Source organism: Gymnodraco acuticeps, unplaced genomic scaffold (genome assembly GCF_902827175.1).
Source record: "Gymnodraco acuticeps unplaced genomic scaffold, fGymAcu1.1, whole genome shotgun sequence".
Taxonomy (NCBI): domain Eukaryota; kingdom Metazoa; phylum Chordata; class Actinopteri; order Perciformes; family Bathydraconidae; genus Gymnodraco; species Gymnodraco acuticeps.
Window position 1 is genome coordinate 8,999 of NW_022990047.1, and position 60,948 is coordinate 69,946.

The window sequence follows — 60,948 nt, forward strand, 5'->3', positions numbered from 1 at the left end:
TTTCCTGGCCTCAAGCGAGAAACAGGACTTGTTTCTGAAAAAGAAACCTAGCTTCACCCTCAGCTTTCTAAGCAGATTATTGACCTGAAGTTTAAAAGAGAGGCAATTATCAAGCCAGATACCAAGGTATTTATAAAAGGCAACCACTTCAAGTACTTTTCCTTGCGTAGTAACAAAGTCTTGGCAACAAAAAAAAAGTGTGTCTTCCACATTTTTCAATTATTCCCAGTAAATCTAAGAGGCAGTTTATATGCTGGAAGAATATCATGCAGTCCAACTAATATAAATGATGTACATGCAGTACAGTATATGTGACATTGTTGATGTTTCACTGACTGAACACATTTAAAGGAAACATTAGAGTTATAAAGGATTATACAAGATGGCTTTTAGGGCACAGAACCCTTCAACAAAGGTAAGTGCCTAACATTTCATACATTCACTTTATTTTGGACTGTAGCTATACACTCCCTCTGACCTGTACTATAACTGACAGTAATGGAGACACTATGAAAACAATATGCCCCATGACTTGGATTCTATCACACTAAAACCAATAATGTACACACATTTGCAGCACGGTAAAGGGTTATGATGAAAGGAGGATGTGTCACTTATGATGACACGGTACATTAACCATAGCTACCAGCTTTATCCATTAGAAGGGCTTGACAAAACTGGCTTAAAGAGCGGAACAGAGAGGCAGGCTTGGGCACTGGAGACCACATTTTTAAACAGCAGGAGAGTGTATTTACAGACCTGACTTATTCTCTCACTCAGCCAACGAGTCCCTGCAACAGGTGTGGTGTATCAAACTCCACATGACTAACCATGAACACTATAATAATTGCCAGAGCTTTTCTATGAAAAATGCAAGAGTGTTTCCCTGCATTTGTATGAGATAATGCATCTGTGTGTGTCTGTGGGTGGTTGTGTATGCGTGTGTGTGTGTGTGTGTGTGTGTGTGTATGTGTGTGTGCGTACATGAAGGCAGGAAGCTAATCAAATACAATACATTCCATATTAATGTGATTTATTACTGCTGTGTAGCCAAAAATCTGATCTTGCAGATCGTCAGCAGGGGGAATAAATCTATATCAATTCTAACTAACGACACATGCCACAGGCCCCAGGATGTGTTGTTTTCCTCTTTGCTGAAAGCCTGTGTTCTTCTGTTCGGCCCTAAGGGATTGTGGGATTAAAGAAGTCTGCTAGTTTTACTGTGAATGATAAACGTGAACACAGTCTCTCGTTAATGAAAAATGTGTACGGGTAAGAAATAAATCCCAAATACAGAGCAAGAAATATACACATTTTCATTTATTCAGACATGAATCAAGTGGTCACATCATATGATATGAATTTAAAGAGATGAAGATTATTGAAGTATTATATAAAAGTAAAGTTAAGAAGGCAAAATGACAAAGAAGAAACTGGAAAACTAAACTGTAAAAACATGTCACGATTTCCTCTGTGCCACTGTCAGAGGGAGAAAAGCTTGTTAAGTAGAGAGAATATCAGCGCTCTTACGGTGTCTCCTGCCAGTCAGAACATTATCACTAATTGGATGGTGCCATGTTGTAACCTAGGAAACAGTGGGTCATGCTCAATTCACAACCCACAGAAATGAAGGTCATCTCACAATCATAAAAAACATGCTATTCTCATAAAAGCATTTTTTCCTGTTACTGCACGTCAGTCATAATGATGTTTCCTCTCAGTATGCGTCCACATTTCAGTGAAGCCATAACCAAGTTGGTGGTTACTGTGGCAACATAAATGTCTTATCCCATTGCCTTTACTCTTCTTTGCAACAGTTGGACAAGGTCATATTGTATGTAGGAGCAATTCCCAAAGTCATAGATTATATTAGACCTCGATACATGATATGTTCGAAACAATGAATGCTTTAAACACAAACTGACACACACACACACACACTAGGTGACCTTAACCCAGAGACATCATGATTGATTACTAGCCTCAGGCTCTCGCTCTGTCTGAACTTCCTGGTTTTTAAGTCTTGCATCCTGCGAGGATCACTGCTTTCTGTGATGTGATTAACTCTCCAGAATGAGGTCATGATTCATGCTGGGGTCTTCAAACAGGTAGGGGTTACACCAGAGATTAGAGACAGTTTCCCAGGTGGTCTGTTAGGGATTGAGGAGGCTAAAGGTGGGGTGGAGGGGGCAGGAGGAGAGCCACTGGTTATTTGTTGGGGTTTAAGGTTAAGGTCTGGGTTGAGGCTGGATGAATGGGAGGCTGGGCCTGAGGGAGCTTTCCTTTTATCCGCTTTAGAGGGAGCAAAGTGATATTAAATGTAAGGCTCTTCACTTTATTCGTTTTTCTTAACTAAGATGAAAAGATTTAACTTCGCAAACACATTTTACAGTTTAAAAAATACTTTCTTTGTATTCACTTTCTTATTAGAAAAACAATACTGCTCTCAAATCTTTATGCTAATTGTGAAGCTAGAGCGAGGAGATGGTTAATGAAGTTAAAGAGACTAAAAGAAAGAAAATAGTTAAACAGCTAGCCTGGCATTTGATACCTTTAAAACTCACACATTTACACATTATATCTTTTTTATGTATGTCCTTCAAAACCAAAGTGTTTGAAACGTGTAGTTCTACATGTAAATAATGAGCTTTAGGAAGGCTGGTGGACAAGCAGTTGTACCCAGTTTCCAGTATATATTCTAACTTAAGCTAATGGCCTCATGAATGTAGCTTTATATTGACCATAAAGATAGTGGTATTGCTCCTCTCGACTCAGTCTCAGCAAGGAATTCAAGTAAGACTGCTTTTTTGAGTAATTGACGATGCCTTTAAAAGCGCTATGAAAACACAGGCATTCATTATTGATTTTTGTCATTTCTGAATACACTGAGAATCACTTTAAAATAAACACACAGAGAGACTTTGTCTTCCCATGTTTTGGTCCACCACCATATGTAGATTCCTCTTTTCTGTCTGTCAATCTTCTGAAACCCAATGCCCTCATATGACCCCATTAGCTTGCTAATTGAGTTTCTTCCGTTTACAACCATATGGTATTGGTTTTAGTTGCACTGCTCCAATCTAATGAGCAATCCCATGCGGGAAAAAATAAAACCCTTTAGATTTATAACCAGCTCCTTTTAGTGATTCTAAGGATTGACCCCCGTGATTTGAAAGGTTAAAAATTCATTGCAAGCTAGCACAAACTGAGCTAATGGTCATTACCGCAAATGAAAAGCAGATAAAAGGTTTCATTTTCCAACTTTATCACTGCTTTACCCCTTTCTCTCATCTCCTCTCTATTTATTGCCAATTTCTCTTATTATGGCAGACAAAGTCAGGCAGGTTTAATGTTCCAGTGCTACCAAGATATTCCCTATTCATACTCTAGGAATAAAATAACATTATTATAAAACAAGAGTCATGTACCTTCTAAAGATTTGCAGTCCTACAGTATGTAAATAAACAAAGGTCATTCAGTTTAATTCCGTAACACAGTACTGCATCTGTATTAATGCAATCAGCCGTTAAAGATTCTTGTTCCATGACACAATTAGGTGTCCATGCACTAGTATGGAGCAATGGAGAGAATGGTGCCAGAGATTGAAACTCCATTTATAAAACATTGAGCTGTTACTTTTATCGGTGCCATACGAAGACACACACACACACACACACACACACACACACACACACACACACACACACACACACACACACACACACACACACACACACACACACACACACACACACACACACACACACACACACACACACACACACACACACACACACACACACACACACACACACACACACACACACACACACGCAAAGGCTACAAGTTGCTCCCTGTTTCAGCACCAACACCCTTCAGGTTAATAAGCATCACAGTGGATGGAAACCCTGCCACTTCTTCTAGCATATATCCCTGGCTTATCCCAGTGCCACTTTCAGTTCACAGTGAGTCATTGTACCAATCACTCCTAATTTCCTCTCTGGTGAAGGCTTTAGCTGTGTGGTAGCAGCCTGACACAGCACCCATTATGGCCTAATGGAGGTGAAGGTGTTTTTATGGCTCAGTCTGGCCCATTTAGCCAGTCAGGTGCCACACAACCCTCTCTGAGGACCTTATTAGAAACGTATGTGAACTTGTGTGAATGTCTGTAAGTATTATGTGAATGTCTGTAAGTATTCCTCAGTATACCTCACGTCTCCCACATTGGCGGGATCCCTGGAGTTTTGCCCCTTCCCACCTAGAAACTTTGTTGTGCCTACATCATGGCTTCTACTGAACCCCTTAATAAGTGGCCTTATTTTATTGGAAATCCTAACTGCTGCAAATTGTTTCCAATTATATTAAATTGGTCAGTTAAATCTTAGGCTTATACTGGACGAAAGTGACTTACTGAACCACCTCAGTATGTATTGTGACCATATTAGCATTGCATTTCTCTGTAACGACGCTGAGGTTCCTCAATAATCTGAATGTGTTGGTAATTGGATTCTTAACTGCTCTCAATTGTTCTCAAACTGTAATAGAGTGATTTATGGCCTCCAACAGGCCAGCCAGCACCAGACATCGACTCTGAGTGTTCCCCAAAGTGAAGCCGTAGATTAAAAACACACCTGAGGTAGACAAGGTCACACTCCACTGACATGCACATTAACGCCTCCCTCTGAGACTTAATGAAAGTCATGTAAATGCATTTCATTGTCATAATGAAAAGGTGCAGAAATACAAGCCCAATAATAAGTGAGTGAGTGAGTCAGTGGTGCGGCAAAGAAGATTACACAAAACAGCAGAGTTAAAGCCGTATCTGTAATTTGATCATATACTGTAGTCCGACTTTGGCTGTGTTGGCACGTCTTTACTAAGGGAAAGGATGGGAGGCAGTGACAGTGTTCCTGATAATCTAAAAATAATTCCCATGGTTTCTGGTATTTGTTGAGAGGATTGAACAGAAACAGCACGAATACGTGAGAGGTAATTTGCATGCTCAGTCTCCAAACATGAATGTTTACAGTGTTTCAGTAAGGGCAGGGAGGTTATCGCAGAATTCATCTCCCTTTCTATGTTGTGCTTTTTCTCCTCTGTCTGCCCCTCTCCCTTGCCTTTATATGCTTGAGTGACCACAATTACCAGCTGAACGCAGCACAGGATGCGGCAGTGATTTAAAATGATTCATTTAAGGAATGCGGATCGCTGACACACTCAAACACATACTCCCACTGCAGCCCTGCATCCCACCCACATGCACTGAAAAAAGACTACATTTATCTACACTAATACTATAAATTGAGTACACTCACATACGTTTAAATGAACCACATTAAGAATGCTCGCCTTTTCAGACTTAGCAAAAGTGAAATGTGGTTTGAATGTGGTTTATTTTTAACTTTTTCTAGGGTTACCACACAAGCATACACCATTTGCTCACTGGAATCAGACCGCAAACACTGTTTACTTTGGAATGTCAAATCTTGACTCCATCTTTAAAGGCAACCTGTCTCAATGTTTGCAAATGTGGGACCACCTCAGGGGATAAGACCCCCCTCTCTCACCACCCCTGACTGAGTGATGATGTTTGATAAGCTGTGAGAATGCTGCAGTAATATTCAGCCAAGTTGGGCCACAGGCATTGCTGTTTCTATCTGCCGTCCTCCCTCTCCCCTTGAGCTTTCTATATCTATCCCACCCCCACTATGTGATGGCCTGAAGGTGTAGATATGAATCACATGTCAACAATGTATCGGTAAAAAAAAAAGAGGGATCCGGAGAGAGGGAAGGTGAATCAAAGATAAGAAAGCTCCACCGTCCCCACTGGCACACAACAATTAAGCCTTCTGACAGGAAGTTGAGTGCATATGCCTCCGGTCTCCATTTCCTTACCCCACTGCCAACATCTGACACTCTCTGATGACAACACATATTGAAAGCAATAAATGGCTAGAGAATAATATAATGGCATCAAGCCTATTCACTGAGAGCCTTGCGTCGGCTTGCTTTGTGATGTCCCTCATATCTAGTTTCAATTTTTTTCTGACATATGCTGCGATGTATACAAATAATCTTACTTTGTTGTACTTTTTCAGTTTCTAGCTCACAGAAGAGGTTAAATTAGATGTGAAATGTAAATAAAGTTTACATTTAATATCTATCATATTTGTTAAGGCAAGGCAAGGCAAGGCAAATTTATTTATATAGCACTTTTCAACACAAGGCAATTCAAAGTGCTTTACAAAAAACTAAGTTAAACACTTAGCAGTGAAGGATAATAAGATCAGTAACTGAAACCTCCCTTGTTTGAGTCATTACTGTAGATCTTGGATTTATTTGACACATTGGGAACAGCTGACCGAGGGAGGAGAGGTCTCCCTGATAAAAAGACATAGCACAGCCGTTCTGTATCACAGAGACACATATGCTCACTAACTACACAGGGGAGGATGTTGTTAAATGTGTTTTGTTCAAAGACTCGCAGACCATCTGAGGCCGCATGTAAGCCTCCTCCCCTGAAGGTGTAATTTGCACTCTATCCTTCTATGAGTCTCTCCTGTCTTTTTTCCCTTCTAAAAAATGCTATTGGCTTATCAGATGAGCTCCACATATGTTTATCTTGATAGAGAAGAATGTGAAGGCCTACCAGGACTTCAGACAGATGTCAACTCAAACACTTAGTCCAGATACATTACAAAATATAACAGTACATATACAGTAGAACATTTTGTCTGGATTTGACTTGAAGGAAATTATGTTTTTTGACAGGTTGGATTGATAGAAGAGGCAGCGTTAGGGTGAAAAAATCCCCAAGATCCACTATCTATTCAGTAGAATATGAAGCTCAAGCTAACGTATGCAGGTTTTAATATCTGCTACACCCGTTCTTAGGAAAACATTCATTTTCACAAGATAACAACCACCCATTTCCTAGGAAGGACAGACACTCCCTCATCATAATCAGTACTTTCCTCCTCTTTCCTGCACAAAAAAGATACATTCTAGAGAGAAAGTGATGCTGTTGGCCGATCTTTACTTGGAACCATTTGGGACTACCTGAGTGAGACATTGGTGGTTTCCCTTTGGTTATTTCCTGCACAGAATCGTTTGAGATACAGAATCAGTCTGAGTGATGAGTGTTAGGAAAAATATCACTCGTCACCGGCTTGGTCTTCAATATCAGGATTCATGTATTTATTATCCTTGCAAGAATGGAAGTAGTCATCACACACAGAGCTGCATGGGACAAATAGTTCCCTGAATAGTGTCCTTGAAATGCTTATAAGAGAGTGTTTCAGTCACAAAATGCAGAATACGGGTTCAAAGCAGTATTCAATGTTTAGTTCAGATTAGCTAAGGCCCACGTAAGCAATACACATGGCAGTCATATGTCTATCTCCATAGAGACTGAGTCATCATGTTAATCGTTGTCACATGCTATCATATGCCTAAAACAGTGTGTCCTGACGTTCTTCTAGGTAATCATACATCCGGTTACGTATACAGCTACGTAGCGACTTTGTTATCATGTGCTCCTCTGATATTAGAAGAGAACATTCAGTATTTTCCCAACACGGGAAACTGGAAACGTTTAACAACACTTAAATAACTCTTCTACCCTGTGTGCCACGTGCTTTATTATTGGATTTGTATTTCTTTCAACCCCCTTTTCAAATGTTATTTTATAGAGTAACATACCTTTTGGTCTCAAGCCTTCTGTCTTTTTCTTCTCTTCCCAGCTGCTCTATCCCACCTGTTTGCACATTCAGTTCACTTCATTCCTACTGTATTGTCCCTCTCCAAGCCACAAAGCTGCATTTTCCTGCTGAAAATAAATAAATAACCACACGCTTACTCACTTCAAAATCACTAACAAACTTAACATATAAATAAACAAAATGGAGATGGAGGAAAACTCATTTTCTAAGTGTGTGCTCACTCTCAACCTCTCTGGCTGTATGTTTTTGCTACAGTTGCCGTCTAATGGGCCTACGTGTTTAGTGTTTACCTTTGGCAGTATGGCTTGCTGAATTTGGAAATGCGCGTGTGTGTGTGTGTGTGTGTGTGTGTGTGTGTGTGTGTGTGTGTGTATTTTGAAAATGCATTAAATTGGGCTGTGGGTTTATTGTTTAGACTGCGAGGCTGTGATGTTTGAAACTGCGATTGTTTGCCTCCCATTTAGTCTGGGAAATGCACTCTGTTAGTGTTTTGTTTGGGTCCCTGTGTGTGTATTGGAGGAAGAGAGAGCCGATCAATGGAGTGGCTACACAGACAAATGTGTTTTTATACCCAAGAAGAACAAGTGTTTGTTTGAAAGTGAGGTTTTATAGGAAGAAACAGTAACAAAATAAGCTCTCAATAAGATGAGGTGGTGTGTTAAAAGGCCTAGACCGCACATTTGCCTTTCTGGCAGTAATTGAACAGGTACTCAAATGTTTCACTTGAGTAAACATAGCTATATTATTTATGGGTTGTAGATTATCCTCCATCTCATTATTTCCGTGTCATGCTATGTGCGTAATGTTTGTCCTTGTGTAACATGGATAAGTAATTGGTCTGCAATTCTTGGCAGGCAGTCCTACACAAAACATGGCTGTCATTAATTAATAGCATGACCGCTTTGTTTTTAATGCTACACTAAGCAATGCTAACACATTTCAAATCTGGTTCATTTTAGCAGGGCTTCTTACTGTAGCTGTGTCTTCTTACTGTCGTAAAATAGTCTGAAATTGAATCCAAACGTTTTGTACTTCCTTGTTCCATGAATGAGAAGCAGGTGAGGGTGGGGGAGGGGTAGTTGGATACTTTTTTGTTCGATGGCTTAGCTACAAGCAGCATGTCAAACATTGTTTTAGAGTTTGTATATGTTTAACTGCTATGCCTGTCATCTTTGCTCTATGTGTTTGTGTTGTCTCCTGGGTTCTGTAGTGCCCGGAGTCTGTCTTTTTATTTGTTTCCCTCCCAAACCCCATCCCCTCAGGAAGCCTTTGCCTCCTGTCAGGTCATCATTGTAAATAATAATGTGTTCTTAATTGATTTTCCTGGATAAATAAAGGTTCTACTACTACTACTAAACAACTCTCTGAACTATGTTATGACTTATTGATATTTTGAGCAGATTCTATGGCATAACTTAAATAATGTGGCCCAAAATCATAAAAATGTATATGTTTGTAGGGACCACCCCCTTGTTTGGTTTGGTCCAGCCTGATAAGTCAGTGAGAGGGTATTTAAACGTAAGTGGGGCTAGGTGTGTGGTTGTTGCTTTTGTAACTGGACATGTTGCTTCCATAAATGCCCACAAGAGCTGAAAAGTAGTGATGGCGAGATGAAGCCTTATGAAGCTTTCCAGCCAATTGGTTCTCAAAAGGGTTCATCTCATGAGGCTTCATCTGAACCCCCTGTTGGTCAAAGTGTGTTAAACAGGCAGAAATCTCAACAGTGTGATCTTTCTGTGAGTTCCCAATGAGTAAAGCCTTAGAATAATTCTAAACAATGAACATGAAATCATATTTTCATGTAATACATTTATATGAATATTATTATGTATATATACCTGCCCAGTTACTCTTACAACAAATTAGTATTTGCAGTAATCAAATTAGTAATCATTTTAAAATAAAAATGTAAAGAGAGTAAAATGTATGTTGTCGACAGATGGCACAATGTGTTTTTGCTTGCTGTTTCAACAATAGAAGCTACATGCTTAACGTGTTAATTGAAGCAAAAATCCTATTTTAAACAAAAACACAACAAAGCTCCTGGAATATGTTGAGGCAGCAAAACGACCTTGTTGGGTTTAGAGAAGGATCATGATTTGGCTTAAAATAAGTTAGCTTGTTACATTATTCCAGTTAAAGTCAATTTAAAAGGGTCAATGTTGTACTTTGGTTTCAAGCAAGACAGGATGCCAGTCTCCTTGGTTAAAGTTTTAAACTATTTACACCATTGTTACTAATATTTGTAAATATTTGTCATTATTTATTTATATGTCCAACATGCGTAAGCAGCCAGTCAGGTTATATATACGGCACTGTTGCTGTCCTCCCAATACAGCCATAACCTTGATGTATGCTGACAATGGTTTTAATGTTGGCCATTTAGTTTTATTGTGTTCACTGCCATTCATCATTTTCACAGTACATAAAGCGTTTTATGGTTACCTTTCTGAGATTTACTGAAGGAGAAGCTTTTGATATACTGTCTGTGGGCAGAAATGCTGAAGGTGTCCTGGAAAATACTTTATTCACCTCTCATATCAAAGTTGCCATTACACAACAAACATTTGAATATTCACACATTTTGTATTCTGTGTGTATTTTTTTGTCTGCTGCACTTCACATTAGAATTACAGGGGAAACTTAAAGTCCCTCATATGCTTGTTGACATGTCCTGTTGAAATCTAATTAATGATCCTTATCACTTATCATCGATAAGTAACAATCATTGATAATTAGCTCCAGTCGTAGTTAGAGCACTACAAGCCTGGTGGCAGCTCATGGAATCAAGATTAGTTAATCAGTTCAAGTCTATTGGCACTAGGGCTTGGAGGCCTGCATGTGTGTGTTTGTTTCCCACATAGGACTCCCTGGGTGACCAAGCCTGGCGGACGGCCCTCTCACTGGAGATCTTCACGATTACTGTAAGAAATTACTCACAGATTGCACTGCCTTCTGTACCCTAACATCCACTATTTGTGTGATTGTGCACAAGGCCCTCTCCCACAAGAATACCACAAGCATGTTAAAAAAGCTGTTTCCTTCTGTAAACAACTGAGGACTGTGGACTTACTAATGGAGCATTTATGCCCAAATTGACAAGATTTTTGGCACTCTCACCTCATTTCACAAAGCATTTCACCCGGCAGGAGAAGGCAACTTCACATTGCTTAAGAACCTTAAGAAAATGAGACAGGGATTATGAACCAAACAATGCAAAGTGATATATTGGCCACTTACATATCCCAAACACATAATGTACGATTGAAAGTGTTTCCAATTTGTAAGGAGTTAATCCCTTTTGAATGAGAGAAGATTTCCCATCCTTTAAATCTCTGCTTCTCTACATCTTCAGATAACACATTCTTCCTCCTCCAATGTCCATGATCTTCTCTTGTTTACATTTGCGTAATACCATCACAAATGTGTGGGAGTAAAATCATCTCTATCTATGATGGTATATTTTACTGAAAACCACTAACTGCTGATCTCACATTTCTGCAGCTTCCCACCTCATCCAGAGTGAACGGTTGATCCTTCTTAATGGAGGATAACAACATTGTAGAAATGACTGGGGATTAAGAGGCTATTCTTTGGTTTGCTTTACCATGTCTTGCATTGCCAAATCCTTTCAGTTCACTCACACAACATCATATCAAAGGATAGGGATATTAGAAACACAAAACAAGCTACTATTGTGTAAGAAGTGGGAAGAAACTAAATTATCATGTATGTGTGTGTGTGTGTGTGGGGGGGGGGGGGGGGGTAGTGTGCACACTAACACATTCATACACACATCATGTTTTTTCCAATGTAACCACATTCTTGATTTTTAAATAACTTGACAGCTGTTCTGGGAACATTGTCAACTTCATCTTGACCTACAGTTAAAACAGTGTCTCAACTAATTTGAAAGAAAAGAAGATCTACATTGCTGTCACCATCACTCTGTTTTTGAGACTAGGAATGTTTGGAACAAGTTCAAATCCAACAAAATGGCCACAAACGGTCTACTAACCATATCATAGGCATTTTGGAGCCGTGCCTTGTCCTAGGGGTTAAGACCATGAACCTTTTTTCCCCATCCCTCTCATTCGTCTAATATTATCTACATACTGTAAGCACAAGAGCATGTATTTATAATTGTTTGGGGGGAAATGGGAAATACTTATATTTTACTTTGCTAGACTTGTAACTTTGTGCCTGGAGCATGTGATAAGTTAAAATGGAACGCTTCTTGGCCAATATCCCAGAAGGAAAATTGTCTAATTGTGGCTTTTTTGTGGAAAAATGTGAACCTCACAATGTTAAATGGTACAGGAATGCACAACATGTTTAACACAACTCTCAGGAGAATGGGCAGGGATGGGATTGACAGCATGCAGTGTTTAACGTCATCAAATGTAACATCATCAAATGGTTTTACTCTGTTTGTGTGGGTGTGTATGGGAGTTGTCCTGAGGAAGTACACACTCTGACACTTAACCACCCAACAGGGAGGGAGGACTATGATTTAACCTGTTAACCTTTAACCTAATCCTCTTCCGTAACTGGGACAAATTGCATCTGTTGAAAATACACACCCTCAGAGCTTGAACAGCAATAGGTAAATTACCACCAATGTGCAATCGCATGCGTATCCAATCTCACTTTATGAGTGTGACACACTGCTATACTCTTTTTTCTGGGTCCAACATTACAGCTCTCATCCTAAACGAATGTAACCTCAGTGAGTAATTGGCTCTAACCCTTCTTCAACTTCTACTAAAGTATCAAATCATTTTGTGGCTTTGGACTGGCTCATGTCTGTGTGTACATCTCTGAGAGTGCCAAAAAAGAAATCAATGTTTACTTGAAAATCTACCAGAGGATTGTGACGGCACGCTCCCGTCTAAAAGACACGCGGCCAAATAATCCCGCCCAGCAGGATCTGGCTAACCCAAATAAAGATGTTGTTCTGTCCTCTTAGAAGAGCCCAAGGGAAACCTAGAAGGAACGGTTCAGAAAGATGATCAGCCTAAAGGCCGTGACTAGACATGCATGCTCACATATCCCAAATGTAACAATAGTCGGTTAATCCCAGTGGCATGGGACGCATTTTCTTTATGAAATTAATTGTAATCAATCCCATTTGCTAGAGAAAAACTCATACAAGGCTCTTTGTATTTCTGCTCTATAGCATTATATTCTCATTCTTATTCTATCATTGAGCTCATTTTATCTTATAGCTAACAATTCTGTTCCATTTTGGTACGATTTACATTGTTTTAAAGAGGATTATAAGCGGTAATTCATGACTTTACCAATGCTTTATGAACCATTGAACAAATGTGAGTTTTCAGGTTGTGAAAACTCCTACAGCGTGACACTTTCTTGGTGTTTTTCCATGAAAAATACTCCTTCAATGGACTGCTCCTCCACTTCTGGAACAGGCATGCCGAGCATCTGGACCAGCATCCATTTGTAAACAACTTTTGAACAACATTTGCAGCTGCTGACTTGATAGTGTATTTGATACTCCATAACTTAGCTGGTTTCTATTATATGTTTTAAAATTAAAATCAATCTTATAATACTTCCACTTTTGCTGGTGTTTCTACAATTTGAGAATTTACCACAATCCACGTTCTCAATTCAGTATTGGCTGGCAGCTGCAGATGCTGAGGGCCCCTCCCTCCAGCAGCAGCATAATTGGGAGTTTACCGTCTGTCTTTCCCGGGGAGAACTGCCACAGAGTAACCAGCCATCCAACACACACATACACACAGAGAGTGCACCGAGAGTTCAAGAGCGCAAGAGTGCGTTTGACTACAATTAAGGGGAGTGGAAATACTTTGGGGAAGTTTTAAGTTTATCCATCCATTTCCTTTTGGTCTGGACGACGTCGCGCTAGTGTCCGTGCTGAAGATTACTTTTGTCTGAACGTCAGGCAATTAGGGATAGTGACGCTTCTGCCCTCTGTGTGGGCATGTGTTGCATGTGAGAAGAGACGGAGTTAAATGCGCAGGTAAGAGGAAACAAGCAATAACGACAACGAAGATGCAAATCATGTGCCGTAACGTAGAACTCTGATGTACTTTTTAAGTTCATTTTATGATTTGTAGATATTGACTTTCCAATTCAAAGTAATGTGTAATGTGTAATGTCTCTTGCGACGCTGATTGATGTTGTCCAGAGCTTAGCTGATTCGAAGAAAGAGCCATGTATCAATTCAGGTTTTACTTTCATTTAATTGAATGTTCATATGGTTTTGACACAATGGTGTATGCCGGTTATATTTTACTTTTCAAAACGTATCCTTCGTCAATAACGTGTCTATCTAACATTTTTGATATTTTCATGTATTCTATTACTTCTGCAACTGTAAGTTCTGCAGCACAACTTTACACATTTCCTAAATCCAACTTTTGAAAATCAGGATTTTGGACTTGTCTCTCTACAATGTCAACTTTTTAAGAAATTCAGGACAGCTTTTCTTCTTTTTGTATTAATGATGAGGAGCATAACCCTCTTGAATTGCTGAAAATGTAAAAGAATCAAAGATCTTTACATTATTTTCAACAGAAAAAAGCAATGTGTTTTTTAACGGTGCTATCACTAATGGGTTGAAAGTTTCCTTTAGGATGTAAAATCATAAATGTAGGATTCATATATTCACACTTTACAGTTAATTAAGCTGAATGTGCAACCTCATGTCAATGTGTCACAGTGTGTTTTTATTTTAATCCGCTGACAGATATATGGGGCACGATAGATATAAATATATGAGTAGTTGGTTGAGTGGCAGAATGTTATGGTATACCAAATGTGCTTGACATGTGTTTAGACAGTTTTTGATAAGGGGGGTGAATGTGGGGGCTTCAACCTCAAATTAAATGTGACAAAGTGCACTTACACAGCCTTTTCACTCCTCTTTGATGATCCAAGTATTCACATTGCATCTCTCCAGTACATTAAACATGCTATAGTGAACTTACTTGCTTAACTTATGGAACTCACTGTGATATTTGTGTTTCTGTGGTTTACTGTGCAGCGTATTGGGAAAAAAAACAGCCATGTGTGTTTAGTGTAGTTATTTAACCATCCTTCCCTTCCCTGTAAATCAAACAGTCTCAAGGAGCCACTCTGCACTCACTGTGCTTCTAAAGGTTTATCTAACTCCCTACAAGGCGCTTTGTGTTGAGGGGGTGTTATAGAGGCAGAGAAACTATGGAAGTGAGGCAGAAAGAGAGATGGGAGTTGTGCGGATATTGATTTCCCTGGCAGTGTTTCAGGGCTTTCGATCAGCATGACTGGAGAAAATAAATGATTTCTGCTTCGGGCCACAGAAAGACAACTTCGAAAAATACTGTCTGATTTTCTCCTTTAAACATTGTCCAAAAGTTACGTCACTGAGGTGGTGTCTGCCAGGAATACTTAATGCAGACCACTGTATACACAGCAGCTGCGGATGGAGCAGACTATGGGCTGCGGCTGAAATCACAACCTGGAAATGTACGCTGGGGATCTTTAAGGACTTGGAAGAGAATTTTGAAAAGTGACAGCATGCTTTGAAAAAGGTTTATAGTCTAATTTCTGTGAGAGCTCTTTTATAGTTTGGAAAATAGATTTGTTAATAAGTTATAATGCGATTCTGGTACGTGGTTCCCTTCCCTTTGTTCATTGTATACATTTTTTTCAAACTCATGTTGTGCTAACCCTGAGCCACTGTTCTTGTGTTCTATGTTGCTTGTCTGGACCGATCAAACATTACCCGTAAAAAAAATCACAGCAACAACATGAAGCTGTGTTATGAATGGCCTCCAGCACCATTCCTGCGCTCTGTGACGGCATCATGGTGTTCAAAGCTTTTTCCTGGACGGTGATGAAAACTATAAACCTAAAGAGGTCTTTCTCAAAACTCAACAGGATTTGGTTGGGGAGCATTATGGAAACAGATTTGTTATCCTTTATATGGAGTTTCCAGAATCACATACAAAGTAGCAAGCACCTTTACTGCAGTGGTGATGTTAGTGTGTTTAAAAAGTCTACAACGTCTAGGTGCCAATGACTTGCAGACAGACATTTTGGCTAGGTTTGCCTGCTATTTGGCCTTCCTTCTGTCTGTACTGTCTGAACCACACTGGAGCTGGGGTGGAGATAACCACATAACAAAAGCTCTCCCAGGACTAGGAAAGAACAAGAGAGATACTTTCCACATTTGTTTAAGAAAGTAATGCTCTTGAGAGGAGTTGTTGCATAGCATACATGGGTGTACCCTTATATCCTCAGGCCGTCAGGAGAGTGAGAGCACTTACAACTGTCAGTCTCTGTTTAGTGTTTTCATGCCCTATTACTCCCATCTGCCTACCTCAGGATGGTATTAGCTTACACACGCACATATGTTCATACATGCAGACTCTCATACACATTCAGAGATGCTGGCTTGGGTCATGGCCCATTCACCATGTGTTGAGTTACTTGTGTTGTTGTCCCATATTAATCGGCATGTATATCCATACTCCGTTGTCTCAGTTACACGGTTGTTTCTCTCTGTTCTAAATAGCCTCTCAACTTTGCTTCCACTTTGTTTTTCCATAACCATCCTCTCTATTGAAAGGAGTTAAACCCCAGATCCAGTGTCTCTTCCCGCCCCGGCTCTCCCACCTCTCCATTCAATCTTGGTGTGACAGCAGACCTGAGCTGGCACTATCTGATAAAGATCGGAGGGTTAAACATAAAGCAAGACTTAAACAAAGGCAACACAAGCAATATTATGTGTCTTTGGTGTATTTGGTTACCATACCAGCAGTTTCTTAGAGTATTTCTGCAGTGTTTTCAGATAACAACTAAGGAAGGGACAAAATGTGGACAGACAGGAACTCAGGGTTGGTATTTGTATTCCTATCCTTAGGATTTTCGCCACAGACATACTCTTCACCTCCAAATAGCAAGGACTTCCTTCCACTGGAATGTAGTCCGGTCTGGGCATTACCGTCCACCGATTTCATGCGTAGAAGTTTCCCAAGCGTGATTGTCATGAGATGTCTGTTATTTTTTAATGTGGTTGTAATGTGTTTATGTGATGCAGAACAGGGCCGGAATGATTCACTCTGAGAAATCTTCTCATACTCTTCTTTACTAGCAGTTGAGTTAACAGACAGAGTGGTTTAGTTGTGTGAGAGGGGCCTCCTGAAATCAGGCAGCCGTGGTTTTGTGATTTATAGGATTTATTTGCAGGTAAATGGCTGCAGGAAATACAGACTTTCCTAATGTCAAGGGATCAAATTATCCCTGTTCTAGTCCAAGGAGAGGTATTAGATATCCCTACCTCACATGTTTTTCTACTAAGCATCTATTCATGTTTTAGGGCTAATTAATGTCTGCATTTTTAACTTCAAAGCCCATCTATGTCTTGATCACTCGGTTTGGATGATTAGGTTTTGTGCGCAAGGGGATATTTTATTTTTGCATTCATTGTTTTGGAGTGATATGTAATGATGGCACATTCTGTGCGGATTGATACGGTGTTTCACTCAGATAATGTGGGGTAATGTTTGTGGTTGGAATCTATAATGAATTACAGCTTGCTGCCTTGATGTTTACTTTATGACTTGACTAAACAAAGTACTGAAAAAAAGGAGCTATACAACAAAAGCTGCTGAAAAGCTTTAGTGTAGTATTTACGTTGAGGTTTTTGATCTGAGTCCAGAAAAATATTACATAGCCACGAGGATCACATGTTTCATATTTACTTGTTCTGCAGCATACGGTTAAATACCATTAAGCTGTAGCAAGTGTTTGATGTGTTAACATTATTAAGGCAAAAATAGTTTAGATTACAAACTGTTGGACCCTATAGATGAACATTAATATTTTGTATTGGTAGCCTTAGGAGACAGAGCTGACAGTGCTATTTTCAAAAGTATTTTAGTTTGTTATTGAAATAAAAAACACAATATATACGGTGCCAAGACATAAAGCTAACATTCTGCGTCTGTATTTGAACAATGTTTAGTTTTCCTTTTTACTGCCATCCAAACTATATGTTATCGCCAGCAGAACAACTTTAATGCTTTTTCTATATGCTTTATAGTTTGTGTTAAGTGAACACACCAACAGTGTGGCCTGGTGGCTGTCCTACATGTTCCCTTTGAGACATGAACTCACACTGACTCACTGGCGAGTTGCATGCTTGCTTAAATACAAGGTAAAAAAAAGATGATTGACTGTTGCCAAGAAAAATAACAAATGTCTTGAGAGCGAGAAACAATTACCTATGTTGTTCTGCCAGGTCAGTGCCTGTGGTCGGGGAATAAAGACAAATAGCCTTGCTAATGCACTCTGTCCTGTGGAGATGGAGGGGTTTGATAATAATGTACGCTACAGGGCACCTGGGTGTTGCTAAATGCCTCATTAGGGGTGGTCTCTGTGTGAAAATGCCCATGGCCAGAGTACTTCTTCACCATCTGCTCCTTCCTTATGTCTGCTGACAACTTCTGTGAATATTGTTTCTTTTAAAAGTTCAGCTATCTACATGTCTAACATATCACCCTAGTCAAAATAGATTATATCGGTAATGAATGGCTGTTGGTGAGTGGTCGTTGATTTCGCACACCATATTGGTTTGATGTTGAGCCCACCACTGGAAAGTCCGGTTTATTTGAGGTGGTGACATCTATAAAATGCTATATGTTGGGCCGCGATCTGAAGCAAGCAGCACCATATTTGCTGCTAGCTTTAAATCTGTCACCATCGCCATCAGGATGGTTTCCCATCACCCCCTGCACCGTGTGCCGGCCATGCTGCCAAAGACAACAGGGGCTGTAGCCGCCAGGAAACAGGGGTGTTAGCTTAACTCACATGGTACAAGCTGTCTGATTATTCTCTTTTGCACCTCCCTATCTCTCATACTCTTTCTCTCTATCTCTCTTTTCATCTCCATTATCCACCATTTCCGAAGTATCGACTGACTGGCAACGCATATTGTGTCCTCCCTTGCTATATCGTGTGACGATCTCCTGTTGTCATTTATTTCTCAACAGATGGAGAGTTCTAAATCCTCCTCTTCTAACACTTGAGCTTTCTCCTTTGTTTGGGGTGTATTCTTCCAGAGGGGTGCTGCACAGGCCTGTACTGCTGATAGATGGTGGCACTCAAGCGGTAAAGAGAGATACATTACTCGAACGCTACTCACATGGGTGAAATCGTGTCACTGCGCCCCTGAAGATACTGTAGGAAGGATGAGCCCCACCAGCAGCACTATCACTGTCGCTCACAAAGTGTGCAACGACCGCACAGCCTTAAACCTGCTCCCTTTCTCACTCTCTTTGCCGATTGCCCATCCATCACACACAGCTCTATATCTGTATTTCTAACCCTGAAGGTGTGAAGGTGCCTCAATTTGTCATCTTAAGTAAACAGCAGTCTGTTTATCAGGGTCTAATCCTCTCCAGTTTGGAGCTACGGGGTTTTGGATGTTTGCCACTCTGCCCTGATTCTCCGTAATGAGCTCAAGTTTCAAACACCAGAGGCCAAAACTTGAGAGGGAAAATAAATGAGGTGGAATGATGTTGTACTTTTACAGCTTGAATTTGTCTGCCATGCCATGCAAATCTGTGTGTGTAAGCTTGAATTAACGTATGTTCATTGAATGTCAATTTTATGTTGTCACAAGACAGGTTGATGTGTGTTATCGGACATGGGGGTGGAAAGAAAGTAATGAGGGCAATTTAGCAGTAAGGTCTTTGGGGGAGGCATTCTTTTGATGCATTCATTAATTTCTTCATCGATTGTTTGGTTAATTAGTAGCTAGGTGGCTGTGGAATGCAGGTTTAAAAACACGGTTCTTCGGCAGGGTGATGCACTACATACAGAACTGGCATACATAATTTAGTGGAAGGTTGAGTTAAGGATGCACCCCTTTGCTTGAGTTGGCACAAAGAAAGAAACTTGTGTAATTGTGTTGATTAGAGTAAATCAGCAACAATAAACTAAGAAATATATTTACATTCAGATACCTATGAATAACCAGAGAGTGGTTTCTAAATTCATGCAGAAGTTGTTAGTTGCTTGTAAATGAGCTCTTAGTTTCTGATTTATTTATAATAATCTCTTATTTATAATGTTAGCAGAGAAAACAACATCCTCTCTATTGTCAGTTGCATGTCCTTTGTTTCGTGGGATGATTATATTTGCATGCTTGAAAAAGATAAAACATAGAAAAGAGTAACCAAACAAACCCACTGAAAAATTGACAACTTTTAATCTTACCATCTTTGCTAGTTCAAAATGAAAACATTGCCAAATGGCGGATTTCAAGTTTCATCCTCAAAGATTTCACCTTGTCCATGTTCAATTTGTACACGTCGCTCAAGTTCTTCTTGCTTATTAGTGCTAGAAAAGGCAGGAAGCGTTCCCATGACTGTTCACTCATATGTCTCACTTTGCATTGAGTGTGAACTAATGTCTGTGCTACAGGCCTCTTTAATGCACTGTGAAGTCCCAGACATTACATGGCCCATTTTTTTCACAGGACATAAAGCAGGAGATGACAGGGTCATCAACCAATGTTGAAACTATAAAGCAGTATCATTTAGCTTAAGAATGAAATGAGTTATCCAAGTCAAAAGAAGATAGAGGAGATAGGGAGGACGTGAAAGAAGCATAGCCGAGTGAAAGATTGTAGAATGTCACTGTTTTGTTAGAGTGACCTTTGTTTTGGGCAAACAGATTTAAGGGCGACACAAAAGGGAAGCCAGTGACAGGCAGCAGCTGATGTAGGGCGGGTAAAGAGAGGGGACATGCCTGCAGGGCTCCATGGTGAAACGACTGAATAGTCACAACAGAAACCCGTGTGCATATCCTGTGCAAAGTTTGATGAGACTGCACACACACTCATGCACACACACATGTATGATTGCTCCTCCCTTGCTTGACTCTTTACTCCGGTCTACCTCCAGGGTTGCAGAAAAGGATAAAGTGAAAACGGAACAAGACCACTCCAAACACCATGAAGAAAGGGGACTTTGTTAATCAGAGTTGGAATGAAGTTGGGGCTCTACACTGCATGTCTGGCAGTAATTATGGCAGCAAAATGAAGAGGATTAAGGTACTAACCCATCCAGGGTTAACATTAGTGGGATTGATGTTGTTGGCCACTCTGCCTTTTGGAGCAAGCATCAAACAAACTGTCCCAAGGGTCAAACTCAACTACAAAGGTAAGAAAACGTTTTGATTTGTCTGAGATTTCTTTTAAATGTTGTTCCATAATTTACATGTACTTTAATACATTTGATTACAGTTTGAACCAACATTACATTTTGGTAATTTCATTTGACATATTTCATTGTGTGCCTACAACTTTTGTCATCAGCACATTTGCACCTATCTGTAATTATTGTGTATAAGAGATACATGACCATAAGCATTTCAGACATTCAATTAGCATCTTTAAAGGCATTGTTTAGATTTGTTTCTCCCTCCTTATAACATCTGTCCCTATGTGTCTCTCATTCTCTTGCGGTTTTGTGCACAATGCCAAGAGGAAAAGTAAAAAGAGAGTATATTACACTCAGTTGTGCTGTTAAAGTCAATGGTCTTTGAAACAACACTGTAAAGTAGAGTAGGAGCTATGAGACTCACTTACTGATTTATTAGCCCACCTCTTAATCCCCCCTGTTTATAATGTTAGATGGGTATGAGAATGTTCCCTTGTCACTTTTTGGCAAACATGCCATCTTGACATAACCGTATAACTAACAATTGCAATCAGTTTGAAATATGCTGTTGTTCAGTATTATTATAACTCTTACTCTTGTACAATACAACCATGCAGAATAACGGTTCATGGTGATGCTCTCGGTCCATTGGAGACTCTCGTTCAAGCCGCTGTGTGTATATTAGCCGGTCCCGGCAATGTGCACTGCGTCTATGTGTTTAGCTTTGCGTCAACTGTTTGTTTTGTGCCACCGGAGAAAAGCTGAATTATGGTTCCCCCTAAAACCCATCCTTAACTCCAGTGCAAACTTTACTTCAAAGTCTCCGTCCCTTATGCGTTGTATCAACTACCAGAAACCACACAAATGAACTTCAGTCTTGGTCCATAAAATTGAATCCCCACTTGCCTAAAAGTAAACTCACTCTGACTTTAACCTCCAAAGGCACTCTTCTGGTCAAAGGCTTCCAAAGCCCATGGCTGGAAATAGATACACATGTATGTCCTGTGAGTCCAACATAAATATATGTAAGTAGCTGAAGGAGTAATGATTGCTGTGGACAGTGTTTACTCTGCAGTTATTCTAGCATTTAGTCTACAGTTTGTCTCGTTTAATGTTTTTTCCTAACCCACCAGATAATAAAATAAAGCACTTTATTATTTCACATAGCATTTTAATGGGGCCATATATATGAGAAAACTTTTTTGATACTCTATCAGGGTGTGTCTCTTGGCTTTGACTATGACTAAACGTTGCTGTTCATGCAAGAGGCCTTCTGAGAAAGTAATGGTTTTCTTTTCAGACACCACATTAACAACTGTAGAGCAATGTCCATTTCTGGCTCTCTCCGTCAGAATGACTGAATCCAAGAAGAAGCAAAATCACCGTCAACCCAATGCACACATCATTCACACATAACTTGTCATCGTCTCATCAGTGTACGCTCTTCAAAAGCAACACCACCCAGCAGTGATCACTCTTCAAACATCACATAACCCCCCCCCCCCAGTGAAAGCACAACTCCAATGAGTGGAGGGTGAAACGATCAAAGCAAAATCATCCCTGATTGAATGAACACCTCCAAAACAACTGCCTTGTTCCCCAAACTTATGAACTCTCCACTTAAAAAACACAAGTTCAAGTTTCGTTCAGATCCACATCATATTATGTACATCGAGGCCTTCTTCCAAATGAAGTCATCTGGTTCAAATACTTTTAATGTGCTGCACATTCAGATTATTGTGATGACTTTGTTCTTTATGTGCGACCAATATTAGTTAATTACGTTGTTGCAATCTGTCATTAGTTTTGTGGTGTGTATAACTCCAGAGCTACATTTTTTTAAATTTAAAGGACATTTTCCTCATAGTAAAAAGTTCCACCATATAACGCTGCAGTATTTAACTCATTTCCTTAAAAACCACACATCATAACACATGTCATGTCAGTGATTAATCTGGCTGTGCAAAAAGTTCACAAGTAATGGTTTCTTTATTTATATGTTCTTATAAACATTATTGGCTGTGACGTTACTCTGTGTCTTCTGAATCCAGAGACATAACCGCATATACCACATTTTTAATAAAGGCAGAACAAAGACAATGGTCATGTGAGACATACAGCCTAACCTATAGCTTAATGCAGAGCACATTAAGAGGTAGGGAAGTCTTATAAATATGACGTGACTCTTCTTCCAGCACATATGGCAGATGTATATTCTGCATCATTGCAGCAACTAACATCTTTTCCACTTCCATGCTCTTATATCAAATTCAACCTTCAGACAAAAGGGAACGTTGCGGATCATTAAGCATTACCTTACTCATCCTTTGTTAGATGGTTTGCTCTTGTACAATAGCAGACATTAAATCTAGTTAATCAGCAGAACCTAAACCTGTTGGCAGCAAGCCGACATGGTGATGACTTACTCAAATACATGTGTGGATGAGAGTGCCTCAGAGCTCCAGCAGAGGAGCTAATCAACAGCTGTTAGGGGGAAGAGGGCTCTCCTCTCTGAGAGAAGGTGTGGACCACTATAGTAAGCGGCAACAGCTAAGCAGGTTGTTTGAATGGGCTCATAGTGCTACGTGTTTACAGAGCAGATTAGCGTTAGCCAAAGGCTAGCAGGCCTAATCTCTCTGTGAGGTTTAGTCTGCTGGGGGCATGATGTTCAGGGGTGTGAGATATGAGCATGTGGCAGTGCTGTGTGTGTTAGCTTGTGTAAAGGAGGAGGTATTAAAGCAAGGTTGTGTGGTGTGGAGGGGTCGTAGAAGTTAAAATATTGAAGGTTGGTAACCCCTGCAATCCTTCACACTAAGAGGGTAATCACAATGTCAATCCTTTCAGAGTGACTCCCAAAGGACTCCCCCACACTGAGCCTGTGTTTATTCAAGGCATGTTGCTATACTGATGAAATGAAAAGAGCCTGGTGATAGAATAGATTTACTAAGATCAAGGAGATCAAGGACACAGTACTGGGCTGAGAATGTAGTCAGATATGGAAGCTGTGAATCAAAGCGAAACTGCGCCGTATATTTTACATTTTATGTACAGTTTATTTAAAATATACTACTATAAATCATAAAGAAGTCAAAAGCAAACTACATCATCATCCTATGGTTGAGCACCAGGTATTCCACGTGATCTTATCATGATCTAATCTCGCATTGGCCATGACAGACCTATGGAACAGCTAAAGTTCATCACTTCGTTTTCTGAAGATGTTCAGTCATTTGTAAAATAAGGTTTAGTCAGGAAAGATCTGAAAGAGAGATGAATGTTGTTGGACAACAAACATACATTAACAGCTGGTGTTCAACTATGATATGTATTCATGGTTTATGAAAATACCCTGATGAAGATATCTCATAGTGCATGCACCAAAGTACTGTGCTGTTAAATGAGTCTGCTACTGTATCTCTTATCTATCAGCATGTAAGGTGTTAAACCCCAGAGGATTAGCCATGTTTTAGCTCAAGCCAAGACTTGTCTTATTTTATGTAAGAGGAAACCCAGTGCTTGTCTTTGAGACAAGTGAACTGAAGAGAATAAGTTAAACTTGACAGCCTAATCCTGCTCAAATAATTTTTACAACATAGTGTAATTCAATGCTAGATGGTGCATTTTTAGATGTGAGCTCAATGCACACATTGTACTGCAGAGATGTATTAATCTCTTTGTTTGTGTCAATGTCTTTCTTTTACTTGCTCTGGGCCAGAACTGCTGCAAGCCGGCAGTGTATCTGTGTTTTTGGGCCCCTCCGATGGCCTCCACTCCCACTCGCTGCTGCTGGATGAGGAGAGAGGTCGTCTTCTGTTGGGAGCGAGGGATAACATCTACCTGCTCGACCCTGACAATCTGGCCAGAGCCCCCAGAAAGGTAAACCATGTTGTGAATTATACAGAATATGCAAATTATATATAGAACAATACTAAACATTCCAAGGCCAAGAATTCATCTAGTGCAATAAATAAACAGCAGATTGTGAGTTTGTAGCTGTCACGGCCATTTGTTATACATGACAGGTTGTTTTGGTATACTCTGAAGTGTTTACAGCTGTTTTAAGAATCGCCAACACCCTCTGACCAGAAAATAGTGGTCTAAGATATTCAACTTTCAATAGGAGATGGAGTATCTGCTCCACACAGAGTAAAATTACCCAGTCCTTAGACATGCAAACGTCCTAATATCCTCTGTCATTTACTGTTAACAGCTCAGTGTTATATAGATCATAAAGACTCCACATGCTTCAGTCCATGACCCTTAAATGAGGCTTGTCATTAATTGGGGTGATTTTCTTTCCCCCATTTGTTGTAAAGCTGAATTGAACCCTGACGTGTATTGTTTTAGAGAAGAGCTCACCTTTCAGTCACCAACAGTCTGAAACTGTCTGTCGGGCGAGGTCAGGGTCACCATGTTGGAGGACACACGCACAAGTATAAACACATTTAAGGACTACACACACTCACACTTACACAAACACACAAATGCATTTGGACAGATGCCATATGTTAAAGTTTGTAGATGTGAGTGTGTGTTTATGCAGCTGAGGTTGATCCGCAAGTGGGACGACTGTGTGTTTATTTGATTTTATCTGGTTATTTTAACTCTTAGTCTTGCTCTCAAAGTGTTGTCTTTTTGTTGCCTCGATGGTTATTGATACTGATGCCAGGGAGATATGCACCGAACGTTTAATTCTCTTTGCCCTCTGGGACCAGCCCTTGACAATGAATATGATCTAGAAAAGCAAACTTGGTGTTTATCAGTTAATGAAGAGGCATACCTCGAAGAAAGGGACCCTCTGGTACTGAAACATAAACAAATAATCTCTGAGCAAACTTTCCAGGTGTTTCTACCTTGATTTTTAGCAGATAGCTGCTATGTTGTTAACTTTTTACTACAGTCTTTAACAATCCACACATGCTGTGGTTAAACTGGGCCACTGATTACTTTTCTGAACTTTAAAACCAGTTTAAGACCTTCACAGGCTCCACACCATACTCAGTCGACACATCATGTTGTAACACTGGCTTTCTGTATGAATTCCTTTGCGGCATTGCATTGATATGGAATCATAAGGTGTTTTAATATTTATGCAAGCGTATGTTGACCCATGAATATGTTTGGCGATAGCTCTCCTTGGTAGGATTTAGGGGAGGTAACACGCTAAGCACTTAAGCCTGTTATAACACGTGTGAACAGGATGGGGAACATTGATTGTATACGTCCATAGCTCTCTCGTACCAGCACCTGGCCTGGAGCCTTTAATTATTGTACAACTGAGTTCAGCTTTTTAATAATCCTCAACTTGTCAAAGAGAGAGGTGAGGAGTGAACATTTTGCAACGCTGATTTTATTTATATAGCACTTTTAATATTACACTGGAAATTGTGCAGGCCAAGGGGGAGTACAATGCAAAATTAAAAATAACAGAAGAGCAACCGATACAAACCCCAAAAGTTCAGAGGGAAACAGAAATATAGAATAATATTATGCCTCTGTATTGAATAAAGAACTATGGTGCCTGTACTTCTCTGGTACTTTGTTCCACAGTTGAGAGGCCCTCGCTGTAAAGGACTGGCCTCCTCTTGCGTTTAGCCTTTAAGAGCTACTACAAAGGACTATCTGGAGGATTGTGAGCTGCACTTAGGCTCATTTAAGGTTAGGGGGTCATGAGTTTACTCAGGAGAGCCCATTACATTGATCCATGAAATCTTATATTCTACTCTAAAGTGCATAGAGATTAAAGATACTAAAACACGAGTATTATGCACTCCCCTTTTAGATGTTATGAGAAGTCTTGTAGCTGCTTTCTGAACCTTCAGCAGGTTGAACTTGTTTATTGTTATTTCATTATTTAAAAAGGTGTTATTGCATTTCAACATCCTGGTAGAGATGCAATTAATATGTTAATGACAATGTGCAAAAAGGCTTAAACACCTAAATGATAGTTACATATACTTGGAAAATAACTGTGTGAGGATTTATTTAGCATTTGAGATGTGAAAATGTTCTTCCTTTTTTTATCTGTCATTAGATTAACTGGCCTGCTCCGAGGGACCGAGTCGAAATGTGCAAACTGGCAGGAAAAAATGCAAATGTGAGCACTTGACTACTTCAAATCATATCATCTCTTCATCATTTTATAATAGCTAATCCTTGCCCTTTTTTCTGTCCCTGCTTGTCGTAGTTGGAGTGTGCTAACTTTGTTAGGGTCCTCCACAACTACAATCGAACACATGTTTATGGCTGTGGGACAGGCTCTTTCCACCCCACCTGTGCTTTTATTGAAATCACTGGCCGCAGAGAGGTAAAGTAGACATGAGAGAGAGAACCTCAGCAGTAGTTCATTTTGACACAAGGTCAGGATTTGGATTTAATTTAGTGAAGCTTTCTCTTAGGATGGCGTGTTCCAACTGCTGTCGAGTACAGTGGAGTCTGGCAGATTGAAGTGTCCTTTTGATCCCCTGCAGCCGTTCACCTCGGTCCTCACAGGTACCATCACACAACACTCTGACAGGCCTTTTTTGCCTTATCTGTCCCGCAACAGATTTATTTGGCTTCACGCACCATTAAACCAGGAATAAATTATGTTTCTCCATAAGTCTCTACTCAGCTGTTTGAGTACATTTGCATTTGTCATGTGTCTGTTTTCCTGGCACTTTTCTGTAAATTATTTTGCTCAAGAAAGCAAAGCAAGCAGACATTTCCCAGGCAGCAACACAGTCACTTGGCAGACACTTGTAAACAGCAAGTGCTTTTGAGCCGTATCTCTCCTTCACATGTTTGTTTCTTGAAATGTTTCTGTAGATGAGTTCACCGAGGTAAGTCAATGAAAAATGGAAGGAGCTAACAAGAAATAGAAACTGAAATTTGAATAATTTTCTTCTGGTGTACATGTTTAATTAGATTGTGAGAGGCTACTGCTATTTGACTTTCCTTGTACAATAATCTTCTATATGTGTGGTTTTCTTTTCTGCATATCTAATGGAATGATTGATTGACCTTTGCTTGTAATCCAGATCAGTACCTGTATGCCGGCACATCATCAGACTTCCTGGGCAAAGACACAACGTTCACACGCTCCCTCGGCCCTCCACCTGACCAGCACTACATACGCACTGACATGTCTGAAGAATACTGGATCAATGGTACACACATGTTTGCACATATCCACATTAGCACGCTGAGTGCACTAAAAACTTGTTATTGCTTTTTCTTCAAACTTCCAGCCTCTCCACTGATACAAAGAGCCTCTCTGTGCCCTCAGGATGGTTATTGACATTCCATTGCGGAAGAAACAGCCCACTTATTCATTTAGCTGGAACTTTTATATGAATGCCATAGCTGAACAGGGACCGCACCTACGGGGGAATTTACAGTGTGCCACAAAATTCACAAGCTTAGTCACACAAGCGCAAAGCCACACACACATTTACACACACACACACACACACACACACACACACACACACACACACACACACACACACACCACACACACACACACACACACACACACAACACACACCACACACACACACACACACACATACATACACACACACACACACACACACACACACACACACACACACACACACACACGGGCATGCCCAGTCATCACTGATGAAGCAAACTTCTCTCTGTGTTTACAGTCTCCAGTCTCAAGTGTTTTACAGCCGTGTGTGTGTGTGTGTGTGTGTGTGTGTGTCGTCGTGTATCAACAGTTGTCACCGGGATCTAAATCCTTACACATGGTCTCCACATTTCACAACCAGGCATTCAGAGATATTTGGAGTAATTACGTCACCCTCTTTCTATAGGTGTTTGAGGACTGCTTGTGTCGGCGCAGGGCAGGCAGAGAGAGAGAGAGAGAGAGAGAACACGTCACCTCTTGCAGTGTTTCTGCCTTTGTTACTTATTTCCAATGCTGCAGCACTAACAATGACCTTCTGTCGCGTGTGTTAGCAGCGTACATTAAGCAGTTCCAGTCGGAGAATCACCCTCTGGGGTTTGGCTCTGATTCTAGTGTTTGAACTAAAGTGAAGTCATTTCTCTGCAATACTTTGTCTTTGGACTTGTTCCCTCCTGAGTCATGACAACATGCTGTTGATTGTCTCCTTTCATCACTGCTGCTTTCAACATCATATCTAGTATGCATTGTTTATCCTGTCACACTGTGCAACAGCTTAACATGGTTATCACTGATTAATCTAAGCATGTTTGTTTTCTAATGTGTTAACTTGTAATATTTACTGTAGCACATTTATTTATAATACATCTAACAGCTATAGCTAATTAGCAGATTAAGATTTGAAACACAAACGTTTAGGATCATTTATAAAATATTATATATTTGTTTGAAAAACACTTCAATGCTCTTTCTTTTTGGATTTTTAAAGCTGCAGTAATCAGTATTTTCAAATGACCATTTCTCATGGTAACCAACTTTGCAGTGTCCCTCGCGATCTTCCACAGAAAAACAGAGCAAGAAGGACAGTTTGTGTTGGTCTATCCATTGGGTGCCCAGAAACACAAATGCAAAAATAATGCTAATGTTGTTCTGTGTCTATTTGATGTAAATGGGACAAAACTGTTTGCCAACATGTTCAACTTTTATATGTTTTTGTATGTTCTTTATTTGTTTTCAGTTTGCTTTTACTTACTGCTCTTACCTAAATATCCTGGCACATCACTGCATTAGCCCATGTATCAAACTGTATGTCAAATTGAATGTACATGCAGCCTATGCATAAGCTTACTTCACATCATTACATCATAAATCCAGCTTTCTGTAGGAATAGTGAACGTTTGTAAATAAGTGCTACAGTAGGTGTAGTGTTAATCCCACCTCAAGGCTGCAGCTCATGGCAAATCCATTACCTGACTTATTTTAACAATCCCCCCCCCCTTTTCTTGTCTCCCTGCTTCAGAGGCCAGGTTTATATCAGCTCATCCCATTGCAGACACCTACAATCCAGATGATGATAAAATATACTTCTTCTTCCGCGAGGTTTCGTGGGAAGGCAATGACAAGAGCATCCTGTCTCGAGTGGCTCGTGTGTGCAAGGTGAGATATTACACAAGAGGGAGGAGGACAGTGCATAGGTATACAGAGGCATGATGGTGAGGATATGACATATGGGGGTACAGGTTGCGGGGAAAGGGGAGGTTTAAAGCCCAAACAAGCATACATTACACAGACTATGGGACCCAGTTGGTAATATGAAGGAATGAAATGGTGCATGTAAGATAGGTAGGACTATAGAGGAAAATAGCAGGAGGGAGTCATGACTCCTATAGTGATCTGATGGTCTTAGGGTCTTTGTGGCAGCCACTACAGAAGTGTTTTCTGGAGGAGGCCTTCCTGATACATTCTCCTTTTGTAGTCATTCAAAAGAGTCTGTCAGGGAGTAAATCATGTTTTAGCCTCTTTGTACCCTGCTGACGGGGCATTCTCAGTTCTGCTGCTTACATTGTCACTGAGATCGATTATTTGCACCATCTCATTGTCATATTTCTTTAACCAAAAGGATTTGCTTGCCTTGTCCATTCAAAGGGTGATAAAGAAAGGCTATTTTGTGTGGTTCCATTAGATTACATGAGGCTATGTTAATTTGGCAGATGTTTTTTGTCCAATGCAACTTACAGTCAGAGCATTCAGCCTCTACTGGAACAAGAGCTACATTTCATCATTTAAAATGGCTAGAAATGCAATGCATGCAAAACTTCAAAGTCAAACAGAACCATTTTTAAAAAATCAAAAATGATGTTCAGTTGTTAGATGCTGCGAGACATCTGAGAGGCGTATCATGCTTCACTGCCCATTAAGTTATATTTGTCAGCAGGACAAAACAACTGTTAGCTCAGATGGCACTGCACAGCTAACAGATTCATAATTGGGGACCTTTTGTACCGTACAGTGTAGCATTAGTCATTCCAAAAGGGACTAGCCCACACAGCAATTTCCAATTAGCATTCGGAGGCCTATTGCTACATTCTTAGAAAAAAGCTTTCATCGTGTTTATGACTTGGGAGTAAGCTGTAAGGCAGACTGGAAGGACATTCCTCTGGATTACAGTCTTTTTCCTTCTCTTTCAGCTATCTCTCTCTTTCTCTCTCTCGCTCTCTCTGTGTTGTTTTTTTCCTTTACTTTGAATAATCAAAGAAGTAAGGGCACTTCACTTCAAGTGCTTTGAAGATTATCACCATTGTAAAACATCCTCATTAAGGGCTTCCATTTTTTGGGAGTGTGTTTTTGTGTGTCGAACCATAACAGCCTTTCCTGTACAACTAAAGCTTCTTAATGTCCTTACACACCAAGCCGATTTTCGGCGTCGATAGATGTCGGGCCTTCGATGAGTGTCGTGTCGCCCTACTCAGATTGGTGTGTCTTGGTGTGTACTGCACCGTAGTGTCTTTTCGGCCGTGCCGACACCTTCCGCCGCCGATTCGACATGTTGAATCTGGAGGCTGTAGGCCAAAGGCCGTCGGCCAAATAAATCATTCTGATTGGCTGTTCAGCTTAGCGAATCAGTGCATGAGAAGCGAAACGGAAGTGAGGGACCCAAACAAACTATTAAGAAGGCAAATCTGAGATTTCATTTAACTCCAGCTCTTGACACAGGTTCGGGAAAGCCCCATGAGCTTCTCGCTGTAGAGTGAAAAAAGATCCTTACACACCAAACTGACACCAAAGAACACCAAAGAACACCAAAGAACACCAAAGAACACGTCCCGACGGAACGTCGCCTCACCTCACGTCGCCTCACGTCTCCTGTGTCTTGGCCATGTTTCGCACTGGAACACACCGCTTCAGCCGACGGCCAAGTTGCACGTACGAACTGCGCATGCGTGAGTGGCAATAACTCTCCTTACCAGCAGGCGTCGGTAGTGTGTATTCATCATTCAAAAGAGGCAACAACCGGAAGATAGACTGCGTGATACACCGAGAGAAGAAGAACAGACAGCGTGATATAAACAAACAACAAATAGCGTGTGTGTTCCATTTTCACTCTACAGCGAGAAGCTCATGGGGCTTTCACGGACCTGTGTCGAGAGCTGGAGTTAAATGAAATCTCAGATTTGCCTTCTTAATAGTTTGTTTGGGTTCCTCACTTCCGTTTCGCTTCTCATGCACTAATTCGCTAAGCTGAACAGCCAATCAGAGTGATTTCTTTGGCCGACCGTCTCCCGATTCAGCAAATCGAATCGGTGGCGGAAGGTATCGGCACGGCCGAAAAGACACGATGGTGCAGTACACACCAATCTGAGTAGGGCGACACAACGCTCATCAACGGCCCGACATCTATCGACACATATCGATGCCGAAAATTAGCTCGGTGTGTAATGATCTTAAGTTAAGGTGACCAGATTTTCAAAATTAAAACCGGGGACATTTTGAGTTTTGCGGTCAAAATCTCATTAACATATCCAATTTTCTTCACTGTTAAAGAAAAAAGGGGGACAATTCTGGTTCAATGTAATTCGAACATTTTAACTGTTGGATACAAACAGAAGGACGATAGCTCATACAAGACTTCAGAGGTCTTTTATTTTGAAACTGTACATCAGATTGTCCAGATTCTCTCTGAGTGATTCGATGGGGTGTCCTGCTATCACCCTGATGTGCAATACGTCTTTGATACTGGATAGTTTTGGTTTTATTCTTATCTAAAAATAGAGGGATGAGAGCTCATATATGAGACTACAAAGGTCTTTTATTTTGAAACTCTACATCAGAATGTCCCGATCGTCCTGATTCTCTCTGAGTGACTAGGTGGGGTGTCCTGCTACCCTGAAGTGAAATAAGTATTTGATTGACTTCGAATGACTCTTTGATTATGGACAGTTTCCATTAAATAATAATCAAAATATAGATGGACAATATAACTAATTTGAGATTTTAAACAGCATACATTTTAAATTGTGCTTCAGAAAGTAATGTTATTTTAGGAGTGTTGTGAGATGGTGTCAACATCAATTGAAATTAGTCAACCAGTGGAAATGTCAGATATGTCTTCATAACTGTATCCTTACATTTAACATTCACTCAGTTATAATGTGGTAGTTATACGTAGTTTGTTTTTAAAGTATTATTGATCACATTATATTGTACATATTTCTTAATTTAAGATCCGGTATATATGAATATGTTTGGTGTGTTTTTTTTAGGTATATTTGTTATTGACCGAGTAAACGCTTTTATTTTGAAGGCAGTTTTTACAGGCCTCCACCGTAATGCATAGGATATTCGCGCACCGCAATACAACGTGCGGGCTGGCTTAACTGTGTTTTCCGAAGTGGGGGCTGGCTTGACCACAGTCTGTTTACCCAGTGTTTCCTGACATGAAACGTTTTTATTTCACCTTGCTATGTGTTTTTAACGTATCTTAAAAAACGGGGACATTTCCGGGGACAGTTTCAACCGGGGACAGTATTTGTATTGGCCTGTCCCTCTCATGGCATTTCGTGTTCACCAACACGTTTTTTAATCTATTGATTCGTGTTCACCAACACGATTTTCTCCTTTTTTTCGTGTTGCACAGCACGATTTTAAAAGCAATGTATTTCTACTGGTAATGTGTTTCGTGCCTGCAGCACGTCTTAATCTCCGGTCGGGTCGTGGAAGACCGGAAGCTGTGTGGTTCATAAAAACATGTTCTTACTCAATATCAAGCCACAATTATTGCTTTTATTTTAAATCGTATAATTTCGGACTTTTTTTGCCGTCTGTGAGGAAAATAAATGGGGCTCAGAGCCTCAGAATACTGAAATCTGTATTTTTTAAATCTTTTTCCTTCTAATTTGTTATTCTTTTCAAAATAACACACTGTTATTTACTCACCAATAACACACAATTATCCTTGCTTTTATTTATTGGTTTAATTCCATAATCTCTGGCTTTTTTGGCGTCCGTCAGGAACTGAATTTCAAAATAAATATAACCGGAAACAGACGTAGGCATTTCGGGCGATTAACCAAAATCCTCAGCTATGGTTTAAGCTCGCTGATCGGATGTTTTAGCCGCAATGCATGCTGAGATATGGTGTTTATATGATATCAAATCCGGAAAACATTTTAAAAGAATAAAATAATACTTAATTCCGAGTGTTCTTGCTTTTCTCTTTGAAAGTCATCACATAACGGCATTGTAATACACGGTTCAGCTGCATTACATATTACAGATCTGCCGTAGTTCTTTATTTATAGAGCCCTGATGAGAAGACCTTTGGAAAAACTGGAAGAAATGCCGCCAAAACTGAATACTTGACGTGGATCATAAATATATCAACAATTAAACAACATCTTCAATTTCTTTTCACACAATACGTCTCCTTGCAGTATCAACACTAATTCGGCTGACTTTTACATTTGATTTAATTCATAGATAGGTTATATTTACTCCATAACGGTGCACAGCTGATATAAAAGGACTTGTAGTTTTTAAAGATATTACTGATTTTCTTTGAATATAAGAATGTAAATACTGAGTCTGAAATAGTATAGCAATATGCTGTAAAATTATGTGAAAGCATGAATAAAACTACACATCTTCAGATGTTGTACATACATAAGTGTCCGACACTAATAATACAAAGTTATTATGGCTGTGTGTACCTTGTGTGCACCGCCTAGTGGTTAAAGCATGTTATTGAATTATTGTTTTTATGTGTTATATTTGATTAAAAAAATATTAAGAGTACATACTTTCATAGGGGGAAAGTAGAAGGTCTGTGATAGAAATATAGAAAATAAAAAATCAAGACGATACTATAAGTGATCTCGACAATAAAACAGTTTAGTGCAGGATGTACAAAGATATTAATAGGAGGAGGTGCAAAACAGAAAAACGAATTAACCTTTATTTAAACATTAAATAATACTTTAGATTAAGGTCTTCTTTTAAATAAGAAAAAAACGTTGGGGGTATCTATCTACAGATAAATATTAAGCCTGACAAAGTACTTAACGTCTAATATATTGCATGCTTTCCTGCAATGTTAACTATGTTGAAGCACTTATTTTAACTGATATTATACATATGAATTATACTCTTATGTAGATAGTATAAGAAATGTGCAGAATATGACAGTTTAATGGTGGAGGTACACACATATTGATAGATGTCTTGTTTTTTTTTTTTGATTTTCATTCATTGCATACAACGTAGTTGTCCATATGATATGTCAATAAACCTTTGAAATTCTTGAAATCTTGAAAGGGATGTGCAAAATAGCCATAATATACAGTCTTTAATTAACTATTAGTAGAGAATAACGAGTAATGAATATACTTTATTACTCGTTTCCATTCATGTCAATTGCAGATAAATGTTTAGTCTTCTCAAGCACCAACTATCAAATATCTCTCCTGATTGTTGGCACTTGACAATCACCTTACCTGAATTTTACTGAGGTGTAACTAAAGTCTAATTTAAGGGTTGTTTATATTTCACATCATTAATCAGAATCTGCAAAGTAACTCAAATAAGTGTAGTGGAGTAAAAATACAGGTTAACCTCTGAATTGTAGTGGAGTAGAATTACAAAGTAACAATGAGCTGTCATGTGGGTATATTAATGCTGCGCATTATGGACACAAGCGATTTTCACCCATTTATTAATTATATGTTTTGCATTTGATAGCACCAATGTGTTTAATACTGGCAACTTCTAATTGTGGGAAAAACGAAAACGTTCAGAAGATACGTCCCATAGAACATTTTGCGAAACACAATAGCCAGCATGTGTAGTTCTGGGGGGGCGTTCGATTCCAGTTTTGGATAGTATGGCGTGGTTTCGTCCATTTCAAACAGCTGTTTGATGCTCGACGTAACCTTGGCGCACTGCCACTCCAACATCCAATCCCAGAGTTTGAAGATTAATCACGGGGACTGTAGTCCTAAACGATAGCTGGGGATTATGGATAGTGTAGTGTCTTCGGCCATCCTAAACTCCTAGAGGCCTACGTCTGTTTCCGGTTATTTTTATTTTGAAATTCAGTTCCTGACGGACGCCAAAAAAGCCCGAGATTATGGAATTAAACCAATAAATAAAAGCAAGGATAATTGTGTGTTATTGGTGAGTAAATAACAGTGTGTTATTTTGAAAAGAATAACAAATTAGAAGGAAAAAAAGATTTAAAAAATACAGATTTCAGTATTCTGAGGCTCTGAGCCCCATTTATTTTCCTCACAGATGGCAAAAAAAGTCCGAAATTATACAATTTAAAATAAAAGCAATAATTGTGGCTTGATATTGAGTAAGAACATGTTTTTATGAACCACACAGCTTCCGGTCTTCCACGACCCGACCGGAGAAAAAGATGTGCTGCAGGCACGAAACACATTACCAGTAGAAATACATTGCTTTTAAAGTCGTGCTGTGCAACACGAAAAAAAAGGGGGAAATCGTGTTGGTGAACACGAATCAATAGATTAAAAATCGTGTTGGTGAACACGAAATGCCATGAGACTGGGTTGGGTCACCCTATCTTAAGTTGGTGAACTATCCACATGTAATGGGCAGGATATATTAAAGGGATAGTGGAAATGGAACCTCAAATAGTTTCGTTTTAACTTATATACAAGCATAATTACGTACCAAAACAATCACACCTGATTACAAATATATAATAATTGCCTTACGCATGTTAGAAGCACTTTATTGCAGCTTCCCCGAAGTTTTTTAGAAACGAAATGTTCGACTCAGCCAAACCGGAAGTGACGAAAACTTAGGAAGACGATACGATAACAAACCATGGCGTCTATGCAGAATGAACGTGGAAGGGCAAATATACCAGACAAAGAAGAAGGATTGTACGAGGTATCCAGTGATGATAGCGAGTCTGAAACATCCTCTCGGCTTTCCTACGAAAATGTCGTTTTAGGAACTGAATCTGAATCCGGTTCAGTAAGCGACGATGGTGACAATATTGAGCCAGACGATGGACCATTACGTCCTTATTTGTTCGAGCCCGAGCCCGAGGTGATGGTTCACGGCATGGGCAATGGCGAGGATGACCAGGACCAGGCGCCAGATGATGCACCCCTACGCACAAATAATCTTGACTGGTAGGTCCCTAAGCATAGCTCACGCATCTTAAGATCACCTGTAGCCTTTACAAATATTAATCATTGTTAACCAGTTAAGCCCGAAGGTCCCCCCAGTGGACCCCTCCCACAGTTTGTTTTCTCTCACATGTCTCAGGGCTTCTTAACATTTATGAAACTATTAATGTTTCATACCCTTTTAAAGGTAAGAAACTCCGCTAACTGACAATAAGAACAATTGTTAGCTAGAAAAAAAACACAAGAGTAATACCAAGCCTTTGAATTAGCATTGAGCGAAACAATGCTAACTAATGCTAACGCTTTTTTACACACAACACACGGTAGAAATGCCCTTATTCCTATCTTAACTGCACAAACAAGATATACGATTTAAAGCTGAGACTCCACAGATTCCACACATGTAATGTCATCACTGTAAGACCTCGAATTCCTGGAGCTATCAGCCAGAAAAGAGAAAGTAAACAACATCCGGTTCCAAAAATATTACAATAATTACGTCTTACCTTTTTTGATTTGTGATCAAAAGTTGTGTTCCAACGGAATAAAACGCATCTCAAGGTTAATCCAATGTCGTTGTGTCACGTATAATTTTTTACTGATAATCAATCATCATATTTATGGCAATATACTCGGTATAAAGTATTGACACATCTATTCACCATAATAAATGTCGGCTATTCACATGCAAATGCTATTGAATGTCCGCCATTGTTTGTGCCCGTCTTCCTATGCTCTCGTCATCACCCGAAGATTCCCGACGATTCCCGAAGTATTTCGTTTCATTGAGAGGGCGCAGTAAAATTGAAAATAAAATGAAACTAGGCGCATGAAATTAAAAAAAATTGTTTATTATGCTTATTTTTAATAAAAATATATAAGTTAAACCCAAAATTCGCGGATTTCCACTATCCCTTTAAGTGTTCTACTCCTTACAAAGAGGTGCACTTGAATGCTCTTACATTAGCTCATTAAAGGTCTCTACTTAAACAGCAATTCAAGATAAAACCTGCATTATCAGTCTGCAGCCTCGCTTAATTTCAATACTTTTCCAACATGCTGTTCCTATCTCGCTTCATGTTTTATTGCCGGCTCTCTGTTTTCCTTTCTTTCTCTTCCTTTCCCTTTTAAATGACCCCCGACTGTCTTTATACTAACAAGTAGGTCTCCTTTGTGCTTGTTAAATAAACAGATTCAAACCAGCGGCATGCGGTTTACTTGTTTATTTTCCTTATTAGCGCATTAAATCAGTCAGGCTGCGATGCTGCGTGCCTGTTTGCAAAACCAATAGATTGATTACAGTGGGTTTGTGGTAAAGTACAAATTGTATTTATTATTTGTGGTTGTCCGTCTGGTTATTTGAGAAAGCTGCAATGTGCTGACTATAGTTTTCTTAGAGTGACTGTGGTTGTGTTTCAGAATGATGTGGGTGGGCTGAGGAGTCTGACCAATAAATGGACCACCTTCCTCAAAGCCAGACTTATATGTTCCATCCCTGGACCGGACGGAGTGGACACACACTTTGATGAACTTCGTAAGTGATTGTAGGATTAAATGTGAAAATCTAGGCCACTATAATACATTTTATCTTTCAAATTGGCCTTCTGAGAGCAGTTAAGAAAGGGACAGCATTTCCAACTCGGCATGGAAAGTGGTAGACATTTTTTTTGTGTGCAGATAAAGGTAAACAAACAAATATCCTTTATTTTGCTCCCCCTTTTTCCAATAGAGGACATATTTATACTTCCTACCAGAGATGACAAAAACCCCAAAGTGTATGCAGTGTTCACCACCTCCAGGTAAGTTAAGCATTAATCATACTATCATTTTCATCAAAGGCACTTTCTCTTTAACCCGTTTCCTCTTCTCTCAGCTCAATTTTCCGTGGCTCAGCAGTATGTGTGTACAGCATGGCGGACATAAGAGCTGTGTTTAATGGACCCTACGCCCACAAGGAGGGGCCCGACCACCGATGGGTAGAATACGAGGGAAGGATACCCTATCCCCGTCCTGGAACGGTAGGTTACCCACTAAAGGGAACGACATTAAAGATGATTTTCTATTCACAAGTTGGAATATAATCCTCTATGTTTTTGCTAATTACAGAATAATAAACATGGCTTAATTTAAAAGTACTTGATTCAAAGAGGGAAATGTTCATGATGCTGTAGGTTATGCATGCTCACATCTGCGCATGATGTATGACATAACCTTGGCTTTGAAGAGGTTGCTCAACATATTAATCAGACTCTTGTTTTATTTTGTTTACAAAATGTAATCAAGGAAGGGAAAGGGATGTATGGGGAATTCAGTGTAATTCAGGTGTGCAGCTGTTTAAGCTTTAATATATACAGCATGGGGGACCTTGGGTGACACAGATGTTCCAGATGTGCTTTGCCTACTGCTGTTCTGCATTTGACCACCAGAGGGAGGCATGCACCATTACATTTTTAGACACAAACCACAAGGTGAAGGAAATATGGGAAACATGCACAAGAGACACTCGTGCTTTAAATCATTGTCATTTTGAACATTTTGAATAAGATCAACATTTTGTTTGTCCTTCAGTGTCCCAGCAAGACATATGACCCAAGGATCAAGACCACCAAAGACTTCCCAGATGAGGTGGTCAGTTTCATTCGATTCCACCCTCTCATGCATCAGTCTGTGACTCCTCTGACTGGCCGACCCGTGTTCACACGCGTTCGAGTGGACTACACCCTGACTCAGATCGTGGTGGACAGAGTTTTGGCAGAGGATGGACAATATGAGGTCATGTTTCTGGGAACAGGTGAGGAACCCACCTCTCCTCTGTCTTCACTTGGAGTTTTATTTTTGACCAACAGAGGGCAATAAATCACTATAAATTGTCATCAGCCATTGACACTTTTTTCCTGATGCGATTATGGTCTAGTTGTTAGAAAGATTTATGAACTTAAGGTTGCAGTATTCTTACTATGGTACATTTTTAACAAAGTATTTCTCAAAATAACGTCCGAGGAATGTGGAAATTGTGTCAGTCCCTTAGAGAATAAGAGTAAGAAGAGTATCTCTTAGTGCTTGTTTTATTGATACAAATACAATATTCATACCTGGCTGGTTCAAGTAATTCACATTTGAATGGAACATTGATTTTGTGTGGTTTCATTGATTCATCTCAATCACCCCTTTTGCTTCCCGTCTCGCTCTCTGTCGTAGATGCCGGCTCAATCCTGAAAGTGGTGAGCATCACTCAGGAGAATTGGTCAACAGAGGAAGTGGTGCTCGAAGAACTCCAAGTTTTCCAGGTTTGTCCACACACACAAATACAGAAACAGATACACAGACTTTCATTCACTTCAAGTCTTTGATAAACGATGCCAACTGTTCTCTAGCTTTCCTCCATGGGATAGTGAAACATTAATCATGCACAGCTAGAAACTGTGCACCACAGATGGATCTTTCTGAGCTATTTATCCACAAATTCATCTGTTACACAAAGTACTCCCACAGTGTGTAAATATTGAGGTGATAAAGCTGTTGACGTTTATTTGTTTTACTTTTTGCAGGTTCCCACTCCCATCCTCAGTATGGAGATGTCTTCTAAACAGGTTCGGCATCATTCTCGTAAACACATTTCACACACTCTTCCAACACTATTTACTATTTTCAAGTTGTGTGTTTAGGTCTGATGTGGCATGAACAAATTATGTTTGTTCTCCAATTCATAAACTATTCAATTTCACCCTCTCTTTAGCCATTTCTCTATAGCTCTCTCTCCCCCCTTGCCTCATTATCTTAGGGTCAGGGGTGTCAGTAGACACTTCAACTCCAATCATTGCTTCCATAAATCTCCAGCAGTGTTCACCCTGTGTGTGTGTCTGTAAGTGCATGCTCGCTGGTGTTTTCAAAATGTTGTTTGGAAGTTCAGCCTAGGAATCTCCATAACTTAAGGCGAGTCAGAGCAGGTCCTTACTGACATTTGTAAGAACATCGTTGAATCTCTGTTGTTTTTTGTTGATAAGAATTTTAGCTAAATATACATGAGAAGAAAAACCTGTGATGGATGTGTACTGGAAAAACAGTCATTATTTTCTGCATGTTTTGCAATATCTAACCAAATTAATTTCCTTTCTAAATAATTCATTTGAACTTGTACCTTCCCTAAAGCAAAGTGTGGTGTGTGTTTCATTATAGCAACAGCTCTATGTGGGTTCAAGTGAAGGGCTAGCCCAGGTCTCACTCAGTAGATGTCACCTGTATGGCCAAGCCTGTGCTGAGTGCTGCCTGGCTCGAGACCCGTACTGCGCCTGGGACGGAAACACATGCTCTCAATACGTCCATGCATCCAAGAGGTAAGATACAGTCTTGAAAATTCACATTCGTACAGCATTAACCAACATGAAAATGTATCTTTATAATTCTTTTTTTTGTTAAGAGCCAGTAGATGGATACAGTATTCACAGTAAACATATAGGAATTAAAAAGCTGTTACTCTTTGCACACTCAGGACAGGAACAACAATGGTGTGCCTGTTGTTGACTCGTGAACTTTGTAAAAATAATGACAGGCCATGGTAACTTGTGCTCAAATGTTCTAAGTTATGAACCCAATGCACCCACATCGTTTTTTAGGTGTATTCTGCTTTACATCACTCACCATATAAACAAAGAGAGGTAACGCTGTGTTTATAAAAAAACACATTTTATATCAAGGTCTGTCACATATCAAAACCCAAACCCTATAATCTGCTTTAAACTGACCCTTTGTTGCACTACTTATCCATGGTGTGTGTGTGCGTGTGTGTGTGTTTATTCTTGGACTGTCAGGCAAAGTTCATAGTTCTTGCTAAATATGTTTTCTATTTTGGCTCTTGTCACATATTCAGCATTTTTCCATTCCAAAGGTTATTAGTCCATTTGAGGCATTGGTTTTAGATGCTGTTCCTCAACTGATTAATGCTACTGTCATTCCATACCTCTACAGTTCACTTCTTAGGTGAAAAAGCACATATGGGTGTTTTACTGCATGTGTGTGTTTTTGTTTGTGTGCTTGCTCTTCAGAATATATACCCTACAGTTAGAGGTCACAATGCCATATTATTGGCCAGTGGGGATGCTGTTATGGTTTGTGGAACAGTGGAGTTCCTGCGTTTGGTTTCCAGTGCTATTTGAAAGATGATCTCCACAGTGTCAGTGAGTGTAGGCTACAGATGTCCCATCACAGTGGACTGACAGAAGGTGGAGGAGGTAAAATCAATACAAACTGAAGGAGCGGAAGTGAGCGTCATCAAGCCAGAGGCCAAAGAAACATTGTTTGAATGTCATTTTTGTAGGGAATAAATAACTCTGTAGTAGACAGAATGACTTCAGAACTTGTGGTGTATTTGCCTGAGGTTTTACAGGTGTTAACTGGAGTAAGACACTGAAGGTTAACAGTAATCAGAGGTCACCCTAAATCACATGTAAAGTGGTTCTGAAAAACACCTTTGCTAAAGGTAATATTCAGGCAACTTCTTCACATGTTCATTCATTTTGAGGGGTGTAAGAGGTGTTTTTTTAATTTACTTATTTTCTCCAATCCACCTACACCAAGGTTATGTTTCTGGCTCTGTTTTTTTGTTCATCTGTCAGCAGGGTCACTGAATAAACTACTGGCCCACAATTCAATTAATTTGGAATGGGTATCATAGGCCAAGGAAAAGCCCATTACACATAAGAAAAATCCAAATCACAGGGGGTGGGATGCAAAAAGTATTTATAACTTTTGTTAGCAATTTGAGATCAGTAAAATGATTTCCCTACTGGTAAAATGCAAGTGAACTTTCGCTGAAGTTTGTAAAACAAATGATCAGAAACAGCTCTCAATGTGTTGTTTGAACAGTCCAAGCTATACACAATAAATCATCCTCTTTGCCAAGTGCCATTCTATTTTTATGTTTTATATTTTTTAATGTTCTGTCTCAGTTGAAAAATAACTGAAAATGGATGATTTGTGTGAGAAAATATGGTTGTCGGCACTGTCTCTTACATTTGATCAAAATGTGTATTTCCAATCTCTTGCAATCTATTTACACGCTGTGTGTTTGTTTTCCAGGCGAGCCAGAAGACAGGACATCAAGCATGGAGACCCAGCCAGCCAGTGCTGGGACACCAAAGACAGTACGTAGACTGTGTTCTCTTAATAAATGCAGCCTTTATCTGTCTTCTTAAGAAAATCTCTCTGCGAGCTGTAAACACACATCCAGGAAACAGATAAATGTATTACTTAACAAGTCTCAAGAGGATACCTGCAAGACATCTTTTTTTTTAGAACCAGAGAAAATACTTTGGATCAATAACAGTCATGTTTTCTGCAGGTCTTGTTGGGGGACGTGTGGAGGAGAGAGTCCTTTATGGGGTGCAGAGCAACTCCACCTTCCTCGAGTGTATCCCCAAATCTCAACAGGCTCAGATCCGATGGTACATACAGAGAAGTGGATCTGAACGCAGAGAGGAGGTCAGAGAGTGCACTAATCGACACACCTGTACACACACACACACGCACACACACACACCTGTACACACACACATACACACACACACAAACACACAACACACACACACACACACACACACAACACACACACACACACACATGTACACACACACCATGTACACACACACGCACGCACGCACACACACACACACACACACACACATACACACACACACACACACCACACACACACACACACACACACACACACACACACACACACACACACACACACACACACACACACACCACCATCATCACATAAACTATCTCCCTCATTCTTTCCTTTCTTCCTTTCTCTATATTTATATATTCACTTTGAAGTTTGAAGAGGGACTTTGTTTTCTTACTGTACAGGGGTTACATGTCTTCATGCCAAGTCTTAAATCTGAGAACATGGGCAAAAAACAGACATTTATTGCTGCGACAGTAATTACTTTTAAACATCTGAAAACACATTTGACTTGGACAACTTTACTTGCTATGAGCTTTAAAGGTCCCATGTCATACTGATCATATTTCCATTGTTGAGGTCTACGAGAATAGATTTAAATTGTGCAATTTTCCAAACTCACATTGGTTTCTCATACAGCATCTCTGTATACTATAGTATGTATAATTCACCAGGTATTCACTCTCTGTCCTAAACGGCTTGTTGGAGCTCCTGCCCCCCCCTCCCTGTGAGCCCAGTGTGCTCTGATTGGTCGGGACGTTGCTAGGCTCGTTGCTGCGAGCTACTACGAGCTGCTGTGAGGAGCGGACAGGTTTCCGGGTCGGCGATACAGCGAGAACAAGCAAATTTCATCCTGAGCACACACAAACACTCACAGCCGAAGTAAAAACAATAAGTGTGGCTTGATATTGAGTAAGAAAAAGGTTTATAACGCTGTGAGAATGGGTCTGCGGAGAGCATTTCTCCGCCATCCCAACTCATCTATTACCAGCGTTCAGGGAGCTCTATGCAACTCCATGGGGACTCCCTGTTAGTTAGCCAAGGGATCCTGGTGTGTGAGGTGCTCCGCGGATTGGTCCATTTGGGCCAATTCGGTCATTTGTTGTTGATTTGGGTGTTCACACGTCACAGAACCCAGGAAGAAAACAATGGAAAACGAGAAATCTCCAAGGAGGCGTTCTGGGGCAGCATAGACAGGTCTTTTCTGTGTTAGAGTTTTACTCGCTAGGGTGTACTTTGAGGGTTTTTGACTCTGCATACCGTTTACATGCATAAAAACCTTCATAACACCCAAGGGGACGGTTAATAACCGGAAAATCATGACATGGGCCCTTTAAACTCTGAAGCAACTGCTTATAGCACACATCACAATGCTACTGGTCCTGCTTATCTTTGTAAAGATTGTAACAATGCTTGGACAGAGAGAATGCTTTTCACAGCTTACAAGTACTACATAGTCAGATGGATAACCAAAGCAACATTTGTTGTGGAGTTAGAGGTAATATTGGATCCATTCGGTTCTCACTAGTTCCTTAAATAAGGTCATTATTGATATTTATGGGTGTCCAGGGCTTTCTGAAATGTTTTGCAGCCCCTCTCTTATCTAGAAAAGTGAGGAATGACTCAAACCAGACCCATCTGTGGGGACGGGGCATTATCTGTCTCATATGAAAAATGAGGGGAAAGAACACTGAGCATGACATGTAATCTTCCTTTCACCTAATTTTTTGAAGTAATGATGCTGGAATGCAACTGTGGATCGTAAAAAAAAGTTTATGGACACTTAAGCTGTTGAAAATACTTTCTACAGCCAAAGCAACCTTAGTTGAAAATGTATATGGCGATGTTTGTCGTAGTCATTGTTGGTGATAGAATACATATAATTGTCCTTTTTAGGCCATATTGTGTGTTAATGTCCAGCTCTTGCAAAGTGTTGAATATTAAGAACTGATTTACAAATCTGTTAAACACGTTTGCTCTTTTATCTTTGCTAATTGTCATTGCTTGGGACCAAAGTCACTTTTAAACTCCTTGGAGACAGGATGTTGGACAGAGAAGCACACTCAGGGACAGAGGGTTTAATGTGTTTGTGTTTGAGGTGCTGAAAGGAACTCATTGATGATGACACTCGTCTCCTGAAACAGACAACAGAGAAAAGCTTACTCAGCACCTTGGTGCCACCCCCTCACCTATAAAAACATACAAACCTTCCTCCACCCACTGTGAGTGGCCTGTATTCCACTCAACCCACTCTCTCCTCTATCTCCTCACTTCCTGCTAAACTTCTTTACTCCCACGACTGGTCCCATGTCCTCTCTCTCAGGGGGAATGTAAACAAAATAACAGGTGCAAAGGCCACTAAGACCCATGTGTTCCTTAATAGGCCCACACAGCAGAAAACCTGCGTTTTCTTTAGTGTTTGTGTGTGTGTGTGTGTGTGTGTGTGTGTGTGTGTGTGTGTGTGTGTGTGTGTGTGTGTGTCTGTTTGCATTTTTCTTTATGATCTCCTAAAGCAGAAATGCATAACAAAGTGCTCCCTAGGGATAGCCATGTGTTTTTTGGTAATGAACACAATGGGGTGTTTTCTGTGTTTGTGTGTCTAGGCATGCAATGATATTTGACCTATTGTACTCTAGACAAAGTGATGAAGAAGTGAATGCAGGAGTTCTTCCTCCCTTAGGATTGTCATGTGATAGACACAGAGCTAAACAAATACAGCAGAATGGGCAGAATCTGTTGGATCAGCAGCAATTCAGTATTTATAGTATTTATAAAGGCAACACGTCTAACAGATTTGGCTGTGATCATTTACATACATTTGTACGAGATTAATATTGTAAATATATTCTCTGCCAATGTAAAGATAGAGACAGCCACCACCTAGACAGGCAGCCCAATACAAATGTTTTCTTTCCAAAAAATGATATTAGACTGCACTCTCAGTTATAATATAAACTTGTAAGCAAGTTTGTCATACTTATAAAGGCTGCTTTGGTGCATGAACAATAATGACTGAAACCCAAATAAACCATTAATACAAAATAAATGAAAAAGACAGTTCAGCATTTGCATGAATAAATAAACAAATGTATTTATTTGGCACAGCAGCCAGTGAATATTTAAAATGTTTGTACAGAAAAGCAAAGACCAAAGGAAACTGCAGCACAAATGCACAAAGTAATTATACACTGCTGAAAGATACATTGTTTCTACTAATGAGCTAACAAAAAGGCATTTAATTAACATGTTGGACTACAAACATGGCTTTCAAACTGAATATGCCAATTAGGAAGTGATTTGAGAGAAACATTTTATCAATTCTGACTGTGAGTCCAATACTTCTAAGTTTTCTTTCCCAATCCCCTCATTGGCAACATACCTTTAAAAATAAGTGGTAGTTAGTTAAACTGACTACCACAGCAATACTGATGACAGTCAAAACAAAGTAAAAGAGTTCAAGTGAACCACATCAAGCTGGCGGTCAAATAAACACTTTACTTCTTTGTGTGTGTGTGTGTGTGTGTGTGTGTGTGTGTGTGTGTGTGTGGTGTGTGTGTGTGTGTGGTGTGTGTGTGTGTGTGTGTGTGTGTTGTGTGTGTGTGTGTGTGTGTGTGTGTGTGTGTGTGTGAATATTAAAAACATGGTGATGTTAAATCAAAACTCCCAAAGTTAATCACGTTTGACACATTTTTGTGTTAAGATGAATTAACGACACAGGCGTTGGTAGATAGTGAATATGATGATGGTGGGATAGAGCTTATCTCTCAGCTGGACATGTGCTGTTGAAACAGGTGATTTCTGAAGTGTCTGGCTAATTTCACCCTCACTCCCTGTGCTTTTCATCCCTCTCCGTTTCCATCTGTCCGTCATCCCCTTCCCTCTTCTGTCCCTCAACCTCTTTCATCAGTCGCACCTTATTCTCTCCTCACTTAATTTCAGCCTTCACGCTCCTTCTCCGTCTACTTTGTCTCCTCATACTTTAAGTGACATCTCCGCTATTTCCCACAGTCTCTTCCCTTCTGCGTTTCCCTCCACACTTTCTGCCTCCTAATGGGTTTTGATTAAGGCATCCTCAACCAGCTGCTCACAGCACCTGCAGCACACCACCAACACACACACTATCCCCTCGTAAAAAGTCAGCTATTAAAGATTTGAGCTGGAAAAGATTCCTCAAGACTTTCTCACAGCATCATTTTGTTTGTGTGCATCTGTAAGTACCGTGCTTATTCACCTACCAGAGCCAGGAATGCAGGCCCATTAGAAAATAAGAAAAAGCAAGAATGATGTAACATTGTATCCATGGTGTTCATTAGAACCAAGCACAGCCTGCCTTAAAGCAAGATAAGTTATTAACCTGACACTTAAGATGTGCTTACATCTTAAACCTTTAAACCACTTACCCACAATCTTGCTTCATTTAACTTATTAAAGCTGGGTTTCATTGGATTACACCACATGCAGGCAGGCTTGGTCACTGTTACGTTCCCTCCTGGACTAGGGGTACCAAAGGGAAGTGACACAATATAAAATAACCGGGTGAGAGAAAAGAGGAGAGGACACTGATTTGTGAAGCCACATGGTCTTTTAATTGACAAAAGAAAAAGAGGCTCACCAGCCAATTTGCAAAGCAAACTTAAGGTAACTAAGAACAACTTTCTTCTGAAAGAAAGTGACTAAATTAAACAATACACAAAGGTAAACTGGAGCACATCTAACAATGAGCAAAATACAGGTTGACCTAACAGGTAGAGATGTTACGTATTGCGCCGAGGCTTCGGAGCGTGTGTCGAGTAATCCCCGAAGCTTTTTGTGAAGCTTGTATCGAGGCTTGTATCGTTTTGGGCCAGTGACGTCACCGAGGACGAACGAAGCCTCGCTGCCCCTCAATACCACGTGACTGCTTTAGAAAGTGCTTTAGATCGGTTGAACCACAACGCTCATATTACCAATGGATGTATAATAAGAACGATATTACCCCTCCTATACCCGGGCCTGGTGACACGATGGAATTAAGAGAGCTCAGACCCTCACTTATAGGTCGGAACATATCATAAGTATAAATAAATGTAGGAATAAATAAATACAGGAATAAATAGTATGCAGTTTTTTCGGGAAGATCCAGTGTGTGGGCTGTGGCTCAGCTGGAAAGCAGTTGACTCACAACCGCAGGGTCCCTGGTTCAACGACTGAACAATGCGTATTTTTTTTGTTTATAAAAGCTACAGCTAAATGAGATAATGTAGTTAATAAATAGTCTTTGATATGGTTTAGCCTTTCTCAGGCTACAACATGGTTAAGTTTACGAATATTATTAAGGAATACAAATCCCTCTTTGCAATGTTTACCAGCCTCCTTAGGCTTTTCAATCACAATCATTAAACTGGAATAAATACAATATTGTTAACATGAAAATATGATTTTATGTTCGTTGTTTAGAGTTATTCTAAGACTTTGCCTTTACTCATTGGGAACTCAGTATGAGATAAAGCACACTGTTGAGATGTCAAATCTGCCTGTTTTACACACTTTGACCAACAGGGGGGTTTGTGTTCAGATGAAGCCCATGATGAAGCCTCAACCCTTTTGCAAACCAATTGGCTGGAAAGCTTCAAAAGCCTCTACACACCAAACTGACACCAAAGAACACGTCCCGACGGAACGTCGGCTCACGTCTCCTGCGTCTTGGCCATGTTACGCACTGGAACACACCGCAAATACTTCAGCCGACGGCCAAGTTGCACGTACGAACTGCGCATGCGTGAGTGGCAATAACTCTCCTTACCAGCAGGGCGTCGGTAGCGTGTATTCGTCATTCAAAAGAGAGAAACAACCGGAAGACAGACTGCGTGATACACCGAGAGAAGAAGAACAGACTGCGTGATATAAAACAAACAACAAATAGCATGTGTGTTCCATTTTCACTCTACAGCGAGAAGCTCATGGGGCTTTCCCGAACCCGTGTCGAGAGCTGGAGTTAAATGAAATCTCAGATTTGCCTTCTTAATAGTTTGTTTGGGTTCCTCACTTCCGTTTCGCTTCTCATGCACTGATTCGCTAGCTGAACAGCCAATCAGAGTGATTTGGCCGATGGCCCCCCGATTCAACAAGTAGAATCGGCGGCGGAAAGTGTCGGAACGGCCGAAAAGACACAACGGTGCACGACGATTCAGTACACACCAATCTGAGTAGGGCGACACAACGCTCATCGACGGCCCGACATCTATCGATGCCGATAATCGGCTCGGTGTGTAAGAGGCTTTAGGCTTCAACTCGCCATCACTACTAACCAGGGTTGGGTTGTAACGGAATACATGTAACGGCGTTACGGAGTCAGAATACAAAAATCAAGTAACTGTATTCAGCTCGCGTTACATTTGAAAAATGAGTAATCTGATTACAGTTACTTTCGTAAACCTGAAGTGAATACATTTTGGATTACTTATTGGAATTATTGGTTGAAAGATTTCCTCACAACATTTAATATTCATTACTAAAGGTACAGCCGAATCATCACAGCGCACAAAACCTATTACCGCCGCAGATGGACCAAAAAAGGGACCGTTTTAAAAAAATGTGCGGGTCCACTCAGTGAAACAATAACAGCGAAACATGGAGGAACACAAGTCTGCGTTTAAATCGTGTGTGTGTGTGTGTGTGTGTGTAGAGGTGTGTGTGGTTAAAACACATCAGCCTGCGGTCGCTCTTAGCCTTTCTAAGGATTCTGAAGGTAAACACAGTGAAGGCGGTGCGTGAAAGGCACAGCGCGCTCGTCTTCTCAGAGGCTGAGTTAACCCTCCCGCTGCCTCCTGGCGCTGCAGAGATTTCATGAAGTGAAGGAGGTGTTCCTTCTATAAAACAGCTGTGGGCAGCAGATACTGCGAGTGTCATGGACATGAATTCATAGATCAAGGCAGACTGGTGCACACACTCTCCTGTTTTGCCAATCCGGTGCTTAAACAAATATAGCTCTACACCCCTGGCTGAAATGTCCTTAAAATGAAGTCCGAGTTCGAAATATATCTCAAATAGTAAAAACACGTTCAGTTTCCTTTTGCTTTTTGTGTCTCCTGTACACCAAAACATACCCATCTGTGATGGAAAAAGAAAGTAATCCCAAAGTAATCTAAAAGTAATCTGAATACGTTACGAATAACTGTAACTGTATTCAGATTACTTTCAGAGCCATGTATTCAGTAATCAGTAACTGATTACATTTACAAAGTAACCTTCCCAACCCTGCTACTAACTAACAGGTCTCACACAAAGACACGACACATGCTGCACATGTCGCACATGTCACACATGTCACACATGCAGCCAGACAAGAAGGAAGAGAGCGACTGCCGCCTTTCTCAGGTCCTTTATGGAGGCCCTGATTGGGGATTGGGAGCACCTGAGGAAGAGGCTGCACCTGGAGGGAGACAATCAGGGGGAAAGGGAGAGAGGCACACACACAGACACCCACACACAAGCACCCACTACGGCACGTAACAGTCACACATACAAATATGTGTGTACCTACAAATACAGAGCTTCATACAATTTGCTTTAAAGCTGCATCACTATTCCTTGAAGGAATAGGCTTATTCAAATGCTGAGACACAAAGAGGTACACGAACAAAGACACACCATCTGGGTGAGTTTAAATGACTGGCATTACGTAGCCACAGATGCCTTTGTTTGGATGGCAGAGGGCCCCGGCTTTAAGACACACAAACAAACATATAAATACCAATCGAATGAGCAGAGGCATTGCATAAGGGAGTTTTTATGTGTTTGATATGTATCCATGTGGTTTGTAAATCAGTTAGGTGTGTGAGGAAATGAGAATGTGATGGGAGACAGACTAGTAGGTCTAATGGCGGTAAGGGTCAAGATCCAAAGAGTCTCAGAGGCCTGGGGGTCTGCCTCTGGCTGGACAACACATCATCAGTGTCAGACCCTAAAAAACCACACACACATTCATATGGAGAAGGATAAACAGGCAAATATTCATGCTTTCCTACATGCAGTTCGCGCCTGGGCCTCTTGCTCTAGCTGTCTTATCTTACACCTCTGGGGGGCCGGGAGCAAGGCTGTGGGAGGTATGCTTTTGAAGCATCCATACACACACACACAACACACACACCACAACACACACACAATCTGCCATGCTCTTTTGCTGTCCTCTGAACACAGCTGTGTTGTTTTAGGCCCTGACAGCGGCCACCTGATGAATCATTATTCATTATGTATGCTAAATGAAAAGAGCAGACCATACACATTAGCACGCTACTTACCCTACTTGAATGTGTGAACACACACACACCACACACACACCAGTTTTGCCAAATACCTTCTTTAGCATCTGCTTACTGCTTACACTCATCATGCATCTTAATATATCTCCACGTCACATAATGACCCCTGGCTCCCCAGCCTGAGGTTGACACTCACCACACCCAATTCAATATGTTTCCTGTTTCAGGGGTCATTACCATGTTTAACGCACCTTGGATACAAATCAGGTGTGAAAATCTATGTGTGTACAGGGTGGCATCTATCAAGCAGGTGATTTGTAATGTTAAGCCATTCGGATTGATTATTTTGGGGGTTAGGGAAACTAACCTTCGTGTTTTATTGAATGAATTTAGAGTCATGCAAGGAAATATTTGCCTGATTTTGTTACCATGACCTTGTTCTTTGTGATAAAGCTCTTATCCATTTTGTTTTCCCCCAGGTCAAACTGGATGACCGTGTTGTACACACAGATCGAGGTCTCCTGATTCGCTCCCTCCAAACCTCTGATGCCGGTGTGTACGTATGCGTTGCTCAAGAGCACACGGACTTCACCCACACTCTCCTCCGTCTCAAGCTTCAACTCGTTACAAATGGACAACTGGATGGAAAGCCCAAGCCCAGTGAAGACCCTGCAGTGGAACTACGCCATGGCGTGGATTCCCGGCAGCACTATAAAGACTACTTGAGAGTGATGAGCTCCCCCTTCGGCTCTCTGGAGGAGTACTGTGATTCACTGTGGCTGGAGAAGAGGCCGACAAGAATACGGGGACGAGGCTTAGGAGCTGGAAAATGGAAACATATGCAGGAAATGAAGAAGAACAGGAACAGGAGACAACACAGAGAGAGGGAGGAAGAGCGGGATAAACAGGAGCGAGGGAGAGTGGTGAGGACAGCAAATCAGTGAAGGGCATGGTAAAAAAAACATCAGGGTTAGTTGTCTATTCTTAAAAAAGCAGAACGTGACACAGAACAGATACATTCATAAGCAAGCTAAATCTAAGCTTGTTTATATGGTGTGAAAGACCAGTATTAATTTTCAACGAGCAAATGTAATAAGTATTAAATGAGCGAAGAGAAGTAGCTGTTATACGTCATTTCTTTTCAACACCTGTTCTGTGTAGAAAACATGCTTTTAAAACCGTCAGAGACTGAATGACCACATTTTTGGCAATGTTAAAAACGTTGCTAAGTATCTATCAACTTCTATGCAAGCCACAGTGATTATGGAGATAAACTGACCAGATGAAGGATTGCAACATTAGTGCAATTTCCTTCAGTTGCCACTGGCAAAATATATCTCCTAACCACAGACTGAAGGTGATCCTTTGACCTTTTCCAAAATTGCTGAGATTAGAAAAAAAATAAAAGTAACAGACTTTGCTTTTGGTGATGACAATGGATTAATGTTGAAAGACTGTAAATATTTATATACCATGTACAGGAGATGTGGCATGCTGAATGTAGTCTCATTACTGATTGACATAACTATGATAATCCTGTATTATGCTTGAGCTGACAAAATGTCATATTTTTGTACAAACTTTTCACTCGTATATACCAGTACTGTAGATTTGATAGTTTTTCTAATTGCTGAAAGTTATTTTAAATAAATGTTCTTGGAAACTCTGTGACCAGAATGCTTGCTTACTTTGTGTGAAGACATACAATCAAAACACAGAAAATCTATGACTGTAAAAATGCAGTCACAGGCATTCTTGGGGCAACCAGCAGACACCGGTGGAGAATGGACTAGAGTTGGTTCAGCTGAGCCTCTCCTGATATAGCATCACAAGTCCCCTGTACACTGTATGCAGATGTCACAATGATTCAGGACCAGCTGGTCTCTTGTTATAGTGTGTGTGGGCAACTGTGTTTGTGTGAAAGGGAGGTACGTGGGCATTTTCAGGAGAACCATGAAAACGTGAAAGTCTGTGATCAAACTAAGACATTTTCATAACAAAATTTGATAATACTGTAGGAGCGATTTTATGGGTGGTTGTTGGCGTGTCAGTTTTACTTTATTTATAGTGGCAATATTATTTGGAACACTTGGTGGCGGGGGTTAGCTGCACCGGGTGTAATAAAAGGGGTCATAGTGACTGGAAGAGTGAGGACACAGGAGGAAGAGCACACCAATCTAACCAGCCCGGCAGATGCTCAAGATACAACCATTCACTCGGTAATTAAACCTTGGTAATGTAAACTTTTCAATAACCTCATTCTAAACTGTGCCAGACCGGAAAGCATCTGTTATGTGTCTGCGTCTGGATCACTCATAATCCTGTGAAGTAATGGCAAAAAGAATATAGGACATTGGAACAACGAAATTGCCATTACAAATACCATTCAAGTTGTTTGGATTTAATGCTGACAACAATATGACAAAGATTTCTCAGTACAAAGGTTTCTCTCTGTAGAGCTCTGGTGACACACAAATATAAATGTATAGTCTACATTCACTGTGCACCTGGGCCAGCAGTTGGTTGAACACAAGCCTAAAAAACATGCTAAATGTTAATGAAGTAGTTACACCAAAATGGGTTGAGGAAGAATAAGCCATCAACATGGGCAAAAGGATACATCAACAACAAACTATTGTTTTCCGTAATAGGTTTTGATGCACCACCCAACCACCAAACAACAATCCAAATGAAACTGTTTCAAATACTATACTTTATATGATGCCAAAACAATTTTGATGGCCCAAATACATCTAATGGAGTATTACAAAACATATTCTAGGTTACTCAACTTCATCCAATCATATTTTGCAGTATGCAAGCAAACATGCTTTTCTGGCTATTCTGACCCACAACCCTGATATATGAGCAAGAGGGTTATAGACAGTTCAAGGCAAAAATGATATGACCTGTTATTATGTTCCAATTGTATGCACATGCAACAGTGCATACTTGTTAAGGCAGCTGCATAGTAGCCTACTGCAAGTAAAAATAAAAATAATGTAGATATGGACAGGTGCATGCTGGCTGTGTTCTTTGTCTAATTGTCTCAGATTTGTCTCTCTTCTGGTTAATTATTATAAAGTTTATGCTAGGAAATGCACTTGTGCATTTGAAAAATTGTTTGTTTGGGGTTTGAAAATAAGTAATCAGTGGTTTAATTTGTATATCAAAATAGGTTTTTTTGTAGCCTACATGTCTTTTTCTGGGTATCTCATATATTATGTTTATTCTTATAAGAATTGACATGTCACAATCACATTGTTTTTCTGATTGTCATGGTGCAGCCATTTTTTCTGACACTGATCCCTCCCCCTATATGAAGACTATAAAAACATATTCCTAGTTAGCCTTTGAATTATTTTTCTGATGTCATAGGCCTCCACTATTTTTGGTGAGGCTTGGCATGTTGTTTCCTTAACTTTTAAAAAATACCAGAATGCGCCTAATTTCATTGTAGGCTACTGGCCCTCAATACCTATGCACATACAGTGAGGACTGCCTAGACCGGTCTCTCACTTTGTGTTTCTCTACAGTGATTCTCCACGTTTCTTATAACAAAGACAATAAATATTTCAACACTGCCTCCTTGTCTATAGTTTATTTATCAGTCAGCTGCAAAGAACAAACTACATCTTCCCAAAAAAGGAAACAGCATAGGGACACCAGTAAAGCACGAGAACAGACTTTAGCACAGTATTACTTAAGAAATAAACACAAATGGTATACGTCTCTGAATAAACTGAATTAAATGTTTAGATTATAATCACAATTTTTTTAGAGAAGCACAGTGCATAATGGCAAACATTTTGTAGAAATAAATGTACTCGTAGAAATCTTTGGCTAAGATCAGTGTTGTTTGCATCCTTCTGGTTCTACACATTAATAATTCCCCCATCTGCCTCTCACTTTCATGGGATAAATACGGTGGCCGGCAGGTGCAAACGCGGAACAAACGGCCCCAAAACGCATACATAAAGCAGGAAACACCTGCAAATAATGAAATGAAAATCAAACAAACCCTGAAAACAAATACAACAGAAAAAACGCTGCATTTACAGAAATGATATGCAAAGTCCAAAGCACATACAAATCCCAAAACACTTACAAAAAAAACCATTCCGGAAGTGCTCCAGGCCTCTAGGGGGCAAGCTTACGTGGAACAGATTGATGTCTGACCAGACATAGAGGAAACGAACAAGAGTGATGGAAATCGAGAGGAAAGAAAGTTCATTTAAGTGGAGAAAGATATAAGAAGGTAAGTTTTGTTTTTATACATAGAGCGTCATATTTATATAGCTAGCGTGAGCGTGCCTAACTACTACACCAGCTGAGGAGAGCTTCACGTGAAGAGAAGATAAAGTGAGGTGAATAACATTGTTAAAAGAGATGACAAATCAAGTGCAGGCAAATAACACGGGCCGTAGTGAGTACCGCGGAAAAAGGACATTTTGAAATTCATTAGCAGTTTGTTTATATGTATGTATTTGTGTATTGATGTTGCAACTATACAGAGCTTTAGCAATAGGCTACTATATGTAACTATGGTCATGCTAATAAAGCTATTGAATTGAAGAGAGAGAGAGAGAGAGAGAGAGAGAGAGAGAGAGAGAGCAGATTGAGAGAGCTGAGATGAGAGAGAGAGAGAGAGAGGAGAGAGAGAGAGAGCGAGAGATAGAGAGGAGGAGATGTGACAACATCATGTGAAGAAGGGACAAAGTAATGACAGGAGAGTAGTGTGGCATTAGACATGCTCAAGAACAAATATAGAGACATTCAAGGAGAGAGAGAACACAGATTCAACGGTAAACATGATGTATCTTTCTATTTATTTAGCTAACCACTATTTAGACTATGTGTTTTTGATTAACTTGATTAAATGGATTTACTACATCAATGTATGTCTTTTCAGGCCGCCATGTTTTGTCCTTTCTGTGGCCAACATCTGGGGACAGTTCAAGTGTTCTGTGGCTCCTGTGGCAAACATGTACAGTTTGTGGCAGAAGTTGAACACAACAGTAAGTTCATTCTTCAATGCAAGAAATAAGGATTCAACACACTACTCTGTTTAGAATACTAATTGGCAGATGCATACACTAGTTATCAGCATGAAGGACACATTTTTTCATTGTCTGTTTATGTGAAATATGTAGAAGCCATCATTAAATTGTAGACCAATGCATGATTAAATACACAAAACAGCTTATATTATACATTCATAATTGTGTATTAGTTCTATCTTTATAGAGAACAATATACATTTAGAATCAGATTTTGAGACAGTGAGCGGCTGGAAAGTCACACCGCCATGGGGCACAAACAGTTGCTGACGTGATGTTTTCTTCATTCTCAGGCGTTCCATAAGGAGGGTCAGGAACTCACGCTTGCGACCACCAGTGTCCCCTCCATCCTCAGTGTGTCCCTCATCATCAGTGAACTTAACTGACATCTCATGAGAGGGATCGAATGAGGCACCTTTGAAGCTGCGGATTGCTCCATCGCACACACTGGCTCTGTTAATATTGAACCTGCTGCAAGATGTATTTGTTATTTTTGCAGAGAGTTCTGCAACAATGTGTGCCGCAGTCAGGTATTCTGTGCTGGGAAAGACAAAGTGATGTATTGTAATATTAAATGATGAAGCTAGTAATAAGATTTACAGTATAGAATAGAAAAATTAAGTGGTAATAGTAACAATTAATACCTTTGCTCCATGTTGTCTTCTGGCTCAGACTGGCTATCAATAATGATAAGTGCATACACAGTTGTGTAGTTGCTGCAGTGAGAAGACAGTTGAATAATTACTTTCAAATACATAATATATGCATGACAGTCATATTTACAAAAGGATGTCAATCCTCTTCCTGTTTTTTCAATACATTGGGTTCTAAACTGACAACAGCACTTTGTCATACTCCTACACAATCCTTGTAAACATTTGAAATGGATGCAACAAAAAATATCTGATCTTTGAAAAATATTTGTGGGTGTTTTTTGTATTGTCTTCACTAAGATGTCAGATGTTGTGGGTGTCATTTGGAAATGTATAAAGTACAATTGTTCTGCTCCCTGGCAATGTTACCCACTGTGATTGGATGCTATACAAACAAACACATGTAAAATAAAGATACACAGCAAACAACTGTGTCACGATGCAAACTGTCAACATGGTTTACCTGTAGAAGTGGTTCTGACCCGGGGCAGACTGGACCTCTTCCTGGAATGGGGTTGGTGCTCCATCCTATTTTTTACCCAGGAAATAAGTGCACACAAAGGTATTTATTGATTTCATGTTCACAAATTCAAACCTACATGGTTATAATTACATTTTTAATTAGTCTTACCCGATCAGACGCTGGTTGCGGTGCCTGAGAGGTCTGATAAAGGTTAACAACAAATATATTCAAACTACTGTACTGTTAAAACATTCTGCTTCTTGTGGCACAAAATAATACGTTGACAATGTTTTATTTTACCCTGCAAACTGTTGTCCATTCGTGGAGTGCTCCACTTTTGGAACATTTGGAATGTCCCACACCTGCATACAAACAAATGACTGACTGAAATAAAATAAATTCACTTTAATTAAGAATAAATGCCACGATAAATCCAAACTGACCAAGGTACATTATATTGTTGACCGTCCTTTAACTCTCACATTAGGATTTACATTGAAGCACAATAAACCAACTCCTCTCTGCACCTATAATATATCTATATGATGTCAAGAGTTACATTTAGGTGCACAGTGCTGTCTCTTGACTTGCAAGCTCTTTCACCAAACAAGCTAACGCTAGCTGGGTAAATATGACGCTCTTTGTATCAAAACAAAACTTACCTTTTATATATCGTCTTTTTCCACTTCGATCAACTTCGTTTCCTCCGGCTTCAATTTGCAGCACTCTTGTTCGTTCCCCTCTATGTCTGGTCAGACATCAATATGTTCCACGTAGCGCGCCCCCTAGAGGCCTGGAACACTTCCGGAATGTTGTTTTTTGTATGTGTTTTGGGATTTGTATGTGCTTTGGACTTTGCATGTGGTTTTGGTATTTGCAGCGTTTTTTTGTTGCGTTTGTTTTCGGGGTTTGTGTGTTGTATTTAGTTTGCATCATTTCTGGAAATGCAGCGTTTTTTGGTTGTATTTGTTTTCAGGATTTGTTTGTTTTTCATTTGAGGATTTGCAGCTGTTTCCTGCTAATGTATTTGTTTTTGGCCGTTGTTCCGCGTTTGCACCTGCCGGCCACCGTAGATAAAGGCTGAGGATAATTACGAAAAATGGCCAAAGGAGGGGGGAAAAAGTAATTTAAAAATGAGAAGTTTGAGAGATGATGAAAACTTTAAGAGATTGAAAAAGGTATGAGAATGAACCAAAGGCATTAGCAAAGCATTGGCCGTTGGTAAAGTTAGAGACGTCGGTCATGTTTATGCGGTGTTTCCAGCACGGTCCTCACTGTCTGCAGTTCTCGCTGCTGCCAGCAGGCTCCGCCGGAGAATTTCGACAAAGTAAATCGTTCTTATTGGCTGTTCAGGTTAAGTGAATCAGCGCCACATGGAGTCTCTTTTCATTTGTCATCTTATCTAATCTTTCTAACACTCGGATATTTTCAGAACGACATGGGCATCGGAAATGAGGCGGTGAGTCAGAGTGGTGTGGACGTGATTTGCATGGCTGCTGTGTTTTAATGTTGTATCACAAAATCGGCTTGTATAGCTACAGGTCTTCCGGTTTCCAGCTGCTATTACGCAGGCCCAGAACGCTATAGCTGGCCCTATGTACAAGGCTGTAGTTATGGAAACTACGTCAGATTTGGGTCAATATTCTCGCGCGTAAAACAAGCTACTCACGAGCGGAAAATGTGCTTTTACACGCGCATAAAATGACCCTCGCGCGCAGATTAAACCCCCGCGAGCGGCTCTGCGCCCGCGAGCGGCTCTGCGCTCGCTCGCGAGAGAGACAGCCCTCTTGATTGCTCGCGGGAGTGTCAGCCTCGCGGAGTCTGTCTACGCGCGCGTGAAAAGTTTCTGCCACTTGGGGCGGAGCCAACTGGACTTTGATTGACAGCTGCCAGGAAACCCGGGGTTGCCAGGTTGATAAATGCCTGAACTGCCAAGAGCCGAGCAGTGACGGCAGCAAAATCAGTTGGACGAGATTGAATGGTAAAGTTGTCCATAAAAAACTATTATATTCGTAAAGTGTACAGCTAATATATATATATATATATATGATTCTGTTTTCTTCAAGGTTGTGTCTTCCTGGTCGAAAGTACTTATTGTAAGTCGCTTTGGACAAGCGTCAGCTAAATGCAATGTAATGTAATGTAATATACATTAATTTGATATAAAACAATATATGTTTCAGTGGGCTGTGTCCGTCGAAAACTGCTAGCTACTGTCTGCTGTACGCACCTAGATTTTGCTGCCGTCACTGCTCGGCTCTTGGTAGTTCAGGCATTTATCAAACCTGGCAACCCCGGGTTTCCTGGCAGCTGTCAATCAAAGTCCAGTGGCTCCGCCCCAAAGTGGCAGAAACTTTTCACGCGCGCGTAGACAGACTCCGCGAGGCTGACACTCCCGCGAGCAAGCAAGAGGGCTGTCGCTCGCGGGGGGTTTAATCTGCGCGCGAGGGTCATTTTATGCGCGTGTAAAAGCACATTTTCCGCTCGTGAGTAGCTTGTTTTACGCGCGAGAATATTGACCCAAATCTGACTCCATAGTAGTCTTTGTGTTCAAGTTCTTCGATCCTGGTTTAGTTGGAAAAGGTTGCACCAAACTGCACCTTATTGATGATGACAACAGTCAATAGAAAAGACTAGGCCCTACTTGTTGGTGATTTTGTTTTAAACATTGTCTGTAATAACAAGTGTGTATAACAAGATGATTACAAATGTTAGGTTGTTTATCCAGTAACTTCCTATCTACATAATGTACCTTGGCTTTACTTTACTAAATAAGAGGTGTACTTTCAGGTGTTGTTTCCTTGTATGGAGCTTTTCCCAATGTAGGCACATTTGGGCATCAAGCAGTTGTGAATCAATACATCAATCAATCAATCAATGTTTATTTATAGGCTATAGCCCAATATCACAATTGTTACATTTGTCTCAGTGGACTTCACAGTTTGTACAGAATATCAGTATGACAATACGACACCCTCTGTCCTTAGACCCTCACACCGTACAAGGAAAAACTTCCAATTGTCATTGTTGAATGAGTTAACCTGACCTTCACATTTGGCTGGAGAGGCACCA

At 40.2% G+C, this 60,948-nt stretch overlaps 1 protein-coding gene and 1 long non-coding RNA gene across 2 annotated transcripts; both read left to right on the forward strand.

Annotated features, from left to right (window-relative positions):
- Positions 1 to 13,445: 13,445 nt before the first annotated feature.
- Positions 13,446 to 53,367, forward strand: sema3d (sema domain, immunoglobulin domain (Ig), short basic domain, secreted, (semaphorin) 3D). Its single transcript, XM_034215727.1, has 18 exons — positions 13,446 to 13,728; positions 20,663 to 20,920; positions 24,636 to 24,796; positions 26,955 to 27,017; positions 27,108 to 27,227; positions 27,319 to 27,412; positions 27,940 to 28,068; positions 29,854 to 29,990; positions 38,411 to 38,525; positions 38,721 to 38,790; positions 38,865 to 39,009; positions 39,560 to 39,782; positions 40,190 to 40,278; positions 40,540 to 40,581; positions 41,168 to 41,325; positions 43,067 to 43,131; positions 43,329 to 43,468; positions 52,180 to 53,367. The coding sequence occupies exons 2-18, from the start codon at positions 20,713 to 20,715 to the stop codon at positions 52,642 to 52,644; spliced, it is 2,424 nt and encodes an 807-aa protein (XP_034071618.1). The 5' UTR covers positions 13,446 to 13,728; positions 20,663 to 20,712; the 3' UTR covers positions 52,645 to 53,367.
- A 2,528-nt stretch (positions 53,368 to 55,895) lies between these two features.
- LOC117545781 lies at positions 55,896 to 57,744 on the forward strand. The gene is made up of 3 exons (XR_004568880.1): positions 55,896 to 55,958; positions 56,613 to 56,718; positions 57,054 to 57,744. It is a non-coding gene; the product is annotated as an uncharacterized LOC117545781 (long non-coding RNA).
- The last annotated feature ends 3,204 nt before the right edge of the window (positions 57,745 to 60,948 follow it).

Bases quoted from the DNA above. Each gene is read 5' to 3' on its own strand.
- sema3d (XM_034215727.1), top strand. From the start codon at position 20,713: ATGAAGAAAGGGGACTTTGTTAATCAGAGTTGGAATGAAGTTGGGGCT. The intron at 38,791-38,864 runs GTAAGTTAAGCA...CTCTTCTCTCAG, and splicing joins GCAGTGTTCACCACCTCCAG to CTCAATTTTCCGTGGCTCAG. The intron at 40,582-41,167 runs GTTCGGCATCAT...GTTTCATTATAG, and splicing joins TGGAGATGTCTTCTAAACAG to CAACAGCTCTATGTGGGTTC.